The following is a 72089-nucleotide window of genomic DNA, read 5'->3' on the forward strand; positions in this document are numbered from 1 at the left end:
GGGTGAAAATGAACTAAAATTAAAACTTTCTTAGGAAAATAAATGATAAGTCTAATATAACAACTTTTTGAAAAATAAGAAAGCTTGTAATTGTAATGGATAATCAAATAGGTATAGCCTGGAAAGTTGTGGCATTTATGACCATTGCTATAGCCACAGCCAATGCAGCACCACTGCATTATAATGTGACTGGTAAATATAAGTGCCAAGGGAAAGCTTATGATTTTATCTCCTGTAAGTCTCTGATTCAGATGCTAAAAATTACAAATGCAACTGTGTAAGTAAACTTAATTTAACTTGTCCATTTGTAACTTTGTCAAAACTGAAGAATGTGATTTTTCCTATTAGGCACATGTTGTATTCCACCAACATATAAAGGCAAACTTGACTACTGTTCAAGAAATATTGCCTGTGCCTATAGAGATGAACTTAACTTCAGTTGCACAATTATTGAAACACCATGGATTAAAGAAAAGAAGAAAAAAATTAGAAAGAAAGAGAACTATGATTGCAATGCATCATGACACAGAGACTACACAGAGAGTATTTAAAAGTTAGTAGAAGGCCCATCCCATCATTGGTGGGATGTGCTTTTGGGGTAGTCACCAGCTGCAACTGGTTTGCTCAATACCTTGGTTTATTTGATTATTGTTTTGTTTAATTTACTTGGTATAAGTTTGATTTTGTTTGTTATAATACTTCTTTGGAATTGGAGAATGCTGAAGCAACTAGCAGCTTTAATTTTAATATTAAGAGCATATAGTACAGTTTTAAAGGACCCCTACCACAGAGTTTTGCTAGATAAAGAAGAATTTACATATTAGTAAAAGAATTTACTAACTTTGAAAAAGGAGTGGGGAAATGATACATGACTTTTAAGAGTTAAGATTTTAGCTAAGGGTTAGAAGCAATTTATATTGATCAAGATGTAAGTTAGATTAGTAAATGGTAGGTTAATGATTATTAGATGCCCAAGCTAGAGCTAACTGTTGTATTACGAGCTTGTTTATAGAAAAAGTGGAGTAAGTGAACCGTCATAAGAACAGATTGAAACCACTAAGAACAATGGCCAGCACCTGGACTTGGTATCAATCAATCACGAAACAGGGGACCTTGGACACTGCCAGAGGGTCACAGAGACCTGATGAAGACTCTCCTGACTTCATCCTTTGAGACCACTGACCCAATTCGAGACCACCGACCCAATTCAAGAGAAGAACTGCACACGCGTGAAGGACTGATAGCCTCATTTTAATACCGAGCGGGGATGGGAGGTGCTGGGGTTATGCATATGTATTGTATGTAAGATCTTGGAAAATAAATAGAGAGCAAAGAGCCTTGTTCAGGGCGGCCACGCCTTTTGGAGATGACTCCCGTGCCGCCCGCCGGTGAATAAACATACCACTTTCTAACTTTAATTAGTTAGAGGGTCTTTGTCCGTGACTATATCGGTTTTCAATGACTCACAGCAAGTGATACCCCTGTGTTCGTTTCAACCCATGAGCTTTTTCATCTTATTTCCTGCCCCAGTCTTGAGGAGAGCATGTGATTGAAGGCAGATACACACTGTACATTATACTCACATTTAATTGTAACATAATATACTCCACCTGTGGCTAATCTAGGGCATGTAAGAACATGTCACAACATGTTATAACAGTAATAGTAATAACTAATAGTAATAGGACTGTATTTTATGTGGTAGAAGCCATTTGGCTGCTGCTTGTTGTTCAGCCTTAGCCTTGCTAATGCCCTTGTCACTTTAAAAATACATTCACAGAGAAATAAATGCATTTCATACATTCTCACCGTTGCTATTCTTACCTTCTTCCTCCACTGATGTTATTATCATGTGAGGTCTAATTTTGATAGTAATCTCCAAAAGCCCTTGTCACTTTCCTGTCTATTATGTGCCAGTCCTACACCTGTGGTGCTATATAAATGCTAATAATACATCAATATGCTCATTCTTTATGAGTTCTGTAGGTGGAATTCCATCTGGTTTGTATATGTCAATTCAGATGCTGGTGTGAAATGTCATTGCTGTTCAGAATTTGTGATGGTTTATGAGCAGCTGGGAAATGACAGGAAAAAATCACAAGACTGGACCTGCTTATCATTTGAACAAAGACATCCCTCCCTGCCTTAAGACTGTGACTGGAGTGGAATATCCAAGTAGTGTAATTTTTCTGTCAAAAGCCGTAGTTTAAGTAATTAGGACATTAACCAATCTTTTTTACTTTTTCTGAATATTTTCAGCTCATCATAATGTATTTAAGGAAGTTTTGATCTTCAGAGTACTGCCATTTCTTTCACAAACTGTATCTACTTTGGACTTCAGGAGTTAGTGGTAGAAATTTGGAACATGCCCAGGCTCCCAGAAAAGCTTTCCTGCCTTCAGCCATATATAACTCGTCTCAAATGGGCAGGTTCTCAGTTCCAGAAAGATCAGTCTTGACTTCCATGTAGCCATGAAGGAACTTGGCAGCAGGGAGTGATATCCAGGGTCAGAATAAGTTTATGCAAAATAAGATGATTCTATGAACGTATCGTTTGACTGCTCCCTGGGCTGAAGTTGTTTCCTTCCCCATGAGATACTGATGGATTTGACTAAATTAGACTAGGAAAATTTGGTCTTACGAACCTTGTAATCTTAAGTGCAAGTAGCTAGAGAATATAGGACACAAATTTGTGACTTTTCCTAGTTGCAAAGTGGATGATGTCTGGAAGTGTTCTTACTGGCCAACCTAATTTATGTTCTCAGCTGTTGTAAGTGTGCATTCCTTGCTGAGGATTAATGTTACCATGGATTGAAAAGGGAAGCAATTCAGCGTTTTGTCGGTAATGAGGAAACAAGTTTTCCCTTAATTTCATCTCTTGGCCACTTCCACTGAAAAGGCTGTGAACAAGCCTAAAAGAGGAACTTTCAAAACGACAAAGTCCTAATAATTAGTAGGAATTAACATCTTAAATACTACATAGCTTAGGGCACAGCCTGGAAATGTATTTGTTACGGAGATACACACCCAGCTACACAGGGACTGTCTGGTGGGGTGAGACTAAGAAATGGAAGAGTTTTATTGCATCTGGAAAATCGTATTGAGATGTTAATTTTGAGGAACTAAGGATTTTTAGGAAAGTTAAGATAATAAGTTGCTGAATTAGCTGAAGTAGATAGGTAATCTTTGTTCGCAGTTAACTGAAGTCAGATCTTAGATAAGCTACGCCGGATCTTGTAACTAATTTCTTGTCAGCTTTATGTTTATGTAGTTGTCCTTGTAATGAAAAACAAAATGTGGTAAATAGGACATAAGATAGCTGCAGATTTCCTGCTTAAAGGACCCATTGAACACAGGAAACTCTAAGTTCTACCAAGGATTCATTTGTCACGAATGCATTGAAAAGGTAGAAAGGTCAGGACGAGGAAAACTCATCTTACTTCTTCATTTTGGGTGACCCCTCCCCAGAACAGACCACCAACTCATTTTAGGAAACACAGTACGCATGCTTAATAGCCTTTTTGCCAATTAGCATAGGAAGCGAGGAATGGAAGGTGACAGGGGTATGAATATGTATTTGTGTTTTGGGTATTCAACACTTTTGTAAATAAAAGGCTTTGTAAGTACCTGTGAATTTCGCAAGGCATATTAGGGAAATATCCCGCGTGCTGCCCAGCCGTAATAAACATACACTTTCTAACTTAAAACTGTTAGAGAGTTTTTGTCCGTCACAGTTGGGTATCGATACTAGATCAATACCCATATTTCTTTAATAAGTCAGTATCATCACCCTCACCCAGGGATTAAGGCTGGTTAGGCAGCATGAGAACTGAGAAGCAAAGAACGAAGGGACAGCCCGGGGGCTGCGGGTGGGAGCAGGAGGAGGAGGAGCAGGAGGAGGAGGAGGAAGGCAGCTGCTTGCCAGCCCTCAGAGCCTGCCAAGCTGCCGGCCAGTGCTGAGCGTATGGCCGGGAGCAGGAGCAAGGCCACCCTCCGTGTGTGGCTCCTGTGCCCCGGGCTGCTCGGCTGTTTCTTGCTGGGCTTTCTTACAGGTGAGTGCAGAGAGCCAGGGGCTGGCTCAGTCCCCAGCTCCTTTCCCCTGCGCACGCTTGTGTGCGGTCCCTGCTGTGAGATCACACTGCTCTTCAGGGACATGACAAAGTACTCGTCCCGCTGCTTCTCTAAGCTTTTCTTTCTAGCAGTTTCAGTCTTCAGGGAGTGAGGAACAGAATGGCTCCGTGCTTCAGCTCAGGACGAGCCCTGGTGAGCTGACAGCTTCCCAAAACAGGCAGCCAGGCATTCAGAGAGAAAGTACAAGGGTTTGAGACTTCAGCGATTGCAAGATCTTCCAGATTTTTTTAAAAATTTTTATTTCCTGTTTTTTACTGAAGATATTTTTAAATGATCTTATTCCATTGCTGTTTTAGAAGTTTAGGGTAGAATGTAGAGGAGGAGTTTGACTGACAGCCAAGTTACTGAAGTTTTCAGTATGCACATTGAACTTTACTAGAGACTCATTTCTGAAGTCACTTGCAGCATTTGATTTTAAATTAAAATAAAAAAAACATGAAAGAAAAATCCCTGAGGGCTATTAAACATTTAAAATATTAGTTTAATTTAGGAGATCCCTGCTAGTTTCTGGTGCTTGTGCTATGCTTATACATTTCCCTGAACATAATATTTTGGCCCTGCTCCTTAACAGGATACTGGACAAGGTGGACTTTTGGTCTGATTAAGCATGACTGTTCAGTTCAGAGGGTTACTACAATTGTATTTAAGTGTAACATATATATGTGACAGGACATGTATTTATCTTATGAAAATTTTCCCAGTTTGGGATTGTCTAGCTATAATAATAAAAGGATTTTTTTGTTGTTGTTTTTCTTAAGACAAACTCATACAGTTGATATACCCTCTCCTACTACTATTTATGGCTACTGAATAAACATTTTAAAACTCTCTTGGGTGACAGTTAACTTTATTCTTTTAATTATTAAATAGACTAACCCCCACCCTTTCCCAAGTCTGTAACTATTACAATGCTGGCAGGGTGGCTGTTGAGTCCTAAACCTTCACTTTAAATATGCTTATACAACAAATAAAATACCTGCATAAAATAAATAAAGAAATTTCATCATGAGTATCAGGAGTTTTAACCTCACACTTCAAACAGTTAATTGATAATTTAAACTATAGTTTAAAATGAATGAACTATGAGTCTGCCTTAAAAAGGAAATTTACCAGGGATTTAGGGTTTACTCTTTCCATTATGTAACTTTTAGGCATTTCAGTCAATGAAATATATTTTAGTTTTCTGCTTGAGCCCTCAGACACTGACAGAGGGTGCTCTAAGCCCTGTTCATCCTCATGGTTTTAACCCTATAAGTACAACAGGTTCACCTGTGCTCAAACATGTGAGGACATTCTTGCTAATTAGGAAACTTTTCAAATGTCTTTCAGGATGGTTTACAAAACTGACCGAGCGAAACCCCAACTCTTCAGTTGTCCATCAAAATGTGAGACAGAAACTTGTGGCTGAAATGAAAGCAGAGAACATCAGGAAATTTCTTCGGTAAGCCTTGAGCATCGTTCTTTTGACAATTTTATCTGTCAAAAAAGCCAGAAAGTGATAACATCAGCTCCAAGGAAGGGCCCCTGAAAGCAGAGCTTTCAAAATGCTTTAGAAGTATTTCGTTTGTATGGAATGTCTGAGGGAAGAAGGGAGAGGCTTACAACTCTTCTGTTCCCCCCTCCCTATTTTTGAAGTTGCCTTTTTGAACTGGTTTTACTGTCAAGTGCATTGCTGCCAGTGCTTACTAGTCTTCATGATTTAATGAAGTGTGCTTTTTTTTTTTTTTTTTTTCCCATAAGTATCTGAAGCTCTGACCTCAGATAACTTGGTTTTCTTTCATACTGAGATGTTTTTCTGTGTTATGGATGATTGGCATGAATTACATCTGACTGATCATCTGTTCAATGTCTCTTTAAACTCTCAGCTGGAGTAGCTAGTCTAAGTAGAAAATTAATCTATTAAAAATTAATGTTACAAATTTGCATGGCACTGAGTTGCATGTATGCTTACAACTTAAAATTCCTTTAGTGTGGCCATACTGGATAATGTGCTGTTAATTGGGAGCTCTGACATCTCATTATACCCTGTTTTCTGTTTCAGAGACAAAGGGCTCTGTCCATGCTCAGTGTGGGTGTATGGTTGGTTAAGGCTTGCATGATGTGACTATTTGTAAATATATTTTTTGCATCATAGTACGTCCATGCAATTCTTTCAAAATATCTAAAACATTAGGGATATAAACCCCCCCCTTTTTTTTTTTCCCCCACTGAAAATGAAAAACTCTCATGTTATTGTGTATATTTATATTTTCTATAGAGGAGCAAATATATTCATGTGAAAAGTAAATAAATACTAACTCTAATTAGTAGAATGTTTGTATTCAGCGTGTAAGTCAGCAGCTGCATCAAGAACATGAAAAGATTACTGACAAATTTGATATCTACACATTTATTCTAAACCCAAAACGTTTCGTACCTAACTTCAATTAGCTTTCTAAGGATTACAGGCCTAATCTTATTTTGTACTTGTTGCTTTAAGTAGATTGAAGAGTTCCTGAATATTATGTTTGACTGAGAATCTAGGCAACATAGCCTGAAATAGCTCTGTAATTATGCCAAAGTCTCTTGGCTGTGGGATATTAATGGTTTCTCATTTGTCTGCTTGCTTTGGTGATGGGCCAAATGTTTAATACTGGTTGGGGTTTTTTTTTGCCTAAATTCAAATAAAAATCAGGAAATGCAGAGAAACTCTATCAACACGCTTTCCAAAAAGTTTGTCAAAAACATTAAAAAAAAGTGAACTTGAGAATTTTCATCTATAGTCTTCACTTTTCAGACTACTACATCTGCTTTTATCACATGATGGGAAAAAAACCTAAGTCTCATAAAATGCAGACGCTTTGGTCTTAGCATTGTATCGTAGCTCTGGAAAGGATTAAACTGTCTGGAAGGGAAATTTTGGAAAAAAAAAAAAAAAATCACGTGTGTTTTTCCTAATGGCATATGTAGTATTTGGCATACTTAAAGAATTAAAAGGTACTTAAAATACTGGTGAGAATTAAAGTGCAAGAAACAAGCAAGCAACAGGGTTTGGCAAAGGTTTCTTCCAGACTTTGGTGCATACCCTCACAGTTTACAGAGAGGGAAGAATGAGAACAGCAGAGAGCAAAAGTTTGTGGTTTACTTAGAGAATCTGGATGCATTCAAATCCTGGGGCCAGGTGGGACTCATGTAAAAGACCTTTGTGTTATGATTGCAATGTTGCTGTAGGTGAGAAGCTCTAATGATAGAAAGAGGAGCCAGGTGGCTGAAAAAGGCTGATTTTTGTGCCTCTCTTTTAATAAGGACAACCTGGAGGGACTCTGAGCTGCTTAGCTTCAGGCCTGGAAGGGTGATAAAACATCCTTCTGTAATCTATTTTCAAACACATGAAGGATAGAAATAAAGTTCAGAAGAGTCAGCATTTATTTACTATTTGATTGTATGGTCAGCATATTGCCTTCCATAGGGAAATGACTGGCTACGTGCAGGAGTGGAGACATTAGAGCGGCTGGAACAACCTTGACTTTAACAAGGCTTTGAACATCATTCTTCCTTTGGAAGCTGAGGAAGTACACACTGCAGAACAGGGGCTGAAAACAGACTGAAATGACAGGCTGAAGTGATATTAATCGTGGTGTTTGCTACCACTAATTAATGGTAATTGCTGGTAGCTGACATTTGTGGGCCAGCCATTGACAAGTAGCCTGTTGGGAATTGGAAGCTGGTGAACCATACTTGGATGACTGATGACCTTTCACCATTCCTTACTTGTCCAGTGGGCCGAACAAATTGTATACAGAATTCTGTAGGGCAGCCCAGAGGGACTGGATTCTGTTTGTGACTATTTATCACCATTATGTGCTATATCTGATATGGAAATAAATGTTGTTAAGAAGGTTTTGTTATTCAGGCTTTTGATCAAGAAAAAAAAGAGCAAACCTGTGCAGATAATTTAATGTAATGATCTTCAAGTTAAACTTATTAAGACATTAGGGCATTTTATGACAACAGTACAAATCCATTATCAGATACCAGAAACATCTGGAAGACTCCTTACTGAATGCATAGCTTTCCTGTATTTATTTCTGCTTCTTGCATACTGCTGATATTCTTTGGCTGAATCTTTGACATTGATTTTCACTGCATGTGTGTAGATGTGGCTATTCCTGTTATGCAAAGAAAAAAGTTCAGTTGACTTATTTTAAGGCTGCAGGAAAGATCCGCTGCTCCGAGCATATTTTGTACATGTCCTGATGCAGACTCTGATATCCAATCACGTTACACAACTCAAACTCTAAGACCTTACTGTCCATACAATGTGTCTTGAAGATTATCTTTATACACACTGATCCCATTTCACTATTGTTTCTCTGCCTTTGCTGCTTACTAGTGGTTTTCTGTTTTATTCTAGTTCGTTTACCAAGTTGCCTCACCTCGCAGGAACTGAACAGAATCTTCTTCTTGCCAAAAAAATTCAAGGCCAGTGGAAGGCATTTGGATTGGATTCAGCAGAACTTGTTAATTATGATGTGCTTCTTTCATACCCAAATGAAAAGCAGCCAAACTACATTTCAGTAATTGATGATCATGGGAATGAGGTGATTCTTTAATGACAAAACTATGTTTATGTAAAACCAAAAAAACCCCAGTGACTTTCTGTTAAAAAAGTGTCTTCCTCTGTATTCTTACCTACTCAGCTCAGCATGTGCTTAATATTATTTAAAAAAAAAAAAAAATCCACTGCAAAGGGAATTCATATTTAGAAATAGTTTTCCAGGCCGTGCAGAAAACACAGCAAAGGGGCTGAGATCTCAGTGCCTCATACAGAAGAGGGAGGATGTGTGGAGAGGCTGCAGTTAACACCGGTAGACTGTAAGGTGTTAGAAGGGTTCAGCTTAGGGATACGTCCAGTCTAATATCCTGTTTCCATAAACAGCCTTAAGTGGATGCACAGGGACATTTAAGAGCAAAGAAATGTATTTCAGGCCTGCAGTTCTTCCAGAGTCTAGCTGTTTTCAGCTCAGGGCTTCTCTGAATGGGCTGCAATTAGTCTCTTGAAAAATCCTCATTAGACCTTTTCTAAGTATTTATCCAGTCAGCGGCCCTCATTGCATCTCTCTTCCAAGTACCTATCCAAACCCTGCTTCAACATCTGTACAATACTTGCTTCCACAACATGCTGAGGTAAGGAATTGCAGAGATACTATCGATTTTATGTAGTATTGCCTTGATCCCCTTGCTCTGAACCTGACCCCACTGGCTTCCTATGGCGTCTCCTAAGTTAGTGTTGGAAGTACTAATGAATTAGTCAGTCCATGGACATCTCTCTTTTGAATACCTGGGGAAATAAAGAAGAAGATGTAATTTCTGACAAGGATCCTGAGCAAGGAGAGGAGGTGGAACTGCTAGAGAAGCATCATAACACATAGTAAGGATGAAGAGCCAGGGTATAAAGTAAGGAGTGACATGAACTTAGAGATGAAAGAATGAAGTTCTTCCAGAAACCCTGTAACAGTGTCCTAACTACAATCTTACAAGGTGAAAAAAGGTGGACCTTAAAGCAGCATGAGTGTTACAATACATAGTGATAAAAGGCAGCACGTTTCACTGGACTATTACTAGATAAGACATAAAGAGAATAATAATGCAGGTGGGAGAAACCACAAAAGACACCTGGGATGGCATGGATGAACCAGATGTCTTTTACTGTCACCACCTCTTGGCAATTTTCAGCTACTTCTTTCCTTAGGTTCAGGCAGTGACTGATGAGCATCTTCTGACACAAGATCTGTCTCTTTGTATTCATATCTGCATTCTATTACAAAATTTCAGCTTTGAGTCACTACCTGTGTTTTTGTTTGAACTTATGTCTACTAGTTAGAATTGTATTTTTTGCTATCAATTTATGGAAACTATAGCTTAAACTGGTGACAAAGCTAAACAACTTGGCAAAAGCCAAGCCTTTTGATACTTTTCATCCACAGGACTGCAGTATTTTGAAATGGTAGTTATTTGACAAGGAATCTGATGCACAGAAACTGAATAACTATCCCTTCTGACTTTAAACTATAATTACCATTTGCTTAGCGTGTGAATTTGTGCCAAGAATGTTTAACCAAAAGCTATTTTTTTTTCTTAATAGGTTTTCAATACATCATTGTTTGAACCACCTCCACAGGGGTATGAAAATGTTACTGATATACTGCCACCATATAATGCTTTTTCAGCACAAGGAGTGCCAGAGGTAAGAAAAGAAATTATATAATGGCATTATTACCTATTTTTTCAAACACTTTCTGGGATAGATTGCTCCAACTTCTCAAAATATTTTTTACAGTAGTTTTAATTACCGTTTGTCTTAATTAAAGAACACTTAGGCACAGATAGGCCACATATTATGGAAATATTAGAAGTCTTTTATGACCAAAGAAAAAAGAGCTTTCTCAAATTGCTAATCCCTGAATCACATAAGTGATTTTTTTTTTTTTTTTTATCTTGAAGGAAAATTTTAGATACATCTCAGATTGCTCCATATGATTCAGTCGTGTGTAGAGGACTTGTTTAAGGCACAGGTAGAAGTGCAATATTTATATCAAGTTGGAAGACATTTTAGATTAAATGAATGCCTTCAAAGGCCGCAAAAGTTCCTCACTTAATCTGCCAATTCGTTATGGAACAGGTCAGGAACAACACTGCATCACATAAATGAGTGAAATTATATAGTAGTGAGTGTTCGTGTATGCAAGGCATAGCACTGCTTTGTGAGAGCCAGAGCAGTTTGTCAGTTTACCAAAGTACTCTGGTTTATTTTCCAGCCTGTTTTTAGGACTGTTGTTAAGTGCAGGATAATATCCAAACATCAGAAGTTTGAGCCACAGCTTCCTATAGAATATTGTGATTATCTTTTTCTATTGTTTTTACGGGCACTGGATCTCATTTGTAGGAATTTAAAAAAAATAATTAAAATCCTCTACCATACATAGTGAATGAAACTGTATTTCTGATAATGGTATTTTGTTAGTTGACTGACCACAACCCTGCTTTTCTTTTCTGCCCAGGGAGATCTGGTGTATGTGAATTATGGCCGAACGGAAGATTTTTTTAAGCTGGAGCGTGAAATGGGAATTAACTGTACAGGAAAGATTGTCATTGCCAGATATGGGAAGATCTTCAGAGGAAACAAGGTAAGGGTTGTGTTTTAATTTTTCCTTCGTGGGTCAGACCCTGTTCATGGTAGAGCTTGAGGGAATTAGTGAGGGCTGTTTGTTGGAACATACGAGCAGAACGAAGCCTGCAATGTATCCATTGTGACTGCAGTCTAAGAATAACTTCCAAAACAATAAAACCAGATGAATGTATTAAACTTCTGAGACAGAGATGACTGCAAACTCCCTAGGCAGTTCTTGCAAGAGAATAGTTTAGGGAACTGAGTAGTTTGCAGAGCCAAGTCTTTTGATATTTGCCATCCATTGCAGTACTTTGAAATAGCAGCGTTTTGACAAGGAATCTGCTGCACAGAAACTGAGTAACTGTCTCTTCTGACTTTAGGCAACAAATCTGGGAAAAGTGGTGATAGTGGGACAGTGGGGATGGTGGTCAGGTTTTGTGCCTCATTTTTATGTTCTGTGCTTTATTTCATAGTCTTGAGCTATGACTAAGGGTCTGACACAAATAATGAACCCATTGTGTTTCTCTATGCTTGCTTCTGCTGAATCTGGGGTAGGTTTTCACTCTTTCACATACTCATCTTCTAAAACTATGTCTGCGTGGAAGCAAATCTCAGCATTCATATTTATTGCTGTGTTTAAAAAACAAAAAACAAAAACAAAACAAAACAAAAAAAACCCAACCAAAAACACACACAAAAAACCCCAAAACAAACAAACAAAAAAACCCCAAAAACCCACAACCCCAACAACAACAAAAAAGCAAATCACAAAACCACATCTTAAAAGCAAATAATTTCACAGGTTAAAAATGCCATATTAGCAGGAGCCCAAGGGATCATACTTTACTCAGACCCTGCTGACTACTGCGCACCTGGAGTAGATCCTTATCCAAATGGCTGGAACCTTCCAGGTGGAGGAGCCCAGCGTGGGAATGTATTAAACCTGAATGGGGCAGGGGATCCTCTGACTCCAGGTTATCCTGCAAAAGGTGAGTGCAAGTTCTGTAGCCTGGGCCACCAAGTACTTTATAAACTGTTGCTGGAAGTGTGGCACTAGAAATTTATTTTCAGTCCGGTAAAATGCTGCTTGAAATTCTTATTGACAGTAGTTAATTTTCTATTGCAGACTAAGTTCTATCTGTGTCATTCTAACTGGTTTCATTTAGGTAGGGCAATTATGTTTCTAGGAAACTTTGTATAGTCCCGCATTTGATACCTAAAAAAGCAGGATGTGTAGATTTACAGACTGTGAAGCAGAAGAAAATGACTGATAATTTACAGCCATTTTAAAATACCTGTGTTTCTCAAGATGACCAATTTAAACTAGCTTATGCTTTGCCATCGAAGAGGTCTAATAGCTTTACTTGGAGCTATGTTTCTTTGCTGATCATGAGCTCCAGGCAGAACAAACAGTTTAAAATCCTTTTTAAGGGGAATAAAATTTCTGTAGCAAAAATAAGAGCAGCCTGGAGTCTTTCAATAGCTGGCACCATGTGCTTCTCTTGTCTTTGCTGGCATCCTAAACTCAGTCTGGGTGCTGATGGGATGGCTATACAGGGAGGCCTCTGGAAAGTTCATGGGCTTGTGTGGCCACTGCTGAGGGCATAGGACAACCTAAAACCGGGAGAGACTGTGTGTGCCCGGCCCAGCAGACTGAGAGACACGCAGGTAATTCATCTGTGGATGTCCTCTGCAGCTTGTCAGCCAGTTGCACAGGTGTCATCTTCACCTCACCCACCAGCTTGGTTTCCCCAGAGCCAGCCTGGAGGAGATCTTATAATACAGTTGGACAGCAAATCTAACCTTTCATCAGGTGTGGGGGCATCTCTTGCACTGCTGTGCTGATGCATTACTGGGCCTGTGGTTCTGTCATTACAGGTTGGTTTTCTAGAAGCAGCGTGTGAGAAATGATGTAAGAATTAAAAAGAATCGTGCACGCTGCTGGCTGCTCTGCTCAAAAGTGTTTCCAGTTTGGTAAAAGTTGCTAAGAACGTGATAAGCTTGACATTTTGTTCTGGTTTCTCAGAGTACACTTTCAGGTATAAAATTAACGAAGGTGTAGGGATTCCCAAAATCCCGGTTCATCCCATTGGATATCACGATGCAGAAGTATTGCTGCGGTGAGTATGCATCCGTCCTCCTCTCCAGAAGTCAGTATTGACAAATGTGCAGACAAGCTTTTCACATTAAGATGGCAAAATCTAGGCTGTTACTTGCTTTTGCTACTCTTTTGTAGTAATGTGTGCTTCAGAAAATGTGGAAAATTCAAAGCAATCTGTTTTTGCAATAAGGCTTTTAAGAATTTTGTAAAACCACCTAGGTTTTGCTGCAGTAATTTTGAAGAGAATTTAAGGTTTCAACCTAATGGTCAACTGCATGTCTTGGTTTTCACTTCACAGTGCAATGGGAGGACCTGCAGCTCCAGACAGCAGCTGGAAGGGAAGTCTCAATGTGCCTTATAACATAGGGCCAGGATTCACAGGCAACTCTTCTACAAGGTCTGTTTTAATACTTTCCTGTTTATACAATATTTAAAGAAAAAAAAAAAAAAATCCCTCTGAGGGAAAAGACTCTGAAACAATACATCTAGAGATACTCTGGAGATATTTACTTCCTTCTGCTAGGGTTACATTTGGAGATAATTATTAGAGTTCGACAATAAATTGCATTAAGAAAATATCATGAATTAGCAGATCAGGGCACGTGACAATGACATTTGGCAATAAATTGCAATAAAGCTAAAGACCACTTTTCTGTGACTTTTCCACATAAAAATAGTTTCTGTTTACATGTGGTATTATTCAATGAGAACTGTTAGTGGACTCCAGTGAACAGTGTGTAAAAATGGTGTATCATTATCACTACTCCATCTCCTGGATAACAAGGGTATGTCTGAATATATAATTTTATAAAGGCTTCATTTATCATTATTCTTTTCTGTTCTGCTTTAACACTAGCTGAAAATGAATAAAGAAGGAATAAATAAATAAGAAAGCATATATGACATTATTGCAGTGCTGTTTATGGTACCCTGAAGAACAATAGTGAGGAAAAAATATGATTCTTCAACAAAACTTGTCTTTTTGAGTGGAATTTTTAACATCTTCCTACTTGGTAGAGCAACATTAACTTTTTTTTTTTTTTTTTTTTTTTTTTTTTTTTTTTTTTTTTTGTAAATATGGATTAATTATACACTTCTTTCTCAGAGTAGCTCCATATCAAAATTAACCTTTTGATTCTAGGTAGAAAGTCTCTTGCACATGGAAAGTGTGCACGTATACGCACGCTCAAGGCACTGGTGTCAATTATCTTCTGGGCAAAGATCCAGTGGCTGTCCTGAAGTAGGTTTTGATTTTGACAGCTATGCAGATTTTCTGCTGAAAAGATAACTTCAAATGTGGAACTCCTGAGGTTTTGCCAGCCACAATCCCCCGCATTGTTTGGTGCTTTGTTTCTTCCACAGGTTAAGGGGGCTGTACACTGTGTTAGTTTTATCTCTCTGAATACCTGGATTTGTTTTTATAAAATTTTACTGGTGGGGGACAAGGAATTAAAAAATGCTCCTAGCAGAAGGTTTTCTGCCTCTAATGGAAGATTCCCTGCCCATGACAGGGAGGCTGGAACATGATGACCTTTAAGGTCCCTGCCAACCCAAACCATTCTGTGATAAGTGTTGATCACTTATATCTGCTGGCAAAAACAGAGATTTCAGTTTATTCCTAGATGAATATTCCTAATGACCTTTTGTGCAAGTTCCATATTATTACATGGACCTGTGCTAGGAAACCAAAGTGTATTCTTTATAAACATCTGCATGTCCACAATTATAATTTTGGTCAAAATGTAGATATTTTTAAATTACTGTGCATGTTTTTCAGTTTATTCCTCTAGTACACAATTATCTGATAGTTCCCATCAATGAAAATTCAATAAATTCACTAAATCTTTGCAAAATTATAGAATTGCCCAGCTTACAGGCTTTTTTCTAAGGCATCATCATCAGGCTAAACTAAAAAAAAAAAATTGGGTCTCTGAGACAGTATGACAATGCTGAACACACTTTGGATCAGTGCTGAACAAACAAAGCAGAACAGAAGCACAAACTCTCTGGTTTATGTGTTATTAGCTTTGGCTTTTTATTGCCTTATTACTCAGAAATGGTTATTCCACACTCCTGTTCATTTCAGAAAAGTCAGAATGCATGTTCACACGAGCAATAAAATAACACGAATTTACAACGTCATTGGCATCCTCAAAGGAGCTCTGGAACCAGGTGAGCATCAGGTGCTTGATGATTTTAATTCCGTCTTTATTCTGTATTTGTTGAAATTGTGCTTGTGTTGTAGAAAAGTTTTTTCAATAACCATATAATATGGAGTCTTGAGAAGTTCTTAATAGTTTTTCTGTCGTTTCCATCACACTATTTGTCGTTGGCATTCCCATTAAAATACAATGGTAGGCATCAGAGAACGTTTTTTTATAATGCCTCTCATTTTATTTTAGGCTTCCCCTTGCATCAGTCATACATTTTGCCTTTACAAAAATTAATGTCATTCACATCACAGGAAGTTAGTGATGATTTGGGAATTTAATGTTGATGCATAGTAGCAGGTCATACATATGAAAGACTTTTAGATGGAGAAATATTTATTTAATATTTATTGTCTTTAGTTGCATACCTTAGTAGAGTAAGTGAATTATTGCAGATTAGCCTAAAAATAAGCTTGTAGCAGTGGTATTGAACTTCATATTTGATTTGATACAAGTAAAGATGCTGTCAAAGGAAATCACAGGTAATCCAAGTGCATTTTAAATTATGAATTGATACCGTGTGTTTGTGTCCAGACAGATACATTATTTTAGGTGGTCACAGAGACTCTTGGGTGTTCGGTGGTATCGATCCAACAACCGGTGCTGCTGTTCTGCAAGAAATTGTACGGAGTTTTGGTAAAATGAAGATGGAAGGTAACTTACTACAGATGTAAAGTGATGGATATGAAAAACAGCAGCTTTGAGGATCACTGCTTCCATAAGCTGTTGTATGGATTTAACTTTTCTACTCTACAGAAAATTGTATTTCTCATTATGAAAGATGCAAGTTCATTGAAGGGATGCATATGTAGCATTGCGTGGTAGTTGGCTGAATTTATTCCCTTAGGAGTGTAATGGTACCCTCTTCGCTGTGCAGAATGAAAATATTGTTAGAGAGGATTTTTTTTTTTTTTACTGTTATATCAGTTAAGTGCTGCTTTTAAAGCAATTTCAATTAACTGTGGTCAGTAGGCTTTTAAAGTGTAAGTTGAATTTTCAAATTTAACTGTGTAATTGCAGGTTGGAGACCTAGGCGAACTGTTATTTTTGCTAGCTGGGATGCAGAAGAATTTGGATTATTGGGTTCCACAGAGTGGGCTGAGGTAAATAAATAAAAAAAACAAACAACAACAACAAAAAAAACAACTGTGTAAGCAAAGCAAAACTTGAAAGCATGTTGCAGGTGATTGCAGTACCCAGGCTCTATTCCTAGACTACAATCAAAAACTCCATGGTAAAATTGGAGCACAACAGACTCCTTCAGGTTTTGTGAGGCACTTGTGTATTTATATAAATTACCTACCTACCTACCTACCTTCTTAGAACATAAGTGCACTAACTCTTCTAAGATTTAAAAATCTACTTTGAATCAAAGCTAATATCCCACAGTGATCTCTATGTGGAAATCTACCCCATCATTTAACAGAATTATTGTATTTTATTAAACCCAGATTGGTCTAACTTTCTATTTGAGAAATTCCTTAGTTTCTATAAATTTAACTCCACATCTGAACCTCTGATCTAAAGAATGCTAATCCTTTGTATGAAAATCAATCGTACTGAGCAAATGAAAGAATAGGTAATCTATGAGTGAATAGATCAAAATTCCTGTGAATTCAAGCATGGTAGGGTCTCAGTGGTAGGACAGTCAATTCTTTAGGTGGATCCCTGACTGAAAGAAGAATATTGGGAAATTTAGAAGTGAGGTTCTGAGTATTTTTATATTCCTTTACTTGTTGGGCATGGTCAGTTCTTAGTGGATTTGTCCAACCCCAATAAGAAATACAGGTCTTATGAGAATTTTCATTGCTTTGTCTGCAAAATCTAAATTAGAAATAGAGCAGGAAGAAAATTGCCTGATGAAACCCATTTCTGCTGAACTATGTCAATTTATTTGTACTGAATGGTTTAACAGAAATGTGTTGTCTTGTTCTGCTATTATAATTTTATTTACAAGTTAATATTTAGCTATGTGGATAGAGCTTTCAGAATCTATGAAATAAAACAAAATCTTTCTAGTTTAGCTTATTGGCATGTGTTTCAGCAAATCACAGAATTACACAGCAAAATGTCACATGTCAGAGGAGGTAACAAACCCAGAAAAATGCTCCCAAACACCAAAGGGATTCCATCATTCTTCTGTTAACAAAGCTGAGATTTCTATTCTTTTACATTTGCACTATTTTTTTCACCCATAAACTATTTGGCTTCCAGCTGTAACAGAATGTCTTCATCTTACTGCTGGTTTATGAAACATTAAATGAAGAAAAAGTAATTTAAATTATTTTAAATCATTTACTGAGAAATTTTAAGTAGTTGACGTTAAAGTTTCATCCCACCTGAACTCCACCAGTGGCAAAAGTATGCTGTATGCAAAACTTTGTTTGTGATTTCTTTGTCTCTGTGTCTCTTCACACACATAGATGCTGTCAAGAAAAAACCCCACACAATTGTTTTAATTATGAAGAATATGATACAATGATACTTAAATGATCCATTTCTCTTGAGCAAGTCATTAATAAATGAAGGAGTTTTCTTACGTTCCATTTGTTAAATATTGCTACTGCTGTTCTGTACTGGCTGTTTTGTTTAATAATTTGGTATTTAGTAATCTATCGTTCATTTTTCCATGAAATGGCAGCTGTATAAGGTTAGAGAACTGTAAGCGCAGTTCACAAACATGTGTTTTAATATTATTTTTTCCTTGCTGCATCTTGGTGGTGTGCTTTACTACTCTTTGAGACTTAAATTAGATTCAGTTTCTCTGGAGACATTCCTCACAGCTTACAGTCCTCTTCTCTGCAGCTGCCAGATATGTCGTGTATTAAATCTCGAGGAAAATTAACCCATGATATTCACTATCTTCTAAGTAACAGAAGGAATTCAATTGTGGTAACATGCTTTTGCTACACACGTGATCTCCACTGCTCATAAACAAAGGAATTTCTTTATGCCACAAATATGATTTTGCATATATGCAAGGCCCCGTATAGGCAAATACAGTCTTGCTCCCTCCCATTATATTCTTTTTCAGGATCTCCTCTCCTGTTGTTTTTTTGTTGCTGTTGTCGTTATTGGTTTTTTTGGTTTTTTTTCAAGATAATAATTTCATTATGTAGTAATCAATTACCAATTAAATTTTTATTTCACGTGACTTACAAATTATTAGTTTGGTTATAAATTGAATGAATCAGGTGACAATTGCTAACCTAATTAAAATATCTGTCACAAAGCCAAAATCTTGTGAAATGCCACTTACTGATTGGAATATCAATTTCAAACATAATTACCAGTTTGCAAAAAAATAAACAAATGTCTGTATATATTTAGCATGAAAGCAATGCTTACTGGACTCAAAATAATCAGTCCAGCTGCATTTTAGTAGAGAATTTCAGTGCTTTCACTTATCCCTTTTTGATATGGAAGACTGTGGATATGACAGAAGTGCTTGGTTTGTCAGTGTTAAAATCGAGTTCAGTGCTGGGAGCACATATGAAAAACTAGGGATCAAAAGCATGGAGGAATTCTGGCTGACCTCGCAGTCCCATGTTGCATGTTCAGAAAGTCCTGAAGTGCAGAGCTAAAATGCATGTAATAACCTTATTTTACTGTGTTACAATTATTCTAATCAATCATTTTCCTGCTCCATCTTGCTCCTGTGTGATGCAGCAGGCAGCTGCTACATTTTGTGGATGTTTTCCACAACAAATTAAGTCCCAGAAAGGAGCAGTGAATGTCATATGCCCAGATCATTTACCCATCCTTAAACAATATAATTAGTAAGATACACAGTAGTAATTATCCTGACTGAGATCTTAAAGGTAATGCTGTAAAAAACAATGTACTTGACATGCTCTTGACTAAATACTGCTAATTTGAAGTCAGAATTACACATTTACAACCCTAGGAAAATGCCAAAGTCCTTCAGGAACGTGCAGTCGCTTACATCAACGCAGATTCTTCTATAGAAGGTGGGTCTTTTATTTTAAACCTTACCTGGCCTTACAGGTGTAATTTTTATTGTTCACCATGAATTGTTTACTGCATGAGATAGGTATTGTAGTGTACAGAGTAAGTATAGCAAATACAGAATTAAGTGGAGAGAGAGAACAACTTAAATTTTCGTGTTGCAAATAGCCATGAGCTGCAGTCCACGTGTCTGAGTCCAGACTATCTCCCCTGGAGGAGTTTATTATTCTCTGCTAATGAGCTGAGAACTCTGTATGTTAAACTGTCTCTTAACTGCATTAACTTTAATTTACAGCTGTAGTTTTAATATATGACAGTCTGTTCCTTGTTCTGGTCACAGCTCCAGCTACTTTCCCTGTGGAATTACAGTATTTTGAGACAATAAATTATAATGATTGTAAGACCTCAGGCTTAAACTTTGTGGGGGTGGGAGATGCTTTGGTGCTTTAAGCCAGTGTGTTCACCTTTGTTGATTGCCAGGAGTTGGGGGGTTATATGTTTATTACAGCAGGACTTTAAAAAAAAAAAAAAGGCACTGAAAAGTGTTTCAAAAAAGCCTTATCCACCATTATCCAATTTACTGTGTCCTTCATATTATGAGAAGAATAGGTCATTCAGGAATGCTGCTTAGAGAACTGGCCTTTTTTTTTTTGAGAGAGAGGGCCCAACACTATGATCTGTATCATAAAATCCTTCTGAAATTATGCTGCATTTTATTACAGATAGACCTTTTTTACTCTTTTCTGTGCTGAAATAATAGTCAGAAGAGTCCTGTGAAGCTGCTCTGTATCATAACCTCAGTTATTCAGGGCATTACTCTTCCCATGTCAAATCCAACTTATTTGGGCTTCCTGTGTGTGAATAAAATTGATATCTACAGGCATATTTAGGAACTCTTTTTATTCCCTGTCAGCTAAAAATTTTGTCTGCCACAAAAGGATTGGAAAGAAAGAAAAGCCAAACCCAGTTTCTAAATGCTCAGTTGGAGTTGGGGAATAAAGAGGGTTAGAGCTGTTCCTTCATTTATGCTGCCTACATGCTGTGTAAAAAGTAGAGCAGAATTTCACGCCTAGAAAATCTCACGAATGAAATAATGGCTTTACAACTGCTTCATATTCTCACCATGGATTGTAACGCATATTTTTTAGTTGGTTTGCAGCCAGCATGCTGCTGCCTTAACAATTTTCTTCTGAATCTTGATTATTCAAACATGTCTCTTGCTTTATGCATTAAAGAAAACGTGAAAGCAAAACAACTGGAAAAGAGGTGTGTAATAAGGAAAAGAACACAGTGTTCAGTGCACTGGTTTAAGCATCTTGGACACTTCTCACCTGAGCAGTAAAATTCCCTGCAGACTCATAGCATCCATGTGCTCTGAAAATTATTTTGTTTATCATTGTATGTTCTCCACAACACTTCTTATGTAACACTTTTTGGACAGTAAATTATTTCTATTTACTGTCCGATAGCAATGAAAAGAAGCAAAGCAAGTTGTTGTTTTGAGTACTTTTGTGGCTTTAATTTCCAGTTTTCACGTACAGACATTCCTTGGAAACATCATTAACATTATCTGGCATTTTTTCCATCATCTTGCTTTTTGCCTTCTGTTCACCAAAAGCTTGGGAAGTGTATGAGTGACAAGGGCTTGTAGCTAATGAGGATAGATAATTAAACATGCTTTAGAGCTATGGGAAGGCTTAACCACACAACTGTGGATGTATTACAACCAATATATTATTGTCTTGTAGTGGCAGTAGCTTACAAAGTGAAACCACGCAGTCTATTTCTGTATCTATTCCTTTAAGAAGATAATGTCACTAGTACATGAAGAGAAAATTTCCATGTCTTTGTTTTATTTTCAGGGAACTACACATTAAGAGTTGACTGTACCCCTCTTCTCTACAAACTGGTGTATAATCTGACAAAAGAGGTACAGAATCAACCTATTTTTTTCTATCTTTCTAAGAATAATTTATTTGATAAACTTTGGATTATTGAATAATATCAAATTTATTTTATTGGTGTGCTGGAAGAATCTTGACCCCACCAAAATCAATAGCAAAACATCCCATCAGTACATAGTCCGTGCTCACAGTTGCTCAGTATTCTTAAAAGGATTGAAATGTGTCACTGACATAAGCAGAATCTTATTTGCAATATACAATAAAATAATAATGATAAAAGCAAGATGGTAAAATACTTGAGCAAGATCAATTCTCTAAAGTTATAAACAGTGAAGGAAAATATTTTTGGCATTAGCTAGCTGTCATTTTCTCTCTGTCTGTTCCCCTGAATCTCCTCCACATCTCATTGAGCCCCTGAAATATATGATAAATATTGAAGAACCATGGTTTTTTAACAGGTCTGATGTATGGGTTTGCATTATTTCAAGTGGTCTAACCATGACTCCTTTATTTTCACCTCTCAGGATACATTATCATAAGGCTGAAAGGTTGTGATCCATTGAAGCATGGAACTTTATTTGCCATATGAGGAGTTGACCAGAGTAGGCACCAGTCATGAGCCACTGCCACCATCCTCAGATGAGGATTTGTCTCAGTAAACAGAAGACAGCTCTGTCTGACTTAAGCAATGTAGGCTACCAGTAAAGGCTTTGGGTAGAAATAGGTGCCTTTAGCATGAGATTCATTTGACCAAATGTGGTTGTCTACCTTTGTATGTACCAAATGCAAACTATTTCCCCCCGATCTTAAGGGAACTCAGGTCATTTGGTCCAGTGTAAAAATCTGCCCTGTAATGGCACTTGGTAGATGACTCCAGGTACCAATCTCCCATCCTGCTAGATTCATCCCAAGTTATTTTCAAACACAGTACACTTTCACCCCCTGAAATTCCATGGTTTAGATCTGGGGAAGTTTATTTATGCTATTTATTTATGCTATTCCCATGATTTTCTTTTCTACATTTTATTTTCCTATCAGTTCTTTCTATCTAAATCTTTCATCCCTGCAGAGGGAAGAAGCTGTGCTGTTCAAATATTATCTCTGACACTTGGCACACTGAAGAGCATTCTCTTTTGTCTATAAAAAGTTTTGTGTCCTTAGTGCTGCAGGGCCCTTCATAAAATAATTTACTTTCTGTCTGCAGTAAGCCACTAACTCAGGAACACATTTTACTGCAAAAGATAAACAAAAAGTGCTCTGGGCTAAAAATAGTACCTTGCTCTTGATCTTAAGTCAACTGTTCAGCTATTGCCTGTTTGAGGTGAAAACTTCCATTAAAGTATTGTGCAAAGTAGTTCAGACTGACTTGAAAAAAGTAAATGTCATATTCACTGTTATTTTAGCTTTTAACAACAGAAGCATGATGTAAACAATAGAAAACCTGTCAGTGTGACCCCCTGACTATGCATGCCCAAAGGAAAGTTCTTTCTTTTTGTATTAAGGTGTCCAGCATCCAGTTACCCAACATCCAAAGATCTCTTTACTCTTCTTGATTTTTAGTGAGCCAGTTCTCACCAGAAAGAAGCGTAGTCTACACATGAAGTGTTTTCTTTCAGGGAGTTTGCATTTAACAGTGGTCCAGCATTCAGATGGGACATTTAGCTGTTGACTGGCATTTTGTCCCTGCTTTACTACCAAGGTTTGGACATTTGGTCAGCACCAAAGAGTGTCTGCAATAGCTCAACTCCAATTCCCCTGTGATTATCACTGCTTCTTTTGTGTTTATACTTAAAAGAACCCTTTATCTTCTCTTTGAGTGAGCAGGAAGGTTATGGTGATCTTATATTTGGATCTAAGTCAGGGCAAAAATTATGTTTTACTATGCTCTCAGTGTTGTATGAAAAAGCAGACCAATTTTTTTTTTTTTTGTATGACCAGAGCCGTTAGAAGAACATCTTTGCCAGAGCATAGATTGCTTTTGCTCCCTTATGTCAGAGTTCAGCTTGCTCTTATTAATGTGCAGTTTCCACTTTAGCCCTAGGACTTTACCAGCGTACCCTGAAAATGACAGCAGCCAAGCAGTTATTTCACAAAATTGTTATTTTCCTGCTAGCTGCTGACAGAATCTCAGAGGTCAGAACTCTTTGGAATTTCAATTCTGTATGTTTTTCAAGGCCAAATTTAAGACTCAGCAATATGGTAGGACCATGTAAGCGTCCATGACCATTTATGCTTTGTATTTTGGGGAAAAAAAAAAAAAAATCCCATCTTCTGCACATCATAACCAATCTTACATTTAAAGGACCATGTCTATTAATAGCCGTTTAAGTGAAGTGGGGGTTGTTTAGGTGGAGACCAGGGCTGGAGTCTTGATTTATTTCTACTCTGACACAGATTTTCTAAGAGCCTTGGTCGAATTATTTTATACTCTTTCATAGTTTTGCTGGCAGCATGATGATAGCAATAATACTTACCTTTTCCATCCTGGTTACAGGGCTTTGGGGGGTTTATTTGAAGTAAGAGTGAGACCTACATACAGCGTCTTGCACAATGACTCTCCATGTTTGATTGAGTCCCCTTGGAACTGCTATAATATGAGTGGTTTGGACCCCTCCTTCCAGTAAAATTCTTTTGTACCTTTCCTACAGAACAAGCAGTCAAATTTTAGGTTTAGCCTTGTTGAGAGAATATTGCTGCTGTGCAGGGCAAACCTCAGGGCAAACAGGCTTGTGGTTGTCATCTCCCCATGCCTGCTGAAAGGAAAGTACGTTCTAGTTTCTGGAGGAGTCCCATAATATTATATATGCTGTTGTGTGTGTACATGCACATTCCCCCTCAAGCAGATGAGCCCCAGGTATCATTCTTAAACCTTTAACCTGTTCTTTCCTACTTTCTGTGGTTGGTTCCAAGTGCCTGCGAGATGCTTTCCTTGTTTGGGAATGCATATATAAATGTATGTAACAAATGTCAATATTCACTTCCCTGCATGCAGCAACACCACTGGTTCAGAACGATGCGGGGAGCTGCGAAGTGATAGTGAATTGAGTTAGAGGTATTTCCAATGAGATTATAATGTTTCCCTCTCCAGATTTTAAGCCCTGATGAGGGTTATGAAAATAAATCTCTTTATGAAAGCTGGCTTGAGAAAGATCCTGCATCTGAAAATAACACCTATCCCAGGTAAGTTGTTAATATGTTTGGGGATTTCTTACCCCAGTATTTTAATCATATCGTGGCATGGCTACTCATCAGAATTTTTTGAGATGTGCTATTTATGGCAGCAATACAAAACCTTTTCCACAAGGTAACTCTCTAGAAATATATTTTATAGTAAAGTAAAATAAAATTTTATTATTTTTATTTAATGATGGTGACATTATTCCTGCAGTGAAATGAAACCTCACACTTTCTAAAGATCTTTTTATTTGTAGACAAGCACTTTGAAAGCATTCAAAAAAAAAAAAAAAAAAGGCAGGGTGGGGAAAAATTTCAAAACACAGTTTAGTCACCTACTAGATGAGATAAAATCAAAATTGTTAGGATAAGCAAACAGTTGAAAGAAGCTGCCTAGAGCAGTAGTTTAAAAGCAGTAATTAAAAAGCATGAGGTAATTATTCCTTGTTTATACAATGGGTGTGAATGTATTACATTACAAATCTATGTATGTGTGTATTGAGACACCATATTTGAAGGAATTACAACTCCAAATGCTCTTTCCACCTGTGACTCAGAAAGGTTAAATCTTATTCACAGTGTGGCGTTACTTACACAAGGTAAACAGAAGTGCCCCTTTTCATGATTTGACAATATTTTCTGCATGTTTCTGGCCCTGCTAAGATGAGTTTCTGGATTCATTAGACCCACTGGGATTTCCTCCTTTTGAAAAAGCTCCCAGATCTGATCTTTCCTAGTCGATGCACACAGTTCCTTGCAGAAATGTACACTAACTTCAGCTGGAACAGAAGAAACTTTTTTTTTTTTTTTTTTTTTTTTTTTTTTTCTTCTTCCCCCCCTGCTCAGAAACACTAATTATTCACCAAGCCAGACCTATAAACCTAAACTTAACTTCCAGCGTAAATATTTGAAATGACCCGGGATGCTCCGTCTGTCTCCTGCCGTTTCCTCAGCCTCCCACGCCGCGGCTCCCCATCAGATTGGCAGTGGGGGCCCGCAGGTGCCGGGCGCCACCCGCGCCTCTCGCAGCGGGAATTATTCATCGCTCCTGGCTTCTGCCGCGGAATGTGCCGAGCGCACAAACACATCTGTCTTTACACATGCTGCTGCCCAATGCGTATCAGTCTGGAAATAGATGATTGATGTCTTAAGAGGGCACAGACGTGCCTGATACGATTTTATGGCTCCTGTGCATAAAGCGGTTTGTTTGTATTTTTAATGTCATCGCTGCCATAACTATGATTGCTGCAATTAAAATATCTTCCTAGCAATATTGGATACTGAATCAGAGTGTTAGAATTAAATCAGTTAAGTAATTAAGCTTACCACTCATTTAGTCTTTGATCTTACTACTGTCCCTGATGTGCCCTTCAGAAGAACTGACCTTAATCTCTGAAAAATCTGCATTTTGCATAAATTACTACCATAACGGTTCAGTAAGTGCTCTCACTAAAATTCTGTCTTTTCTACGTGCAGAATAAATAAGCTGGGGTCAGGCAGTGATTTTGAAGCTTACTTCCAGCGACTGGGAATTGCATCAGGCAGAGCTCGTTACACCAAGAATAGGGTAAGTCTGAGAGATTGCTTGAAGAAGTTTGATAGTGCTGAGCAGTCATCCTGTTAAAAGCATTTATTCATAATTAATATAAAAGCTTCCAAGCACCTTTGACTGGTTTGTATATCAGTGACATTTCTTAATTTAGCAAGAAACCTAAATGTTTGGAGAATGAAACATGTTACAGTGATGTGTATATTCTATAGGATGTTAAGTTCACAGAGAGGCATTTATAGAGTCTGATTGAAGGTTGATAGTTTGTTCCACTATGTTATTAATAATCCCTTTAATATACAAATCTTCCCTAGTTGTGTTCAGAAACAGCTACACAAGGTAAGAAAGGGGCTGTGATTAAGGACTTTTGCTAGCCAAACTCCAAACTGTTTTCACTTTTGTAGAAGGCAATCTCTGTGCAATGGAACAGAAGGCAGGTCTGTGGGTAGAGAGAAGGAAGCCCTCTCACTTAACCCTGTGCAACAGTCCACGATTCAGATTGGTTTAATTTTTTAAATGGGAACACACAAAAATGAAGGGTAGTAAGTTGTGTTATGTAGCAAATAGCTTTTTTGATTTGGGAACCATACAAAACATCAGAGTCATAAAGTGATCAATACATCTTTTAACTGCAGTCAGAATACAGGGCATTGACAGATTTCCTTGCTCTTTTCCAGAAAGCAGACAAATTCAGCAATTATCCTGTTTATCACACTGTGTACGAGACATTTGAGCTAGTGGAAAGATTTTATGACCCCACCTTCAAGAAACAGCTAGCAATTGCTCAGTTACGAGGCAAACTGGTTTATGAACTGGCAGATTCCCAGGTCATTCCATTTGACTGTAGAGACTATGGAGAAGCCTTAAAAGGATACAGCAACAGAATTTATAAATTGGCCAAGAAGCATGAAGAACAGCTGAAACTTTACGAAGTATCATTTGGTGAGTAACTGCCACAGGACTGTTTCTTAGGTGCATTAATTAGAATCATGCAGGGACATGCTGCACCTCTCGTAGCTCTGCAAATTAATTCTCTCCTGTTTGAATTTTGCCATCACAGTAAAAAGCCTCTATTTTTTTTTTCCCCTAAACACAACACAGGTTTAACACATTATTGTCTTGATAAGAGGGATCTAACAATTTTCATGCATATTATTAATTATAGGCATTATTACAGTGCTCATGGGCAGTCAAGGACCTCAAATGTAGGACAAGGAGGTATCTCAGCCTGCTTCTCATTTCCTTGCTTAGAAAAGAAGACAAATCAATTTCCACTGCTTGGAAATTGAGGGCCATAAGTGGTGTCCATTCCTCTTCATCCAAAATTTCATCTGTCCCTGGGGAGCTTCACCATCTCCCTCAGCTCCTGATTGCCATTTTTAAGCCACAGGAGCACTTTCCCAGCTTCCTACATGAATACATCCATTTGCTGAGCACCTGAGCACATTGCTCTGGAGCCCATAAAACAGGTCTAAAGCAGCAGAATGCTCTGGATCCCAGGCTGTAATAGCTTCCATGGTCATTTTCTGTCTCCCCTTTTTTTCTTCTTTTTTCCTTCCTGCCTTGACCACTCCTTGTGTTTCAAGGGCATTTTTCAGTCAGTCCTAAGTCACTTGCTATCTGATGACCCCCTGATTTAGAGATATAAACCACCTTTTGGAGATGTAGTCCCCATTTGGGGTATGTGAAATGTTTTAAGTAACTCAAATTGAACCCACATTTGGGGGAAATTACATTTGAAATGTCGTGTAATGGTTTAGGTGAAACAATTGTTGGCTATTTTGAAAAGACATTCTTTTTTGTAAAAAGTCCTCTTGAGACAGAGGAAGCCTTGTGTGATGGATCATCTGCTCTGAGGTTCTGTAGAACACCAGCAGTTATTTCAATACGTTCTAGTGTTCACTGCAGCATGTCTTGTAAGATCAAATCTAATCTTTTTGTGGTAGTAGAACATCTATCAAAATATCTGTGAAATAATTTATTTTCACTGTTTGAGTTTCTGTCTATTTTCAGATTAAAAGCTGCACAAACTTAACTCCTGGCCCATGCATCTATTCTCGTTCCTAGAATCTAGAAGCAATCTTCTATTTTTGACCTTTTTTCCCCACCCATATAACACTGAAACCTCTCCTTAGTAACTTTATAAATGTGTCATTTTGACTATTTTTTACAAGGCACGTTTTTCAGTCTTATCATTATTTTCATGGCTCTTCTCTGATGCCTGATGAATTTTAAATTATTTCTTGAATGAAGCTATGATTTCTAATTTTTTATTTATTCTACTGCACCAGAGTACATCAAATAACATCGGTAGGTTTTACAATACTGTGAAAATTAAAGTTTATTTCACTCAGCATTTTCACAGAATTGCTTGTTGACAACACTGAATGTCAGAAAATTGTTGATTAAGCCTGACTAAATCATATAATTGTCCTTTAAAATAATAGATAAAAGGTCTTATTTGCATTTGGATTCACATTTTAGCTGTTCATCTGAAACAAAGCAGGCTGGAACCTTTTTTTCATAAAATACATGATTGTAGTCATGTGCTATCAGGAAATAAAGTTTTCAAGTGGGGAAAAAAGAAATGTTATGTTTTCTAAAATAACCAACACTGACAACACTGAATAGCTAGTGAATACAAACACAAAGTTTCTTACATGTTTTTCAGATTTTTTTTTTTTTTTTTTTAAATTTCTCTGTTAAATCCTCTCCTACTGCTTCTGAAATATAATCTGTTGCTGTGCTATGGCCATGATGTCAGCAGGGCAGGACTCTGCCCCCTGGCAAACTTGGAGCTCTTGCCACAGGGTTGTGGACAAGTGTGAATTCTCACCCTCACAAGGTGATGTGTCCCTCTGAGCTGCAGGCTGTAAACAGCTTCCATACATAAAATCTGCGCCTCCATTTGCACCAACTAAACAACAGCAATAAAACAAAAAAGAAGCAAGCGTAGGCTTGTGATGAATAAATAAGTTTGCTAGAAATAGAAGAGCAAATGAGACTGAGGAACAGCTTTCAATAGGAATCCTGGGAACAGAAAGCCTGTCACGTGAAATTGGGTTATAAATATATAAACAGTGAAGAGATAATAGTTACCAGCTGAGGACTGGATTTAGGAGATGATCTAATCACATGTCCCATCCTCCTGCACAGTTGAAGAGAGGATACTCTGGTTTAGCCAAGGTTTACTGAAACTTCTGGGTAAAATTTACAAGTTTTAAACTATCTTTCTTTCTAATTGAGTTGAGTTTTGGTGGGGCCAGAAGTTATCCTTGTAACGTCCACCTGTGATTTATTCTACTAAAATTACTTGCATAAATTGATACTTTTCCCAGGTTTGTATTAAATAGGGCCTTCCGCAAGAAAATCATCCCAGCTGCTACTGCCATTAAAAGGAAGGTCTGCTGCTCCTCTAAGTAAGTTATTCCACATGTCTCAGATATACTGGGCTGGGACAGGGCAGGAAAAAGCAGCAGCCATTCCTGCCTCAGAGTCAGGCAAGCCCCTGGTCTGAGTGGCAGAGCTGTGGGACAGGACGGAGGGACGTGGCAGAGACACCTCCTGTGCTGCAATTCAGCGTGCAGCAAGCACAGGAGTGGGCTGCTTTCATCTGCTCGCTCTGTCCCTGTGTGTCACAACAGCTGAGCCTTTTGTGCCTCACCTGACCCTGCTCAATGCACGTACCACACTCCCCTGTCGTGCTGTGACTCTTCCTCTGAGAGTGAAATCTTGCTGTTCCTGCACAGCCTTCTGGAACAGCTGGTATTTCTGATGGAAGTCAGGCTTTTTATACCTGAACACCGCAGTGCATTTGTTAAACAGCAGACCGCAGAGCTCTCACTTTGCAACGGCAGCCAATTTTTTGCTTGCAAGGCAGAGGGAAGATGTATGGTTGTGAAAGCTTTACCAAGCACTCTGCTGCTTTACTTGTTGGTCTCACTGCGAAAGGTATTTGCTAGTAGTGCAGCTCTTTAAAGTCTACACTAGGGAAACCAATCAATTATGCAAAGACAACAAAATTAATGCTATTTTGTCAGCAGGACAAATGTAGTTCTCCCACTGGGCAACTGAAAGGTATATTTGGCTTAGTGAATACTGTGAAGTTGTTTTGTAATCCTTCCATTCCTAGATCCTCTTTTTTCTGCTGTGATGAACTTCTCAAAGGCTGCTGCTGAATTTCACAGGAGACTTGAACAAGTTGACAAGAAAGAGTAAGTCTGGAAGAAAAAGTTACATAGATGTATATGTATGTATTTATGTCCTTAGGGACCTTTGCCCTTTGTCCTATGTCCTATGTCCTTTGCCTTAGGGACCCAGAGTGGCAGTTCTTTATTTCTTCTACTACACAAGGATTCTCTCTGATCAGTGCAGAACAGAACTCTGAACCCTGAGACAGGAGTACCTTTTAAGATGAATTAGCAAATACAAGAACGTTTCCTGTGATTGATAGTATGAGCAGTAGAGCTTGTTACTAGTATCAGGTTGTTACTAACATTAATGTAATACACGGAAAGGCAGGTAACAATGAAAGAGTTAGACTGAGATCTCTGTTTAGACACCTACACTTGAGTGTTGTAGGTGATGCCAGAATGTGTACTTCTAAGCACACTTCAGAGGATGATGCTTCAGAATATCTGAGGTACCCACATGAGGCTTGAAAGCCTAAGGTCCCTGGAGGACTCCTGTGCCCTCTGAGTGCAGTGACTGCAGGCCACATGTGGTACCAGTTGTGTTTAGGCGGCTGAATCCCATCCTTACGATGTTACTGAATAGATTAGAACAAGACTGTGGACATTTGGCTTACGGATGGACACCAAAATTTAGCTATCTTCATCTATGTAAATCCCAGTTTTCCTCTCCCCTCTGTTAAGTGGCATCTTTCCAGTGCCATTTAATACTAAGCAAGTATCTGACACCCTCAGAAAGTTCCCCATTTTATTTTGCATAGTGTGAAATGTTGTTTTCTAACACAGAAATGCCAATTCATTAATATAACATGGATTCAGCATCTCCATTTGCAAAACCTCATCTTTTTTTTTGTGAACTGTAGACCACACTTGTCTTTTATTTTTTCATTTTCTGTCAAAAAAGAGAGAAGAAAACTGTTTTAAATGAAACTGGGAGGTCGTGTTCCCCCGCTGTGTGACATTTCTCTGTCTGCCTCTCCTGCAGTTCAGTCGCAGTGCGCATCATGAACGATCAGCTGATGCTGATAGAAAGAGCTTTCACTGATCCTCTGGGCTTGCCAGGAAGGAAGTTTTACAGGTGAGGCTACAAGTTTCTTGACCTGCTGTCTAAGGCACTCTGCTTTTGTAGCTGACTAGTCAGTTGAATATTCCTGTATACGTCTCACGGGAATTATAGTTCAATACACTGCTTTAAGAACAATCCAGTGACTTTGTTTATAAACCTTACAGAGAACTCCTTGGCTACATCACTCTTGTGAAGCCAAATTCCTCTCTTTTGTCTCTCTTTTTATCAGCTGTGGTTTAACTACAACACCATTATACTCTTTTACTTGTAGATGTGCAGTACTACTGCTGTTACAACTTGCTCTTGTGATTGTGTGCAAAGTGAGGATTGAGTGGAGAATGAATGAACTGTATTGAAAAGAAAGGTGAAGAGGGTAAAAGGGGGACAAGAAGGAGAACAGATGTGTAGTGAGGGTCAGCTGAAGAGAGAAGCCGAGAAGAGAGCAGGAGGGAGAGACCTTTCAGCACAGGATAAAGTCCTGTCAGTTGCGCTACAGAGCTCCATCTGTCCAGCTTTGGCTGCTTCCATAGGTGTTCCAAAAACCTTAAACCAGTAACTACTATATCCTGTCTAGAAACCAAGTGCTTTTATTAGGAATATCTGCCAAGAAGCCAGTTTTCAGTGTCAGGGGTGTGACTACCTCACTTTGCTCTCAGTACCCCCCTTTCCCTAACAACTGGATATATCTGACTCACTGATGGATGCCTTTCATACCATGCCAGAAGTCTTTCAGGCAGGTACAACTGAGAATCACACTTCCACCCTCCTAGGATAAACTGTCATTCATACTTGGAGAAGGACAAAGTAATTTCTTTCTAGAAATTTTCTTCTTGGGTGTTGGGTATCATTTGGAGTTGTCTGGGGGGTTTTTTGTTGGTGTTGTTTGTTTTTTTTTTTTTGTTTTTTTTTTTTTTTTTTTTTTTTTTTTTTTTTTTTTTTTTTTTTTTTTTTTTTGATTGCTTGCATTATTAATGTAATTTTAATGTTTCTTTTCATCTGGGAGGACTCTTTTCACGTGGTGTAAATGTGCTTTGATACTTCACAGTTAAAAACAATTTAAGAACAGATCTGCAGCTATTCATTTTTTAGGAAAAAAACTATACCAAAACATAAGATTGATATTTTCTGCAGTTCTGATCCAATATGTTCACTTCTTTTCTGAAGAACTCACACTTTTCACAAGAATTCACCCACAGATTTTTTTTTTCTCCTCCTTTTAAATTCCTTTCCCAGATAAGTAATCTGCTGACCATCATGCAGCTAATTAGTTGTTTTTGAGGTTTCTGTTTCATTTCTTACAACACACCTATAACTAGTTTTATTCCCTGTTCTAGACTGCCAAATTTGACAGGTTTGCTGAGCTCCCATTTTCAAAAAGTGTAATATGGTTTTTTGTTCCTAATTAGGCAAATGCATCATCTCTTCCCAAGGAGAAGGCCACCTGACCTAAATCTGTGCCTTCTTCAATAGATTTTGCTCTTGGGACTGTTTCTGTCCTTTTAAAGATCAATTTCATGTGTTTTTAGGAAGTTCTGATCTTCCTGGCATTCATAGCTGCTTTATACACTACACATACAATGAACACACACCTCATTAATAGTTTCTTTTATTTAGGATAATTCCCTTTTTTCTTCTTTTCCCACAGACATGTCATCTTTGCTCCAAGCAGCCACAACAAATATGCAGGAGAATCCTTCCCAGGAATCTATGATGCCATGTTTGACATCGGAAGCAAAGGTGATCAACAGGAAGCCTGGGAAGAAGTGAAGAGGCAGATTTCCATTGCAGCCTTCACTGTGCAGGCAGCAGCAGGAACACTGAAAGAAGTGGCATAAGATGATGGCTTTGAAAACTCACATAGCAGAGTCTGGCACACAGAGCTGTCAGGCTGCTGCAGTGGCCCCATATCCCCATCTGAGTCTCCAGCCTCCCAAACCACATGGTAGGTGAGCAGAGCTCTGTGTGTCAGAACTCCTGAGCTAGGAATTGATGCATCTCTGGTACTGACAACTGTAGCTTTGTGAACAGCCCTGGATGGAAGTAAGTTTGGTTGTGAGGAGAAGTGGGAAGAGGGGGAAGCAGGAACAATCAGTTTCCTATTAGAATTTTCTGAGAGATCTGCCAGCTTTGAGGACCCAGTGTTTTAGATGTACAGTTATGAAAAACAATTATTTGCCAAGCTGCCTGTAAATTTTCTCCACAGCAGTGATCAACAGCACGCATTTTGACAGAAAAAATGTAATACTTGGCTTGTCCATTTTTCTTGTTCTGATAATGACTTTTATAATAGAAGACATCAAAGGCATTTCTGCATTTCAGAATCTATTCTGCAGGACTGGTGAATGCTCTCTACACTGATTTGCTTTATTTTCCTTAAAAAAAGAAAAAAAATAAGTGACTCCTACTGATTACCAAAGCAGTACTGGCCATTCTTGATTATCAGGGAAAACAGCTGCTTATATTCAGAAATCCAAAATCATATTGTCATTGGAGTGCACATTTATTCCACTAAAAGTCACTATACATCTCCCTCCTTTATTTGCATTTTGGAAAATAAAGATTTTGGGGGGTAACCAAAAGCTGACCTTCCTGCTCTTTTTGGCACTTTCTCTAGTTCCAAATCCATGGCAGCTTTTGTTCCTATTTTTTCCCGGGCAATCTCTTTCATATTTTTTTTCTATCTAAAGGAGCTGTTATTGTTATTATTAGCTTGGGGCTTGACATAATTATCTCTTCAAATAAGAAAGTTTTCCACCAGGAGCTGATTTTACATTCAAAGAGGAACTGAAATGCATGAGAGAAGGGCAGTTATACAAAACTGTTTAATTTGTAAAAGAAAAAATGCTTGCTTCATTTGCCCTTTAGATTTAATTCTCATCTACATGCTTTAAAACGAATAAAATTGGTAGAATTCTACTGAATCACATTTCAGCTTGTGGGAACTGACATATCAAATTATTTCTCTTATGCAAAATATACCACCGTTTTTCTAACAACCATAAATTGCACCAGGTTGTTGGAATAAAAATTATTTTTTTAATGAGGCATAGAACAGATGTGGTACTCAAAAGGACAGCATCAGAGAATCAGGACATAGGAGCTGTTTTCATCTCAGATGTCTTGAATTAAAACAAAGGAATCAGAAAAAAACTTCCTGTGGGAAGTTATTTTGGGGGATATATGCTACCAAGAAGAGAGGCTGTCACTAGCATCACTTCCAATAGGTCTCCACACAATATGAAGAATTGTGTACTTGTGGATATTGTTCTCAAAATTTACTGTTCAATTTTTTTTTTTTCACATCAAGCCTTAGGCATGTGAGGAGGAAATTACACTTCCACAGTCCATGCTTTACCTCTTCTGTTGGGAAATGGAGTGCAAAACTGACCTTGCTATCTCACACCTAAGAGACAGTAGTTGATGCTGGAGCACTAAACAGGTAATTCTCTCCCTCTGCTCTGGTGAGGCTCCACCTGGAGTGCTGCTTCCAGCTCTGAGGCCCCAACACAACTGGGATGTGGGCCTGTCAGAGCAGTTGAGGCCATGAAGATGATCAGAGCACTGGAATATGTCTCCCATGAGGACAAGACTGAGATAGCTGGGATTGTTCAGCCTAGGAAAGGGAAGGCCCTGGAGAGACCTTATTTACAGCCTTGCGGTATCTGACGGGGCTTCAAGAAGGCTGGAGAGGGACTGTTTACTGGGGCATGTAGTGATAGGACAAGGGAGAATGGCTTCAAGCTGGAAGAGGGTGGGTTTAGAGTAGAAGAAATTCTTTACTGTGGGGTTGGTGAAGGACTGGCACAGGTAGCTCAGAGAAGCCGTGGAGACCCTGTCCCTGGAAATGTTCAAGGCCAGTCTGGATGGAGCTCTGAGCAACCTGGTCTAGTGGAAGGTGTCTCTGCCCATGGCAGGGGGGTAGGAACTAGAGCATCTTTAGGGTCTCTTCTATCACAAACCATTCTATGATCCTGTGAACAGTGGCTACATTTTTGTTATTCTCTTCAGTTTTACCTAACTGGGGACACTCAATAAGTTAATACCTAAATCTGTAGCTGAAGTTTCTGCTTAAGGAGATGCAGTGATGTGACTGGCACATAACTGCACTGTGTTTTTTTTCCCCTTTCTTCAAACTGTGTGTCCTTCCTGCTCCATCATTAACTGCAGCCAAATTTGGATCTGTCATTGGTTGCTGCTGTAGGATCATCAGAGTACAAGGCAAACAAGGAGCTTCCACATTGAAAAGAAGTATTTGATGAAACTTTCTTCTTCCTTCATTTACAAAAATGAATCTACCAGTGAACAAATGTTACACCAGTAAACATAACTCTTTCAGTGGTAGCTGGCCTTTGAGGTTCTGCACTATTACCTTGCTGCTGCAAAAGACCATACAATCTCTCCTTGCTTCCCTGTGCAGTTTGAAGCTGTAAGAATAAATTACAGCTCACAGCAGGCTGAATGCACAGCTGGCATTGATTGCTTTGTCCCTCTTGTCAGTTTAATTGATAACTATGTGGATGTGAGATTCATCATGACCAGCTACATCCTGAGAGGTATATAAAATAGATTAAATCTGTTTCCATTCCTGTCCATAAAGTTCTACTGAGGGACAGTGATATCCAAACCCTTATAAATAAGGAAACCAAACCACTTACAAATGGCTCATACTAACTAATTTCCACAACATCCCTTATTCTTGGTATTGAAAGGATCAGTTACTCAGAACTCCAATTGCCTCTCCTTCCTCAATGAGTAGAATCTTATGTTCTATAGATAAGCAAACAAGCCTCTGTTGCTGTCTCCCAGTCCAAAACATAGCTCTGCCTCCACATAGTTCTCAAGTGTGGGAAAAGAATTTTTCACACTCTCTTTACAAATGGATAACACTGGATCACCTACTCTGTCCATCCCCAATTCCATTTGCCCAGTTCCTTAACTCAGCCCAGCTGAAGCAATCAGTGAATCTTACAACTGGGAGAAACCAACCCTTCAGCCTAGACTGGAGATGCAAAACAATCTTGCAAAATTAAACCTGGATGGACCAAGTATCACTTGGATATCTGGGTTGTCAATTGCCTCTTTAGAAAATCAGTTCCAAAGGGACAGTGCCTGAAAGTTATTTCAGCTTGGAAACTATTTTAGCAGGACCTGTTGCATTAGTACAAGAGGTAATAGTTAAAAACTGGAGAATGGTCAATTTAGGTTAGATACAAGAAAGATTTTTACAGTACAGGTAAAAAAACACAGGAACAAGTTCTCCAGATTGATGGTAGATGCCCCATCCCTGGAAACACTCAGGGTGAGAGTTCTGAATAACCTGATCAGTTTATAACCAGATCTGAATAACCATTGAAGATGGCAATGGGATTGGACTGGCTGGTCTTTAAAGGTCCCTTCCAACCCAAATCTTTTGTTTGATCCTATGATTCAGATTCTCTTATGGTAGAAATACCTTTAGTTTGCCTTTGGAAAGAAATCTCTAACCCTAGGTGCTGGAATCTCCAGGTGACACTGTGTCAAACTCAGCTGGGGACCTCTCACTGTAGCTGGTAGAAACTGGATATACTCAGCATGACCTTGTTCTTTTCCTCTCTAAGTTCCTCTGGTTTCATTCATGGGATTTCAGTGTACAGTTTACAGTGCTATTGAAAAAGCTGAATGATGGTGGTGAACATCATGGACTTCCCTATGGCAGAGCAGAGAAGACAACACTAATTAAATGAAATACAGAACTCCAAAGTGCTCTGTTCCTCACTGAACAGCACCTGCTCACAGAAAGTGTCCCTAGAGAAACCATTAGGAGCTGAATTTAGCAAGCAATCTTTGTTAAGGTAAAAGATTGTTCCCATTAGGCCACTGACACTTGTGCCAGTTAGAATCTATGCAGTCAAGGATGTTCCTGTCAGCATTGACAGTGCTTCTCCTGATGGATGCTACACCCTAAAACATCTTCTTCAGCTTGGGGAGCTCAAGGAATCTAAGAGGAGGAGGAATAAGAGTGTTTAGTTAGACACTTCATGCAGGAAGAGCTGGATCTGGTTGAAATAAACTCCAAATATGTTCCAACCTTTAAGGCAAAGAACAGGAGAGGCAGTAATAGAAAAGCTTTTCACAAGAGGGTATCGGATAAGAATAGACTTGCTAAGTTCACATGGCACCTTCCCCAGATGTGCTTTGCTAGCTTGCTGACAGCGCAGCTGACGTGTTCCTGATGCTGCCATCCACATTACTTCCAAACTTGGCTGTACCTCTAGAAGGAAACCCAAGTCACATTTGCTGGACACAGCGACTGTTGTGACAACACACCCTTATGTAGCCTGTAAGAAGCAGTTCAGGCTGAGGAAACCTGGTCCGCTGTGAACACTGAGCACTGAAAGATTTAGATCTCTCTGAGGTTGCTCATCCCTCCAGGTATTTCTGGAACCAACAATCCTCTAATGAAGCACTGCTTTTGTTTTCTCAGCTCTGTCTCCTAAGCTCTATTTCCATACTCTCCACCAGAGCCTGCATGCCTGGACACCTCCTGCCTGCACTAAAGCTCTCTTCAGTCTGCAACACACACCATTAACCTGGCACTACCCTTACATGAGTGTGGGTACTGACAGCAGTGATAGTGTCATCCACTGCCACGGCAGATGAGTCAAACATCCTGCCAGTTTTATTACAGGCAGAAAGAAACACTTCATAAGTAAAGATAGGTTAATTCTTAGCATGCTCCAAATCTGTGTGATCAAAGAATGATTAGTCTCTATTATTAAAGAAAAAGAAAGGATAGTACAAACCATTCAATAGAAAAGTTATAATAATTATAAGCTGTTTCTCTTCCTGGGATCTCCGTTATCCACAAGTTATCCAGCCCCTTCTCCAATCATCCCATATCAGCAGTCCTCTATAACACATCCCATGCCCCAGTTTTCAAGGCCTCTGCATATATCCCTCTGCGACATGGCACTATAATCAGAAGCATGTTGCTCTACTCAGTCAATCTGCTTTAATTTTAGTAGTTATATAAAAAATATGTCCACACCAAGCAACTACAGAATGAGAAACAAGGTAAACCAAGTAAGACAATAGCCACCTGGACATGAGAAAAGTTGTAACAGCCAAACAAGCCAGAACAAAGCTGCAGACAGGTTAAAAATTCAGATAAAGCAAACCTGGCAGGTTCTGGGACCCTGCAGAGCTGGAATGAAGCTTCTGCCATGCTGCCAGCCACAGGAATCCTGTGTTCATTGAACTATCAGCAGAGATCGGCACCTGGGGACTACATGAGGGAGGCCCCAAGTTTTTTAAAGAACAATCATTAAGGACAGCTATTTATCCATAGTCATATGCACACTTAAGTGTCCAGTCCTGGTAAACATGAGAAATGGATTTTCTTTCTGTATTTTCAAACCACCCCTGCTCGCCTAATTCAGCTTGACTGGACTTTGATTTTGCAAATATCATTCTTGTCATCTGTAGTCTGATAAAAAACAACCCATTTGAGGACCAGATCTTTGTACAGGATTCAGAATGCGACTGCAGGACTTGGCACTTACCTCTCAGGCAGCACTACGCTCTGTTTTGTACTAAAACACAATTACCAGTATATGGAGCAGCTCTGGCAAAATCTGTCACCTCTCTCATGGCTACTGCTCAGTCTGCACAAAACCATACTTACAACTTCAGTGAAGAACACCTGCAATGCATGCAGGAAAAGGGAGGATGTACAACATTGCAGGTTGCAATATACTCCTGAATAGTTATGCTTATTGAAGTACCCTTATGGGACAGTTTAAGGTAAAACATATGTGCATTCTCTAATATAATTTTGAAATACAAAAACTCATTAAAATGACATATGGTTTAGCTTAAGAATTATGCACTTAGCATTTGGGTATTGCCACTAAACCACACTGAAATCTTGGCCACTTTGCATTGCACAAGTCCCAACCATACCCCCATCTTAAGGCAATGTGTGTCAATAAAACTGTTTAATAATAAATGCAACAAATTTATCTGGCTGTTTATTAAAGTAAAATGTTGTTGAGGAAAAATAACAGCAAAGGAAGCACTGACCAGTGCCACTGTGCTCACACAGCAACGTATGTGAGAAAAGTATAAAACAGTCAAGTTTAGCAGTTGGGAGTTGTTCCTTTGTATTATCCTTAGCCTATCTTCCCTGAATTATTTTTCAACAAACACGTGACAATCTTTCTTAGAAGCTTATTTTCAACTACATTTCAATATCCTCCATTCATTTTACCAACCTTCTCTTCTTTACAGCTGTTAATCGCTCTTGGAAAGCAAAAGTATCCCACTTAGGTTATTCAGTTAAGTAAAACTCTGGTAACATAAGAGCAAAAAGCTCCCAGTTCACAAAGCTGCAGTTAAAAACTTAAATTACTTCTTCATTGTAGCTTTTGCTCATGAGTAGACACTCCAAATGTTAACTGCTCTCACTATGGGCAGAACATTTAAAATTTGGGTTGTTTATGTATGTAATGACATAACCTGATCACAAGGCTTTCTCTTGAGAAAAAAAAATAAATTAAGTCCCTTGGGCTATACAGCGAAGGACACTGTATCAACTCAGCCTCCTTATACACAAGCCTGTTTTCCAATTAAGGAAGAACAAATTAGGTTAAGCACATTAGGCTAGAAGTACATTAGGTTAGTTTTCTCCCAGGCATGGAATTCAGAAGTAATATCGCAGTATCAATATTTATCATAGGCTTAAATCACATTTCAGAGAACAAGGCTTCTAGACAAAAAATATTTCATAGATCATTGTAAGGTAACAGATCTGCCTCCAGGTAGCTTTAAATGAATTTTTTTGCAATGGAGGTTTCTTTAAAATTTACCAAGGAACTAATTTTTCAAATACTTGTTTCGAGTAGGTAACAAAAATATTTTATTCAGGATACTTCCTTTTTTGCTTAACGCTCATTTGACTGTGGATTAATTTATGTCTGCAACAATACCTTGGTTACCCTCTGGTTAAAACATCTACCCAAACTTTGGAAAAACACCAAGTATTTATTACCACAGAAGACATCAAGCTTCAAGAGGTGAACCCTTTTCTACACTGAGTGAATGCCGGAGGTTTTGAAAAGTATCTTGTTTTTCCAAGAAACCAGAAACAAATATCCAAGTAACAGTATCTTCGGCAACTTTAGAAACAGCCACTGTATCTGGAATTATTTCACTTCCATTCAGTTTGTTACAGCTCAAAATTCTTGGACCGAACTATTTCTGTGAATGAGACAGGCCCTCATCTCAGTAACCACACTCAGATTTCTGCAAAACTCACATATCCTGACTGGGCTGTAGCATTAGAGAGCAACAAAGAAAGGAACTACAGGTGGGGAAAAACCCCTTGGCGATGCTGTTTCCCTCCTACAGAGATTCACAAGTGGAAAATGTCCACTTACATTTTACTAGAACAACCATGTTGCAAACAGGGAAGTTCTCACCCATAACAAAAGGAGTCAAAAACCAACCCCAAATGCAACCAGCATGTAATAAGAATTTTATTGAATACATTTAGAAAAAAACTAGAGCATGAAGACATGAGATTAATTTCTGCATATAAGGTTTATGAATGTGCAGAATCAAACAGCCATGCAAGGGGCCCCTCCTCTTCAACTGTTATTCAAGACTCTTATAATGGGAAAATTATTACCACCCTAAAACAGTGTTCCAGACACATAACTCATTACTTTAAAAAGGATCTCCTTTCTGCACAGAAGTTTTTTTTTTAAAAAAAAAAAAAATAAAAATAAAAATAAAAAAAAATTAGTAGCAAATTGGGAAAGACCAATCATTAATGGGTACAGTATTTATTTAGTCAGTACTCATGCCATGTTTAAAGAATGCAAGCCAAAAATGCATCATTATGCAAAACAGGCATTTCTTTTCCAAGGCAAAATTCCTAGTAAAACTAATTCCTAAACTACCGAAATGGTGACTTGACAATGTACACAATCCAGAATACCATCCAATGGAAGATTTTTTTGTCAAGTTATATCAATGAGTCAGAGTAGCTGATCAGCCCTGTGCTTAGCAGTGTATTAACATTCCACATAAATTCCAATTCCTCTAAGAAATGTTATTACTGATACAAGATCACAGAATTGGTAAGATTAGAAAAACCTCTAGGATCACCAGCCACTAAGGTAGCACCACCACCATGTTCACCATTAAACCATGTCCTTAAATGCCACACCCTTGGGTTTTTTTGAACACCCCCAGGCATGGTAACTGCACAGCTTCCCTGGGCAGCTTGTTCTAACACCTGAAAACCCATTCCATGAAAATCACTTTTCCTAACATCCAATCTAAACCTCCCATGGCACAACTTGAAGCTATTTCCTCTTATCCTTGTTACCTAGGATGTAATTCTAGAAACAAAATACGTTACATTAGATAGGAAAATGGGCTTATACATGAGGGAAAAGATTAAGATTTCTGTCAAACTTGTATACCCATGCAATTTTTCACATTATAAAGGGATCGTGAAGGTGAAGTTCTATATGCACCTGGACAGTCAGTTCTGACTCTTGGAGCATGCTTGTCTACATGTGTAGCACGTAAACCCATACTGAAACACACTACAGCTTTTAAACACTTATTTATAAAAATACAGACTGTGTCAACTTAGTCAATTTGATAAACACAGTACAACATCTGAAAGCATGAAAAAAGGATAAATTCAACATCAGGTATTCCTGTTCATACTGGTTTGCAATTTACTGTTATATTATTAGGCAGGTGAAAGCCTGTGATCAAAAACCACTCTGCTTACTTGACAAGTCTTGTTTTTGGGAAAGTAGCAATCGTGATTAGTATACAGGCTTACTATACTACAGTTTGCCTCACCTTCTCTCCACACTTACTGATAAAAGTTACAGCCAAGCCAATAGTCCATCAAAGTGTCTGCTACCATTATGCATGATGTCGTTGCATGAAACACCAGGATCAACCCTCAGCGTGTTGAAGCCTATCATGAGCAACTGCTCAAAACACACAAATTCAGTGACGGCTCTTGCAGCTTCAGGATAGATGCAGACATATGGTTATAAAAAACTGCTAAGAATTTCTGCAGGTAAGGAGACAGTTTATGGCAGTCTAGGCCATCTGAAGGTTCATCTATTTTGAAAAGAATCCCAGGCCACAGAAACTATGCTGTTGTTGTAAAATCTATACCTTCTTGCCTGACCAACGCTGATTGGATTTTATGGGTTCTTTGATTTGTTTGCTTGCTTTTTTAAACAGCTAAGTTTTAACAGTGGTTGTATTGCCACTGATCAGAAGAGTCATTATAGAACACCTGAAGTATCTTTACTTCTGTACTGAAAGTATGAACAAGAGGAGAAGAGCAGGAGGAATGAATAAAAAGCAAAAGCAAAAATGGGGACTGTGTTTACAGGAGCTTTCTCCCACTTATGGGCCAAGGTGAGTAAGCTAGCAGTAGAATGTAATTTAAAAGAGTGCAATAAGTAGTTAAAGGATCCCAAAGCCTGAAGCATTCACAGCAGATGGTCCATTCATCCACATTTCTCTCCATTCAGGGTTTAGTGCACTAAGGCAGAATATGACTTACTTAAAAACAAATTCCAAAGGAATTCCATTTTCCATGTAGTTCTTTAAAGTGGATTTTACATTATGTAAATTTGCATCCTCGTGTGCAGTAGGTTAAGTGAAAATATGTTTTCCGTAATTTTTAACATATTTAGGATATTTATATAGCCATATGGATAGACACATTTGAACTTGCTTGTTAAACAAGAACTTTATCCTGGCATTTAAGCACTGCTAATTTTGCTGTCCAAGTTCAGAGTTCTGCACACACAAATACAGATGGCATGCTAGTAGCTACAGCTATCTAGAATTTTTCATCCACTGGTGTTCTCAGTGTCATACTAATAAGTACTCCACTTGTTGGTTCAGAACACATCAAGGAACACCTGTTCAATTTTCAGAGGACCACTTGGCAGGCACACATTTTATAAACTTGTACCCTATCACTTCTCAGTACCTGACATTTTCAAATTGTAAAAAAAAAAAGAAAAAAAAAAAAAAAAAAGGAAAATACATTAAAAGTAAACAGAATCAGATTTTAGAGCTGAAATTTTTTAGAACGGCCCAAGGGAGTACAAAACCATGCTCAAACTAAGTAATCAAGGACAAAAAATTTTGAAATGAATGTAGAGAAGCACCAAAACAATTTTATATATGTGTACATATATGTATTTGTATTACCAGTGTTACTTTCTTGGTGTTCAGGGACAGTTTCTTTGGTAATGTTCTTCCTACTACTTTAAGCGTGAAGTTAAGACTTCAAGTACTCTTAGAGACAGAAGTCTGAGCTCAAGTCAAATCACACTTAATGGAAAACAGCAAGATTCTTAGAAATCTGTATTTCACTTCAGAATGCCTCTACTACACCCTGTGTTTCTCCTGACACTATTCCAGGTCTGCCAAGGCTAGTAGATGAGTATCCATGCATTCCAACAGTCCATAAGACATCTTGTTTACATATACAGGATTAGGCACAAGAAATAATGGTGTGCATTTTTTATTACTTTTATAGGAAAACATCTTTATTTCAGCTGCAAGCCAAAATTAAGAAATTATTCCAAGCAGAAATAGAAAGCAACATTATTGTGTGTGTGGCTGCTTGGATTAAAAAAAAAAAAAATCTCATTTTTACAGCTATCCTGTTTTCAGCCACATACCTTTACTGAGGAACTGAAAACAAAACTAAGGTCTTGATTTCTAATGACAGTCTGCTCAAAAGAGACAGTATTCTTTTAAAGTATTTTGATTCAAAAGCACAATTACAATTTGAGACAGACATTTTAAAGCATGTTGTTTCTCCTAAGATTTGTCCTGTATGTAACTGCAGTTCTTAGATGACCATCCTCAGAGTCAAGAATTATACACATCTGTGTGGAAATTGTTTTACCAAGACACCCACAGTATGTCCTGACTTCTCCTACTACACATATCCACTTACTTTGAGAAGAGTCTTGAGATGTTCAACCTTGTAGAACAGGACAGACTATACATTCTAAAGGCTGTCAAATATATCCAGCACTTTGGTAATTTTACAATAGTTTGCTGTTTGCATACTCTTCATAGCTGAAATCATAAGTTATACAGCCATTTCACTGCCCATTTGCTTTTATATTTAACTATTCAAATAGCAAATGTAAAGAAGTAAACAAAAATCCCTTCTTGCCACCTTTTAATTTTAATTTTAACCCGATCTGCTTTGATATATATGAAAGATAGCAGGAGTCATCAAGTACTGAAATCCTTGGAACTACAGCCATTATTTCATCCCTCCATAGCCAACAGGCATTGAAACAAACCTACGTTTCACAACACAAAAGTCTACAAGCGTACAACTTCATATTTTTGTTTATGTAACCTTTCACTCTAGATGTGGAATTACATGCTAATCAGTTGAAACTCAGATTTTTGTACCTGCATTACTGTATGCTTCATAACAGTTGAATTTAATACAGGCTACTGAATGCATCCAGTTTAAACAGAACAGCTGAAAAACAAAGAAACCCACTGTGAACAGAAAGCACATCTACTGGGATAGTCAGTGCATGGTAGGGAAGGTTGCAAGCAAAGGGCAGTAGCTGTTTTGCTCTAAATACCCATGGAGACATTGCATCTAGCATAAACATACCCACGGGAGCAACAGCAGAAATAACCGTTACCCTTTCAAGTTTCCACCCCCATTTCCTGTGCGTCAAATTTCTTTCTAGAAGGGAACAGATGATCTAGCATTAAAAAAAAAAAAAAAAAATCTATATAAAAGTTAAATATTTGATTACAGTAGCAAGTCACCACTTCGTCATGGGAAATAACTTGTCTCTTGGAATCGTTATTGCTCTGAACTCTCCTGTTTTGGTTGTGTGTTGGATACTGGTAACTCCAGACTTGCCCATAGCAGGGGCTCTGCTTTTCTCATAGTGAGCTCAATCTTTGTAGCGGTCATGTTCACGTAACTCCTCTTTACATCGATCACCTGAAACAGAAAAGGTATTTCACACTTCAGTTTAACAGACTGATAAGACACTGGGAAATTAAGTTAAGGAGTACCTCATCACTAAATTTCAGTAGATGTTTAGGTAGATGAAGATCCCTCCGGTATCTTGAAAAATCAGCTGTTTCCCATTCCCAAGATATGGAATGTTTATGGCATAAACATATGCATGCCTATGCATATCTAACATACATTGGCTAACATACATAAGCAAGAGTTTTCTGCAACACCCCTACCATGGTGTTGGGATCAGAAAGGACCTTAGAAGGCTGTTTTCTGTACAAAGCGGTGCCCATTGTGATGTCACAATGGATCTCCTGGGTCATTGTATTCCGATTTAAATGTAATTCCTCAACGTCACACAATGAAAATTCTTTCACAAAACAGAGTAATGAGGAGAAGCAAACCACTTTGAAAGAGAGGAATCTAAAGGCTTATGTTTTCCTTCTGGGGTTTTCTGTCTGACTTTTTGTTTTTTCCTTTTTAATAGAGAAAATATTTTTATACTTACTCCCCATAACTTCACACTGCGATGAAACTCTTTTTCTCCTTCAAATACAATATGGATATTTACCTTAAAAGGAAAAACAACAGAAAATAAGAATTTCTTATCATGTTAATAAAACATCTGACACCTCAAGCATGTTTAAACAGAATATACCATGTTAGGACTTGAATCCTACAATGACCAAAGTGATAAAATTGTCCCTCAGAAATAGAAGTGAGTATCTATTTTAATAGATTCTGAAACAGTTGCAGTCAACAGTGACCACTGGTAGCTTATCATTTTAGATAAAGAAATGAGAGAAGCATTTGAACACCTGTTTAATACTAGTAGCTGTAAAACAGCAAACAGTGAGAATGGTATCAATTTACATTAAGTCAAATACAATTAAATGATGACTTTAATTATTTATACAACAGTGATGCAAACCCATCAGGCTTGGGTTTTAATTATGGAAGCCAAATAAGAGTGGTTTGTTTGGTTTTTTTTGTCTTTTTTGCATGCTGTATTGTAGCTTTTTAAAAAACCCACACATTACAGTGCAGATGTCCAAACAGAAGGGAGAAAAAAAAGCTATACATACTTGAACACACACAAATGCCAAGAAAAAGCAGTTACTCAAAAGAGTCTTAAGCTATCTCTGCCTTGTAAAGAAAGCCGAGCAGTTTTTCCTAAGTTCAAGCTGCTGATCTTAAGGTAGAGGCTCACCATTGTGCTATTAGCTTCTACGTAGCTCAGATCAGGGACAGAGTTTTTAGCATATACAGAAATAGTCACTTCTCCTCCAGTCTGGTGCCAATCATGCCTGCATGGAACTACTTTGGTACTCTATATAAGGAAAAACGTACAGAAAAAAATAGAATTAAATTAGAAATTTTTTTACAAGATTAACAGCATAAACGCCCAGGACTTTTTTTAATAGCCAATTAGCATAGCTAATAAAGGACTGTATTTCATCTTCACAGGAGATTGCAAGACTCTGCTTGCAACTCTTTCTACTAAGTATTTCAGTATCTCTCTCTCAAACAAACTACAACAAAACAATGTTACTTGGTGGATCAACTTCGTTTCTAAGACTACAGTTAGCCAGCAGGTTATAAAAAGGAACTGAACGAAGAGAAAGAATGCCATGACTCCAAGAATGCTTCATATTCCTGCAAAAAACATTTATTACTCTGTTCACTGATGCAGAAGAAGTAAACTGAAAAAACCCTCAAAATAAAACCAAAAAGCTAAAGTAAAAAACCCCTTGTTGGATAGAAACCCATTATCTCAATACATATACAGTTAATATACATATGGTTTCTTTAAATGTGGGTAAATTCTTTACTCTCTTTTTTTGCACTCTCCTGCTTTAGGCTCACAGCTTCAGCTTTTTTTAATTCCCTACTTTCTGCACTTGCAAATATTTTTTGAACAAAAATATAAATCTTCAAAGCAAGCAGCAATTATAAGATTGAAAGGAAGTAATGGATTTGTGAAGTAATTCTTCTAAAATGAGGTAACAAAACTACACTTTTTATAATTTATCTTTATTTTCTTCTGTTAAACATTCCTGATGGTTGCAGCATTAACCCCATTTTGCCTCAGCAACAGATGATATAGTCATAACAAGGACTTTGTGCTCACCTGTATCCATCATGTGACCAAATATTTTTTCAAGTGTCATAGTCCATTATTAAATTCTATAATATTCTTAAATAATCAAGTATACCTGTACTAGAGACTACTTCACACTCCATTTCTCCGTTTTCCTGCTGTGTACAGTATCCCCCACATTATATCAGAGGTAGTGATATGTAATAGCTCAGCTACAGTAATAACTCAATCAAGCTATAAACGACATTTCAGTACTCAAAATTCAGAATGGCCAATTACAGAATGCAATCTTAATGCTACTTACTGCATCCTTTTTAGTCCATACATGTGTTCCTCTAGTGCAGCCTTCTTGAGCTAAAAACGTATTAAAGTCAGAAGTTTTTCTTTTACAACAGCTCCAATACTTCATCCTTGAAAGTTTGCAAAGTAATTAAGAAACAGTATTTAGGACATTATTTACTATGAACATTTAAGATCTTTTCTTTATGCAATATTACTGTTACTTTAGCATACCCCCTTCAAGCATTGCCATTTTTGACTGAAGACGGAACACAGAATAAATCAAGGCAACATCTACAAAGAAAGCATGAGCATACAACAAACTAGTTAAAAAAAAACCTGAAGTCAACTCAATACTAACCCTTCATAGAACACAGGTACAAAAATGGAAGTTAGCTGAATACTAACCCTTCATGGAATATAGGTACACCAGAATGGTATATACATACTTCTTCTGTGCTGTGTGGTCCTTCGTATGTCTGGTGGGACAAAGCATTTTAAATGTATTACTGTTACAGGATTTGGAGCAAGGAAAAAAAATAGAACAAAACACAACAAAACCCATAAATAATGACCAAAGTAAAACAAAGCTTTGGCGTAAATAATCCGTATCAAATGGCTTGTCCTAGCTGTTCAAAGTAACCACTCAACCTTCCTTCACAGAAGGTTCTCTGGCACTGCTAAGAAACTGTACTTTGCGTTAGATCAATGGCACACATCAATGGTGACACTATTTATGCTCATAAAGGTCACTGCAGATCCTCAGAGATTTCTGTCTTTAAGATACTCTGAACACTCAGAGAAAACAAGAACTTAACTTTAAAATAAATTAAATTCATCATTCACAAAACACGTGGATTCTCAAAAGAAAGTAAAATGAACAATATATACAACTTAGCCAGTGAATATCAGATCAGCTCTTCCCAACACAAAGACTGTCCAAGTTCTCCTCCCACCAGTTTCCGTAGATAATGCAAAATCTGCCAGGTAAAATGGCTATTTAAATCTTACTGTCCCATTTTGCACAACACAAGCTTGTCGGTGTAACTTTCACTTTAAATGACTATGTAATATAATGACTCATTTTCGTGCTAGAAGTGTTAAAACACTGACTTTTTAATGCTTCTTGCAGGAAGCAGTAACTGTTAAGAACTGTAGATGCTTCTGATCTATACAGAGATTATTAAGAGCAACTCAAGTGTTATCAGTAAACCACCTCTCACCAATATTATATTTAATATGTTAAGTTGAAACACAACAGTACTGTGGATTTGACAAGCTTATTATTTAGAAGTTCATTATAGCTTTTTTAAAAAAATCTATTTTCTGCAAACAACTCACATTTGTCCTTTCTGAAGTGTGTTATCAAATGTGCATTTGTTAAACCCAATGGACTTTGTGCCTTTATGCAAATTAACTTGTAGCACACAGAAAACTGAAACTGCTCACTTAATAGCTGAGCTGCTGGATTTAGAGTACAACTGAACCACTTACTTTTGAACAGCCTGCATTTTTACATGTCGTCCCAATCTTGATCTCATCACCATCTTCCTCTGTAAACAGAATTTTACAGAAAATAGCAAATGAATTGTATAATCTACTGAACACTTTGCTTTTATTAAGAACTAAAATGAGCCAAGGAGAAGATTAGAAAAACCTCCGTCTTCAAGCCTCTATTTTCTGCCTGACAATGAAATCTGCCAGAGGTACAAAGAAACATTCCAAAAGCTGTATTACACCTATGCATCAAATTCTAGGCTCTGTATCTTTACACATTTTAAGTGGGGTAAATAAAAAAAGATGAAGAGGATCATTACAATCACAGGGAAAGCAAACAATCATTCATCTTGTTCAGTTTTGTAAAATTAAGAATATAAAAGGCTTCAACTGCTGTCTATAAATACACACAAGGAAATAATCTGGATACCATGGAGAAAGAAGAGCTAAATTAGTTTGGCACAAGAACAAAAGAGCACGAAATAGCCACAAGCGTAGGTTGAAATTATAAAGTTTCTTCAGGAGCAGTGTCATTCTAGAACCAAATTCCAAATAAAATGTGGGAAGAAGAAAGAGGGAAAACAGACAAGAGAGAACCAACTACTCTTCAGAGGAATTCCACCAATTTATGAAGGCTTTATATGCCACTGTCTCTGCAACAATAGGGAGTAAAGTTCATTTCTTGGTAACTCTATCAGTCACATATTCAGAAGTGGATGTTCCCATTCTAACCAGGAAATCTTAGAAAAGACACAGTTCAAATAATGCTAAGGTGAATCTACTTCTCATGACAACCAGGTCTCCATATTATCCACATATGAACTTCAATCATCAATTCCCTTGACTGGAAGGTATTTCCCAGATTATTAAGAAAAAGAACATAATTACAGGAAACTATCACTTCAGAAATGACAAGATCAGCATTTGTGTGACACTTAGCATCACATACTTACTTAATCTCCCTGTCTCCTTACCTTTTCTCCCTTCGTTTTCTGATGACAGCTTCAGTTTATCAAGAGCTTGTTTCAAGGAAGCGGACACTTTCAGCTGCAAATTTGTCATTGGCTCATCTGGGCTAAAAAAGTCCACATATTAGTGTCAACTTACTTTGTGAGAAAGAATTTATAACAGACAAAGTAGTAACTTTTAATCTTCCTATAAGACTATTCCTTTTAAACTTCCCTTCAACAAACAAACTACATTTGTAAATGCCAATCCTTACTGTTTATGAAAAAACAATCTAGAAACTTAGAAGGCAGTCTTGGCTTTCAACTGGAAATCCTAAATACTCTACAAAAATAAAATAAATCAGAGATACTAAGGAATCTAAATACAAGCATCCCAAATTATTTTTATTACTGTTTAAAATACTTAACACAGCTTCTAGCAGCATTTTAAGCTATGAGGTTATAGACTTCAATTTTTGCTTCTTGTAGATTTAGCACTTCTAAGTGTGGAAAGATCAAGTACTTCGTTATAGCCACAATTCTTTTCTCATATTTTGAAGCTTAAGACAACATCACTGCTACCAAAACCAATGTCTTCTAAGGGTCAGTTTTGGAATTTCTACACTATATGACATGTACAACACTGAATAACCAAGCAAGCTTTAACTTGGCCAACTGACTACAAACTTAGAAAACCTTAAGTTTCATAAACCTTACCTTGGCCTCTTAATTGTTTCCAATGGTTTTGGTGCCTGAATGATGTGTTCTTGAAATTTGGGTTTCAGTTCAGCTAGCTCCTTTCGTTCAGAGGTAGTTTTGACTTCTGGTTTAACAGGCTCAGGAGGTTTCTCGCTGTTATGGAGACCCTTTGTACAGCCCTATTGTGGAAAGCACATGTTTTTGTTTACATATAAATGCAGTGTAGTTCATGCGCATGAGAAATTAACAAATTTTCTTGACTCATTCTTCAGGTCCATTATCTCCTTTAGCCCACTCCAAACACTGGCTGCAAAAACACCCCTACCACTAAAGTGGAAAATATTCTCATTTTGGACATTGAGTTAAAAGAAAAATGCACACTTTCTGTAGTCAAGCAAAGCAGAAATAAATGTTGACATCTTTCTTTATTAGCAGGTAGTTCTATCAAAACCTATTTTGACAATTTTAATAATTAAAGCTTGAAAATGAGCCTTGAATTCAGCATTCATGTTCTATTTTTCTTCATAAGAATTAAGACAGTTTTAATAGAAGTACGCTAATTTAAAACACGTAAGCACATGTACTATTTAATATTAATCACTGTCACGTGACAAGCATAAAAATTGTAAATAATCACGAGTACATACCGCAATGCTCAAGAAGTCAGAAAAGTCTGTTGTTCTCCTCTTACAACATGACCAACCCTACAAACATTTTGGAATAGAAACAACACAGGCATGACTACCAGACTTGACAACAGCTTACACAAAGCAAAATATTTATTATATTACTTTAAAAGATGTGGCACATCAAAATTAGAAATTGTTTTCTTCCTTTCTGTGGACAATATTATCATCTGCATTTTTAAAAGCCAGAGAAGTCTTCTAGTTTGCTGATGCTGCCTTTATCAGAAAGTTCAGTAAATGTGAGGCAATACTTCCAATGACAAGTGCCAACTCTGTACAACAGAATACAGAAATGTTACTTCATCTCAAAGTAACATGTAAGCAAAACAAACAAATACTGCACCTGAGACCAGGCTCACCTGTGGCCCAATGCACAGGCCCTCTTCCAAAAATGATAGGGATTTTTTTTTTTTTTTCTTTTCTTGAGCACCTCTCAGATCTTTCAAATGCTTATTTCCCACCAACAGAGCTGGATATGTGCACAGCACCAACTACATCAATCAAGAGCACTTTTTATTATATAAACCAGAAATTCAATTTTAGAGCAAATTGCCTTGCCACTGTGAATAATATATCTTAGAACTCAAAGAACCTTATTAGAGGCAACAGTTTGACTAATGCAACACCACTTTGAAAGCTTAAGTGGTGCAACACAATGGGTTTCAGGTACATGGTTCCAAAACACCCTGAAAATATAAACCTTTTCCACAGTTGAGGAGACAAAAGGTTCATCCTGCCCACCCAGATTATCTAGAACTCACAGCAGGAAGAAAACTGCTCATTTGCAATTATGATAAATTTTTAATTAGGTCAAGAGGCAGATAAGGTAAAGGGGGAAAGTGGTATTTGTTTATAAACAGTGAATATGTAAGAGAAAGGGAGTAAATATAAGTTTTTGAGCTAACAGTATAATTTCTCTCTTTATAATTATGTAGAAGATTTTTGCACTGTGCTCCGAGTACAGCTATAATTTTGCACAAAAAAAATTTACCATAGTCTAAGCAACTGTAAAGGATTTGCAGTTTCTATGCATCCAGTAGATCCTGAAGAGGGAAAGCAGTTTAGCCCAAAACCAAGGACTGGAGACCCAGGTATATTTAACTCATCATTGAAGATAGAGCCCAAGAATCCTGGACAGCTGCATAAGAGGCATGGGTGACCAGTCCCAATTTAATCACCATCCTCATTTGGCTGATTAAATGAACGTGACTGTTTTTTACAGCAGATAAATGTTACATACACATTAGTGCCCTGGCCACATTAGACCACAAGCAGCTGCTCTGAATTCCAGGCAGGTTAATTAACTGAAAGACTTAGAAACCTCTCAATGGCTCCACAGTCCTATTTAGAGGGCCTAATTAAACTGCTGAGAGACCTGAAGTCAGTCAATCAACAGGAAACAAGTCATCTAGACTTGCATGGCATTTAGACCATATGAGTGGAGTTTTTAACTTCTTTTTCAGGACTGACTAACTCTGCTTTTCTAATTTCCCAGGGTTGCTCATGATAGGCTGAACATCAGTTTCTCAACACTGAAACGTCTGGAATTAAAAAGGTGAAAAACCAAAAAGACCGTACTTAAAAGAACAGTTGCGTACTTACTTTGAGAGCATCATGAAAAACAGGCACACCTGGATGGTATGTGCATGAATCTAGAAGACAGTGATTATTATTAATATTGAGGCACACCAAGAACCTTTATTCATGATTACAAACCCAGTAAAAATGTCACATTTGCAATTCATGTATGCCATGAGCTGCCCCACTTCCCCAAATGCACATTATTACTCAGAAAAATCCACATTCCACAGAAAAAACCTCTCTGAGTGCATATATTATACATAAATAATCAGTTCTCCCTTCTTCTTAAGTATTATACAACACAAACTGGAAAGCAGGTATCTAAGACAAACTGCTACTTCCACATGGAGCAAGTAAACTTTCTACGGACCATCCCTGGCCTTCATCAGTAATCAGGCCCTGATGGTAATTTTGCAGAAGGTGACCCTATGGCTACCTGACAGAAAATACTGATTTACCATTTCAAACATATCTATTTGAACCTGATGAGAGCTTTCTATCCAGAAGCATTCTGTTAAAAAAGTCTCTTAATGCAAATCATGAGTTCATGGTTTTAACTGTAATTACCTTGTTCTTTTTTCAATGTTTGTAGTATCCTAGGCCAGCTAAGGACTTGAACCCAAAGGTTAGTCCTCCACATGAATAATTTTGACATATCAATACTATTTATTACTAATAGATCCTGTACAAACTCTTTCTTTGCTGGAACGCAGCCTCCATTAATGAAAGTGTTTGTATCCATAGATGTTTATAAATGTTACACAGCTGTTCTCTTCTACTTGTGCTCCTTTCACATGTAATGAAACTGCTCTGATTATATAATTTCTCACTGACATTTACTGCATGGAGAGCATTTTACTGACTTACTGACTAAACGCTATCTTCTAGCCTTTCAAGCAAAACTAGAAATGCTTAAAATTAAAAGTGGCATAAACAGTAACAATGCACATAATAGGATGCAAAAGAAAAAAGTGGTAACTTTATTAGCAGCCTGCCTATAGTTATCTAATAGGCAAAAACCCAACCCAAGCTTGGTTGTTTTTAGCTTTTTATAAAGATGTAGATTTTTAAAGAAACCTTGTTTTGTATAATTTTCTTTGATTTTATATTCAGTGCCTAAGTCTAAAGCACTAATACAGTGAGGGACACTGGTTCCCACCTTCACTCAAGATGCGTATATTTGGGGACATTGGTCCTTCAGCAAGACTTACAAATATATCCATAAACCTCTATCAATTTCTTCAGTTTCACGATGAAAAGCTAATGCTGGTAAACCTCACAGGAAAATTAAAAAGAAAAAAGTGGTTATTTTGCATAGAGACCAGGACTTCACTGTTAAATCAAATAAAAATAAAAGTAGAGGTTTTTCTTTTCAAAAAATATGAAAGTGTGTCATTTGAAACATCATGAGGCTAAAAATAAACTCTGTTTTGCAGCAAAGAATATTTCCAAGTCAGAAGATTTAAATGAGTATTTTTATTTCCTCACTAGAGAGATGCTGTTAATAACAGCAACCGTTTTAGAGACCAGAACCATCTCATAATCAAATAACTCAGAGGTGGCTACGCTCCAGCTGAAGGCAGACACAGACAAGTGCCTGGTCATCCATCTGGCCAAGGGCAATCCAATCCTTTTTCCTCGCTCCCTGGAGCCTGTTCTGCAGCAGGTACATCGTGGAGCAAATGACAACCCACTTGGCTGCTGCCTCCTGAGAGCCCTGCGTGCTCCACAAGAGAAGATGCCAGGACAAGAAGCTCTGCAGTGCCTCAGCAGATCTGTACACTGAGCAGTCTGACCACTGTCCCTGCTAGAGGGACAGGAAAACACCAGCTCGCCTGCACTCATACCAAATCCGACAGCTCTTATCTGGCATGAAGGGTCGATTCTCACACTAGGTAGGGAAAACCGGAAAATTAGGATACAAGCAGATAAAAGCATATTCTAGTCCTCATTTGTATGAGATCAGATTGCTGCAGCCTTTGGTTGCTATTCTACATTTTCACTGAAACAAAACAAAACAAAACAAGTTACCTCTCTACCGCTGTTAATACCTTTCCTTTACCAGGAAGACCAAAGTATTTCAAAGCCACTTTCTCTAATCCTCAGATAATTTTTGCAGATACAAGTACCACAATTTTTCAGGTTTCTCTTTTTGTTTATTTAGAGCTTTTTTGATGTTCATTTCATAGCCAAACTGATCCTACCATGCACACACTGCTATCACCTTATTGCTGCATCCTTAAAGCACTTTATTAGTTGTTTCACTAAATGTCAAAGTAGAAATTTGTAAGGGTTACCCAAATGCAAAACCTGGTTCTCTGCAGCAATCTATGAGTAATTACATTTACCTTCAGAACTGCTTAGCCTAGGAGACAGTGACTCCACTATATGTCCCAGCCACTCACTGAAACAAATTTCATGTTGTGAAATTGTTTGCCTCAACCCAAACACCACAGAGTTAGCATATGGCCATGCCAACATGACCTAATTCACTACAGCTTGATCACAAACCCTAAAGAAGTGTTATTTTTACAATGAGTTCAGGTCACGAAGTCCTAATAGGATTTTTTTTTTAATTTAAATTTTTTTTAAAAAAAAATTAATTAAAAAAAAAATTAAATTTTTAATTTTAAATTTTTAATTAAAAAAAAAAAAAAAAGAAAGAAAAAACACCACACAAAACCAACAAATAATAAATACCTTTATCTGCTTTACCTTTTGGGGCATAGGGGTGTAGGGGATGGTGGTGGAAGAAATCACTAAGTGTAAGCATTCCACAACTGTTCCCGCTTCTGCTGTTACTAACATTAACAAGTATGCTACTCAGCCCCTCTCTATGCAAAAACGTGTAGCTCAGAAAAATAAACACTCTTTATTGTCACGGCTCCAAAGCACGGAAAATGCACAGGCTAGAACATACCAGCCTACTTCTAACCCGGGGGGGGGGACGGGGTGGGAATCACAAAAAATTAAATTAACGCAAAGAGGGCATTCTAGAAATTCAACCAACAGTTACTTTATGAACCAGGTGCAGGCGAGCCTTCTGCAAACTCAGATCACCCTTCTCTGAGAACAGCCTCTGCGGTATGACGAAACCCCAAAGGACAGAGCTTTGAATACGATTCACTAAGATTCCCAGCACTCACAAGAGAAGCACTGCAAGCGCTCAAGGCACTTGGAAAAGCAGACACTCGTGTGCCGTTCAAACACGTTTAAAGACCTGCTGCAAGTACACACATGTGGACTAACAAGAGTAACAAAACCAAACCGACCAACCAAAGTGAAAAACCAAAAACCCGCCGGTAACTGCGATGAATGCAACACGCACAGAGGCCCGCAGCAGAGAAGCCCATGGTGGCCTTGGAGAACCTTTGGCACACACGACAGCGCCGGGCCAGCCCCGGCCCCACACGCGTGTCCCCGGGGCAGCCGCAGCCCGCGGGCCGGGTGACAGCCCCGCAGCGCCGCGGGGCCCGGGCTCACACCGCCCCGCAGAGCCCCGGAGGCCGTCCCCGCTGTCAGCGAGGATTGCACCGCGCCCCGGCCCCTCCGCCGCTCTCACCCTCCGTGTTGGTCTCGGGGTCGAAGCGCTGCCCGCAGCCCCGGTTGTAGCAGAGCAGCGACATGGCCGCGGCACCTCCTGCCCCGCCGCCCGGGAGAGCGGAGCACGGCGGAAGGAAGGGAGAAGGAAGGAAGGAAGCCGGGCAGCGGCCCCGGGGGCGGGGCTGCTCCCGCGGCGGAAAGAGCCGGCCGGAGCCTTCCGGAATCTTCACGAAGCTTCGGGGGACGGCGAGAGCGGGCGGGCGGCTGCGCAGGCGCCGCTGCCAGGCCGCGGAACCGCCGAGCGACCGGGCCCGTAGTGGTGCCGCGGCTATGGGTGAATGCTCGGCCTCGCGGAAATATCTGGCGATTTATTATTATTATTATTTTTGCCCTGTTTTTTGAATTCTGTTTTTCTTTCCTTGTATGTGAATTTGATTAGAAGTAATTGCTTGTGTGCATTATGTATTAAATGACTGTCTCATCTGCACTGAAGCACAGATGCCAGCGTCAGAAACCTACTATGAAAAACACTTAATTTATGTTTTTTAGTTCCCTGAAAGTTTGCCTGGTTGCTCCTGACAGCTGACCGACTTATATATGCTCAATAGTGTGCATTATAGAGATTGTGTTTAATATCATAGAATAGTTTGTAGTGGAATGGACCTTTAAGATCATGTCGTTCCAACCACACCACGACAGGCAGGGACACTTCACTAAACCACGGTGCTCCAAGCCCCATCCAACCTGACCTTGAACACCTCTGGGGTGGGGCATCCCCCGTCCCTTTGCCTCACTACCCTGACAATAAAGATTGTTTTCCTAATACTGAGTCTAAAACTTTCTTTCCGTTTGAAGCCATTCCTTCTTTTGTCACTACATGCTTTTCTAAATAGATAACCACAGACATCTACATTTCTGCACTCAATTAACGAGGAGATTCCTCCTAGTTAAACATCTCTTGCACAGCTTTAAAAATAGAATTGCCTGGGTGTTTGTTCCACATATGACAAATCCTGAAACACGTGTGCACAGAATGAACAAAACATTGCTTCTTAAAAGGGAGTTGCAGGATGCAAAAAGGATAATCAGGAGACTGTTTCCGATGTAGCCTGAACTTCCACAAACTTGTGAGTTGATGCCTGATATCTGCTGGCATCTTTTTATGTGTGTCTCACATAAAGATATGCATTTGTTTGAGCCATCAAATACCCAGTGTTTCCTTCTGCTCTGCAGTTCTGAGGCCTCTTGTAATTTAAAGCAGCAAAAAACCCCACACCATTCTCTTGCTATTTTACCATAAATATTTTAATGTATGAATACAAGTGATAATAAGAGTTTGGAAAGAAATGAGAGACCTAAGAATTCCTCTCTTTCTATATAAAAACATTTGTTTCTTAAATGCCTTAGAAGTAGAAGATGGACTGAAATGTATATAGATGTATGTTATGTCATTACCATAAGGTGAAAAATTGTTCTTAAAACATAAAATTCATCTGTTTCCCTGTCAGTGAAAGTGCCACATGAAAATCAAATGTGATTTATGTCCATTAAATAAGTTTTGTGGTATTTCTGTGACCATGACTGCATTTCAGCCATAGCGTGCAAGCGTACATCTGTTTTAGAAGGAGCCAACATTTTGTTGGCTTTGTGCAATGAAAAAAAAGTTATACTTCTGCGGAGGCAGCATCAATTTCTTTTCAAAGAATACTTTTTAAAAAATCAAGAGGAGTTATTTTAGCAGCGTGGTATTTACTGAATTAAAAAGTAGCATTCCTGTGATGTTAGTAATGGAGGTTGGTTCTAACACTCAGAGGAGACTTGTGAAATGAAAAATACAATCCATGTTGCTGCCTCCACTGAGGCGTAGCGACCTGGTTCAGGAACGACACGGCAGCCTCACCCAGGCTGCTCGGTCCATCAGCTCACAGACACCAGTGTGGTGGACGGCTAATGGCGCTTTATTAACTGATTACATGGAGTTTTAAAACCTCTGTTTGCTACATCACATCCGTCTGCTACGTTACAAACTACGTGTTGCTTACCTTATCAAGGACACTAATCAACTAAGTGTTGAGGGAGGGGTTCTGTCTGCCCGTACAATGCAACATCTTCCGACCGCCTGTCCCTAATCTCCCACACCATGTGTTCCCAAAAAGTATCGTGTGTATATTCCTCACCTAATTACTGTCTAACTGATATGGAGACATGCCTTTATGTCTCCCAAACAGAAATCAAAAAAGAATGTATTTGCTTTGCAATTCAAAATTCTACAGCGTATTGCATTGAAGAAAATTTATCGGAAAACTCAATTTGTTGTTAATTTTAACAGCCGGATCTCTGAAAGTTACCGAGCTGTATCTGTCATCTTTGTACATGATGTTAAATAGAATGAGGGGTTTTGTTTCACAGAACACTACAGAAGCGAATAATGGTTTGTAATCAGCTCTTGAAGTTGCATGTGTTCGGCCTGCACAAAACACTACAAATAGACAGTACATAATCCTCATCTTACAGAAATCTGCACAACTTCAAAAAGGCATTTTCTGTGCCTGATAGGAAGGTATGAGAGGCTTTCAACCTTGTTCTGGAAAGGTAGAAAGTAACTTGTTCAAATAAGGTTTAGATCATCATCTTGTGGGCATGACAGACTTAGATATAATTTATTCCTGTATGTTTTGTGTAGAAGCCTTTCATTTGAGATTCATGGTGATAAGGAACAATCATCTTATGGATGAACACTGAGTTCCCTAGAACTTAAAACATGAAAAGTACGTAGATAATTTTTTTATGTGTTTTGTCCTTTATTTTCAGTTTCAAAGTCTTCCAGAGAGTTGGATTCCAGAGTGTTAGACAAGGTTTTATGGTGCCTTTAGTGATTGGATCTTGCATTAGGTGTTACAAGACATCTTATCTGAGGAACAGTGAAAGATTTGTGAGCGTACGCTTTTCATTTTCATTACATCTGCTCTATTTTTGTCATGTCAGAAATGTTGCGGTTAAAAAATTTTGGAAGCAGTGTTCTGCCTTGAACAGACATAACACAGGAGAATGTACACTCTGGATATTATGTATGTATGATAGCAGAGGGATTTATACCCAACCCCCCCCACCTTTTTTTTTTTTTTAATGGAGCTAGATTCTCTGCAAAGATTTCCCTGATAAAAGCCATCCTGAATTTCTACCAGTTAAAAGTCATTCCATCTCATCCGTGTTTAATGGGACTTAGGTGTATTTCCAAGCATTGGAAATGATGTCGTTTCCCTGTAGAACTGGAATCTGTAAAGAAGCAGGATGTTTGAGTTCACTTCTCAAAATGCAGAATCTTTGCAAATCTGGTTTGCTTGCCAGTTTGTTGAGGGAGGAGGTTTTCATCCTGGAATCAAGAGGTTGTTTGTGCAGAACTGCTGAACATGGGATTGCAAAAAAGCCCCGAACTAAACCAGTTTTCAAATAAATCTGAAGGAGGGTGAGGAGAAGATTTTCAAGACTCAAGCTTCAGGCTAGAGCTCTTGTGTCATACCAGATTATTTTTGCTTCTAATGGGAGGCAGAGGTCATTTTGGGCTCCCTCAACTTTCTTGGAACAGAGAGGGAGTCCTTGAAATTTAAATGGATTCTGAGGACTCATTTAAAATCAAGGCAGGTAGCTCTGTTTCAGATCTGAAAATATCAAAATGAGAAATAATTAAACAAATTCTTTCTTTAGGAAGCTTAGCAGAGGTTTAAAAGACAAATATAAATCCTTGTAAAGCTAAAAGCCAAAAGCCTGCAGAGTTTGCAAGAAAGTGTCCTGTTATTTTCCTGAATATTTTCAGATTTGATGGGCAGAACATCTTAAAATGTCACATCTCATGGAGAAGCAGAACGACTGACTTTTTGGGAGAGAACACTTTTCTCTCCTTTCTGTGATTTTTTTAAATGCCAGGTTTTCCCAGGAGGTAAGAGAGATTAAACAGCATCCGCTTCTAATAATCCGCCGGAGTGCTTGCTGCTAAAGCACGACCTGAATTTAAGTAGATGCTTCATTAAGGCTCACCACTTCCTTTGATATCAGACTTTAGCACAGGCTTGCTGTGCAATTGTTGGAATTCATTTAAGGCAGATTTTTCAAAGGTAATTTTTATAATTAACCTAGGTGCAATATCTAGAAAACTTTATAATATTTTAGGCAGTTCAGAAATCTGCTTTCAGGTGCTGCTAAGGAAACTGGAAATTTTGTTACTGAGTTTGCCAGGATATGGGACAGTATGTTGATGCTTCCCTGTTTAAATTTTCTATGCCTTCGACCTCGCTGCAGAAAGTAAAACCTCTTTGATGCAATATATACAGCCATTCTCCAGAGTGCTGCTTTGTCATAACTTGTAGTGATGAATGCATTATAATGATCTTTTTCATCCTTCATTCAGCTGAAACAAGATTGAAATGCTACACAATCTGTGAATTATTAAACATAAATGCTATGTTGAAATTTAAAGAATTCAACTCCCTAGATGACAGAAAATAGTAAGATAATTTGTGTAGCTACATACAGTGCAGTAATCCTGTGACCTAAAGCAATTCAAACACAAAGTTGATGGATTACAGGAATACTGGTGGGAGAGGAACTGAAACTAAATTTACCATCCAGAGGGACTTTAGCAGACTTGAGAGGTGGGCCTGCGTAAACCTCATGAAGATCAACAAAGCCAGGTGCAAGATCCCGCACATGGATCAGGGCAATCCCAAGCACAGGTCCAGGCTGGGCAGAGAATGGCGTAAGACCAGCTCTGAAGACTTGAGGGTGTTGGTGGATAAGAAGCTCAACACAACACAACACAATCTCGCAATGTGCACTCACAGCCGAGAAAGCCAACCATGTCCTGGGCTGCATCAAAAGCAATGTGGCCAGCAGGGCCAAGGGAAGGAATTCTGTCCCTCTGTTCCACTGTGATGAGATCTCACCTGCTTTGTTCAGCTCTGCGGCCCCCAGCACAAGAAAGGTGTTGGCCTGTTGGAGAAAGTCCAGAGGAGAGCCATGAAGATGCCAGAGGGCTGGATCACCTCCTTTTTGAAGACAGGCTGAGAGAGCCGGGGTTGTTCCACCTGGGGAAGAGAGGGTTGCAGGGAGAGTTTAGAGCATCCTTCCAGTACACAAGCAGGGCTGCAAGAGAGCTGGAGAGGGACTTTCCACACAGACATGTAGTGGGACAGGGGATAATGGCTTTAAACTGAAAGAGGTCAGGTTTAGATTAGATATTAAGGAGTTATTTACTGTGAGGGTGGTGAAGCACTGGAGCAGGTTGCCCAGAGAATGGAAGTGTTCAAGTCCAGGTTGGATGGGATTTTTTACAACTTTGTCTAGTGGGTACCATCACTTCCCGTGGTAGGGGATTTGGAACTAGGTGATGTTTAGGGTCTCTCATCCAACTTAATGGTTCTATGAGTCTTTAAATATACATCATATATTTAAAAGTTACAGTACAGTTAAAGAACAGTATAATAACATGTTCACTTTAACTTGGTGGATATTTTCATGGAATGTTTGAGCTTCCATCTCCAGCTTTTTGTCCTTTTTTCTTCTTTCCCTTGGAGGGAAAAATAGCTAAATAGCTAAATCTGGTTGAAGTTCTGAGCACCAGTTTCAAAGAAAGGGCTTACATTAGAAGTCACCTGGCCTTAGTTCTGGTAAATAATGATGACCTTTACTTTGTTCCTCTGCACTTTTCTCATGACTACTCTGACTTGGTCAGTATTACCAAGCTCATTCGAGATGCTCTCTTGGACAGTTCCCCACATCTGATGTTGTTTTCAAAGTAAGGGTACTTTAAATGACTAAGTACACAATGTAAATTAGTTTGTCATAAGGATTCTGAAATTTGAATCTAACAGCTTCAGGCTTTTCTGGAGCTGAAATCTAGCTACTTACTTAACAACAAAAGAAAATAGCACTGATTGTGTTTGGTAACTGCAGAAGTTTTAAGAATAAATTGTGGCAATGGTAGAAAAGGTCATAACACAGCTAAGGAGCCTATGATCTGGTTATGCACTTTTTTTCCATTCAATTTACTGCAAGCAAGTGTATTCAAGTAAAAGCAGGTATCCAGCATACTGATTACATTTGTTTCTGATGCTATTAAGTTAGTGAGACTAATTGCACATGCAATGGGAGAAGTGTGCGAAAAAATTTACAAGACCACTTTCTGTGGAGTATTTTTCGTAGTGGTGTTATCAATGGATTTCTCTGTTCTTTGATAATGAAATAAATTGGGTTGAATCACAATACTTTTTTGAGAGGGATAAAACATAGAAAAAGCACACTTAGTTTTATGTCAAGAAGTTTGATTTTGGTTATGAAAAATTTAAGTCTTCCTCATTACAAAACAGAAGGGTTTGCAAAATGACAGTTTGAGTTTTGTGTGTAACTCCTATTTATGTATCAAAGAAGATGGGGCAGTAACATGCGAAGAGTGCAGACTGAAAAACAGCAAATGTATTATGAACTGAGTGTATGCTGGTTAAATAAGTGCTAAGAATTTCTGTCAGCCAGAAGATGGTAGCAGAATTCTCCTGTAACAGATCTGGATTGTGTTCCAGAAGGCATTCTCAATACAAAGTGATTTTGAAATGCAGTTCAGAAAACATATTTTTTTTAGTAGCAGGAACAAATAGCACTGACTTTGGTTTGGTTTTTTTTTTTTTTTTTTTTACATTTGGCAGCATCTTTGAGTAGAAAAGTGTCTGCACTTATGCCTGAGATGTCATGCATTGGGAATGCATGTAGGATCTGTTACTTGGGTTTGGTCTCTGTTTTTTTTGCAATTGTAATTATGGTTTTTACAGACATTTTAATGCCAAAGGGAGCCATTTACGGGCTGAAATGACAAGAGATTTATTTTCCTCATAGTATCACAAGACTGGAAGATGTCAGTACCATGAGAAGCCCAGATAACACATTATTTCCATCCAGGGGAACTCTGTCGTTCTTTCACAGATATAAACACAAATGCAGAGTGATATCCATCGGCTAGGACTGATGCAGCAACCCAGTCAGACTCTTATCAAGTGTAACAACTTGAAGATGCAAAGGGATAGGTTTTATGAGTCTGTTTTATTGTTTTGTGATGGACTTGTGTGACCCTCTGTGCCCATAGCCATTCCTATTTCAAAAGAGATACTCTTTATCACCACAAGAAATTTGTGAGAAATTCAGGCTCTGGAGCACAGCCTGTCCCTCGTTTTTTCTTAACCATTGTGTCACAGCTCTGATGATACACAGTGCTCCTCTGCAGACTTCTTTAAGAAATTGTTCTGTACCTAAGAGATAGTTTCTATGGTAACTATGATTATGATTTTTGAGGTTTCTTTGGATTTTTTGTTTTGTTTGGTTTTTAACTTACTGGATAGTTTGGAAATCGGGGGAGCAAGGCTTTAGTGTAACATTAGGAAAAGTCACCACAATAAAATAAGCTAGAAAAATAAAACATTCTGTGCATGATCTAGCTACCAGTAAACTGAAACAGCAGTTCAAAAGAGCATCAGTCTCTTACTTATAAGCTGCCTGGCTTACAAGTAAACAGGATGGAGCTGCTGGAGCTATGCACAAAAAAAAAAAAAAAAAAAAAAAAAAAAAAAAAAAAAAAAAAAAAAAAAAGAGTAGGAGGCCCAGAGCAAGCTCTGCAACTGTTACAATTTCGCACCTGATGGTCTTTATAAAATTGTCTTTTTACAGTGACTGCAGCTTTCATGGTCTCTTCTTACTGAAGTTCTGACTGAGAAAAACATTGACCCAGAAGATTACAACAACAGACTATTTTATAATATATGCTTCTCTCCCCATTTACTGTTCTTTTGCAGTATAAATATGAAGTTTGTTTTGGGCACTGTGTGCGGAATTTCTAGTGGAGCCACAACAATGACAGTGATGAAGATATGAAATGAGCTGGTTTAGAACACAGCAAAAGATGGCAGAAAATACAAATTATAAGTAGATATAGATATCAATAGATATATAAATATTAGAATACATATATAGAAAACATGGTAAAGACCAGTGGGTATGTACTATGTGAAAAACATGCCAAGATATTGAAATAATCACAAAATTCAGACATCCATTTTGCACATATGCTGGGAAAGTGTATTCATAGGAAAGGTCTCTTTTAGGCAAACATGTAGGTGTTGTAAAGATTCCAGAGGTAAGATTGTAGAATGCATTGCAACAGCTGGGCATTTGAAAAACTTAAGTTTTGCCAACAGCCCTGTTTTCTCTTGAGGCAGAAGCTAGGAGAGGGTTAACCCAAAACAAACTTATTCAATGAAAATTCAAATGTTTATGTAATAAATAATAAAAGTCTTAAAATTATATTTAGAGATTATTGCTGTAATGCTTACCAATTCTCTGTTACCAATTTAACTGTTTCATCTCAAAAAGAGGAGACAAAATGTTTATCTTGTGGAACAAAAACCATGACATGAAATCAAAGGGAGGTGATGAAGGAAAAGATGCTCTTAGTGGAGCGCTGTCATATTTTGTGAGTACTGTTAAAAAAATATATTATCCTTCTGTTTTGTTGCAAAATGGGGGGGAAAGGACCACATTATTCAGAAAAGATTTGTGGATATGAAGTTCTGTTCAGCACAGCTCTGAAGTGCACAGTGACTGCAATTTCAAATGTGCAGGGTACAAAAGTAATTTCTAGATAGGCACAAGTGAATCTTTTAGAAATAATATATGATTTTTTAATCTCAACATCTGAGAAATCTTAATGAAACCCAAAGATGTTCCCATTTGCTTTAAATTGGTACTTGGCATCTCTTTTGAGATTATTGAATGTTATTTTATCTTCATATAATGTTGAATGACTATTTGCTGAAAATTTGAGGTTCTTTTAAGGTGCCTTATGTTGAACACCAAATTAATTGGGTTATCTGAACTCTATTAGTCATCTGAAACAACTTGGTCTCTATTTCCTTCTCTTAGTGACTTATTAATGTGGCTGTAGCAGGAGAGGAGAAGAGCAAAGGAGAAAATGTCAGTGCAGTTATTTGTAGGTAATGCTTCCATCTGGAGAGCAATGACCACAACAGTTCTTGCAAAGAGCCTGGATTCTACAGACCTTCTGGAGAGTCACTTTGCTAGAACTGAAGTGAAAACCCTCTAGCAGCAAAAAGTGGAAAAGAACACATTCTGTAGAGTGTCCTGTGTTGACCCCTTTTAAATTTTCCATGGAGACCAAGGGAGGAATGAGGATACCCAACTGCCACTTGTCCTTCACACAGCTCATATTTCCTTTTATCCTATTGCAATGATGTAAGTGAAGTCTGCAGCCTGTGTCTATTGAGCTGTAAATAAATGGATCTGTCAGTCAGTGGGAAATTTTAAAAAGAGGAAAACTGTGAAATTGATCATATGTAACCACTAGGAGAAACTTAAGCACTGAAACTTCTGACACTGATCATGTTCTCAGACATGGGTAATTAGAAGTAGGACCAGTAAAACCGGGGTATGTATTTCTAATTTCAGCTGCTGGGCTGGCCTCAGAATTCTCCAAAGAAGCTTGTAAATAGTCATGTGGCCAGCTGTTTTAGCCTAAATCCATGAAAAACACTAACGAGTTATTTCAAAATATATGTCAGCAGGCAATTAGTTACTAGAGGTATTAAAAAAGTTGTATATATATGTATATAAAATCCATATTTGTTATGCAGGGGAAGCTGGAGGTTCTTCTAATCCAGACTTCTGTGGTTGTAGACTAGATCCCAGTGGGTGCAAATGCTTTACACACTGAACTTGTGCTGGCAGTAGAAGAGCGCAGAGGCTTTGGAGCAGTTGTTCTGATGGGATGCTCAGCTGCAGAACAAGTGATATGACGGCCAGGTCTGCCTTAGATGGTCTCAGCACTGTAGATCAAAGCCTCCACAGGAACAGTGCCTTGTGGTAATACCTAGCTGCAGATAAGCATGTGGGCAATGGGGATGTGTAAACTACACTGTGTGGCTTGAGCACATCAGCACCTGACAAATGGGTTCTTGGTCTAGAAAGGCTGACACACTCAATGTAAAAAGTGTGGTGTTATGTGATACTAGATTGACCATAGATTTTACTAATTTTGAGCTTATTTGGTGAAATTTTCTGTTTTGGTTGTTTTGGTTTGGTTTGGTTTGGTTTGGCTCTTTTTCACCCAGATTGTTGCTCAGATCTCTACAGTTGATGGCAGTTTCCTTTCATTTTGCCTGTATTACATTGTGCCATAATCCTTGCTTAACACCTCCACAGAAAACTGTATTGGCAAGTAAAATATTTATCTGCATGCTAGAGCCTGTTTCAGAGCTTTAAGTGGTGAGATGGGTATTTTCATTATGATCTTCTAGGTATCTGTTTTGCTATTCCACGTTGGAAAAAACAATCTCATCAGTAACAACTGTGGGATTTCCGTGTTTTCACAGTTATGCGAATGCCACCCTTCCTCAAGTAAAAATCACTCGCTAACCTTGCATTTGTTGCTCTTGCAGATTTCGCAGCCAGAACTGACACTGCTGACAGCTTGATAAACTGTTTGCCACTTACGATGGCTTTGCCTCTTCCAGGAACATTCTTTCCTGTGTGTACTCACTTTGAAGAGCCACCCCAATTTTTATCTGAAACCTCTGCACAAATTAGGCAGCCTTTGCTTGTGCAAAATTATCCAGGGTAAAAAATGTGAAATTGTGGCTCAAGGAAACATTGCCTATAACAAAAGAACAAGTTCATGTGGAAGAGGAGTTCTGTAGCACTAATAATGAACGTACCCCTTGATGTGGGTCCTAATTTCACATGGAACTTGGCAGTAGGATGATACAGTTGAAGATAAAGTTTGCAGGTTATGTCTTGCATTTAATTTCATAGTCTGCTTCGGTAATTTTCTGTTTGCTTTTTAGGTAATTTGGTGACAAATTTACCGATAGGTGGTGCTGCCGCCCTAAATCCTCTCTGTTCTGTTTTGATTTGAGAAAGGAATGCTGGCACTTGTATTTCAACATTCCAGTGATTTCTCAGGCTCTGAAGAAAAATACTATGAAATATTACTCAGGTATAATCTTTTCTGTGTATTCCTGTGAAGATAATTACAATAATGAATCAGGCTCTTTTATTGTAACCATCTTATTGTGCTTCTATATAACATCTTTCAAAACCATTAGACTCATGCTACATGTGCAAGACCTGGGACTGTCTGACTCTGCTTGCCATAGTGTCAAGTAATATTCAATGGAAATTTTCTTGATACACAGTGAACTCACTATTTTCGTACATAATGTTTGCGTACAGAGAGAGAGATTAAAAATGACTTGTCTAAGTCATGTGGGAGGTCTTTGCCAAGACAAGGAGCAAAATCCAGGTAACCTGTGCCATACCTAATTTTCTTACTGTTGGTCAGCTGCTCCTTCCTTAAGAAATAATTTGAGGAAGGATGTCTGTCTTGTCTGGCACTGACAGAAAAATCACTGTAACATCAGAACAAGCAGGAATGTGGTTATATCTCTCCTCTTTTCTAGAAGCAATGAGGCGTAGCTATTTTATTACGTTTGTTGTCATTAGTCAGGGCTACTGCTTGTTTGTCTGAGGCTACCAATAAACACAGCGTGATTCATGCAGAACTGCTTGAGGGATGGCTTGACTCCAAAAGCGCAGTTTAGCCTTTATTTGGCAGTTGTTTGCTTAATGCAGAAAAATGTGTATGAAAGCTATGAAAAATGAATCTGTGCTGTAACACCCAGCTTGTAAAATCCACTTGATTTATCCTGCAGAAGTTATTGCAATATAAAGGAATAATGAAGACAATGCCTGCCTTCGTTTTCTCTTATTTTTTTGGTTATGCTGTCATCTTCAATATTATTGAAATGGATTCAGGCCTATATTGAGTCATCATGACTAATAAAATGTCTTTAAAACCAAAGATGGTCTGTGACGCTGAGCTTTGAAAGGGCATTTTTTTAAAATCTAATTGTAACGTATGTGGAATTTTCTTTTCCTCGTATGATTACTCTGATTTAATCATGAACCGTAAGGGAGAGATGCAGTGGAACAGAGTAGTGGAGCATATGAAGAGGCATTGTTGCCTCTCCAGAAGTAGGTCATCCTCTGTAAGTGCTGTGTTACTGTTGTAGGCTGATTATTGCTTCTGTCCTTTTCTCTGTAAAACTGTGGTTTCCTTCCTGTGGCTTTAGAATCCCTGGAAATCTTTGGGCCACTTCCTTTGGGCCCTTGGTCTTGGAGAAGGTGTCAGAAGAACACAAGCATATTTCTTAAATGTGGTATACAGGGACTGCCATTTCCAATTTATATATATATATATATATATATATCTCAGGGACAAAGTAGGAAAAAAACAAAGTAGGAAACTTTGAAGTCATCAATATAAATGACGGTTCCTGCAGAAACTGGGTGTGAAGGCGAGAAATGCAAAAGTAAAAATATAGAAACAAAGGAGATTCATGCTGGGAATAAAGCCCAGATTTTTCTACACCCAGGTGAAGGGGGCTAAGAAGGCAATTGCCTGGACACTCTGAGGAATCGGATTAATCTCTATTAGCATTTAAATTTGGATCAAGACTACACCTTTGAATTGAACTCCCACCATCCACATTTTCTCTGCTTTTGTTCTGAGTGGTCTCAGAGCACCTAAACTAGAAACATCCCAGGTGAGATCAGGATGGGAGAGGTACTCCAGGAGCACACCTGTTCCCTTTTAGTTGGTAACGAGCATGCAGGAGACAGGAATAGACTAGATGTAATCTAGTCCAGTAATCTGCAAGAAACCCCCTGAAACTGTGTGTACAGGCACCATGTGATAGTCATCGTATTTTCATACATTGCTGACAGGGCTTTTGGTCTGCTGATGCTGGTCACCGCTAAGTGCAGCTTGGTGGGGGATGTGCAGTGGGGTTCCACCAGTGACCGCGGTGACTGGGCCAGTCTTCGCATGGAGAAGCTTCACAGTCCTCCTGCTTTCAAAGCAGCCTTCTCAGAAACAGGCTGGCTATCACAGGTGTCTGTCGCAGGTGAGAGCTGGGTGGGCACTAATTGACCCTGTCCTTGTGAGTAAAGGTGAGCACGGAGATCCAGCTGGTGGAGGTGATTAGCGTGGCTGGAGGGTGGGCACCCCGCTGAGAGAGGGGACACCTTCAGGGACAGGGCTGACCTGGCTGACCAGCGAGAGAGCAAAGGTTTTAAGAAACCTGAAGAATGTGGCAGTCTCCCTGCTGGAGTCCTAGTTATGTAGTACTGTTCCCCTAAAGTGTTCATATTGTCTTGCTGAAATAGTTAATTTTTTTTTTATTATTTTTTTTTATTTTTTTTATTTTTTTTTAATTTGCAAGTCCTGTTAAACACAAATTGGTTTAGCTCTACTACACAGTGTGAATAACTCTCTTCATTCCTTGATATTGCTTCCTTCAGGGTATTTAAACTGTGTTATCATCTGCCTTCAGGCTCCTTTTATCTGACAGTATATATTAGACTCCTGTTTTCTCTATTTTTTATGTCACAGTCTCAAATCTTGTCTTCATTTATTTGCCTGTTTCTGTCCTTTAGTATGTGGCATAACCTAGCATACTGAATAGAAAATTCATATAATTCTAGGTAGATTATTACTGCATTATATAAAGTTTCTCAGGATTTGACTTAGACTTTTAAATATAGCTACTGTTCTAGCTTCTTTTACATACCTGGCTTTGTTAAATTAGGGATGTTAAATTATATATATCTAATGAAAGAGACTTATGGGGTTGTTTTGGTTTGTGTTGGTTTTGTGGGGTGTTTGTTTGTTGATTTTGGTGTTTGGGTTTGGTTTTGCTTAGCAAATGAGATCTACAGAAAATGTTTAAAATGTTTGGCAATGTTTGTTTAAAAGGCAAGTTGAAATTCTGTGAAATATTTTTAAACATCATATTTGTTCTCCTTCACTTGCATAGAAGAGCAAGTCTGCAGAGTCTGCAGTCCTGCCCCAGGAATGGATCCCTTTGCACTTGGGCATAATCTCATTAGTATCACCAGGACTTTCTACAGATAGTAAAGTGCACCAATATAAATCCAGTTTAGGGATTAAAACATAGCTATGACAACTCACAAACAAAAAGAAAATACTTAGCTAAGGAAGTGATGCATGGTTGGAAGATGAGGGACAGTGGGAATATGTGAAAATAGGAGATTCACAACCTGCACAGAGGCATCGTGCAGTTTTTGTGTCTGGAGGTTTCCACGAGCAGACTGGATAAAGCTGGACACAGTGGGGTGTGGCCTCAGATGTGGCCCTTCTTTGAGCATAAAGTTGGACTAGAGACCTCCTGAAGCTCCTTCCAACCTGAATCTCCCTCTGACCCTATAAAAAAATTATGTATGAGAAAATATTAATAACCCACAGGAGTAAGTTGGTGTTTACTGATCTTCCTTCCATAGTTGTTACTATATTAGATATGTTCAAGAAAGAACATATTTTCATTTTTTTAACTGTTGAGATCAACCAGTTGCTCCCAAAATACACACTACAGGATATTTTCTGGTCATGTTTTCAAGATGGCAGATCAAGTATACAAACATCTATAGATATTTATGTTTGGCAATAGAACCTGATTTTGGAACGACTGCATGTTTTAAAGCACGTTGCTGAAGCAAATACCCTTTTATTTGACCATTTTCATCAGTCATGACTTGTCACTGTGAAAAAGTCAGGACCTTAAAATATAACAGTATATAGACACCCTATTAAGGACTCTTCCAATCTGCTTCAAAGTCTTATAACCTTTTATAATCCTATAGCAAATTCTATAGCATCTTTCTGTAAAGGTTCAGAATGCATACTCACATAACCTTGTGTTCTGAACTACCAAAATGGATATTTTTATTATTATTTTTGAAGATATATTCTTCAGAAGGTCTTCCATCTAAATATAAATTTAGTCTAAGGTTGCTTGGCATATGAAGAGGAGATCATGACACTAGACAGCACAGGGCAAGTTTGTTACATAATTCTAAAGACACTTTAAATTAGGGAGAGGTCAAGTATTTACCAATGTATTACACTCTGGTCGAATGAGATGAAGGATATTGGTGTATTCAGTATGAAGCCACCAAAAAAACCCAAACCTGTTAAATAAACACAAATAAGGCAGATTTATCAGAGAAAAAAACATTCATTATAAACATACTTGTTATGCACACATGCTTCTTTCACAGAGATCTGACTGAAGAAAACACCTCATGACTTGTGCTTTGACCTTAAGAATTCACTCAACATTTCCCAATGC

General features: G+C 38.3%; 2 protein-coding genes across 7 annotated transcripts; one reads left to right on the forward strand and one right to left on the reverse strand.

Moving 5' to 3' along the window:
- Window positions 1–3935: 3935 nt before the first annotated feature.
- Window positions 3936–35691, forward strand: LOC120748518 (N-acetylated-alpha-linked acidic dipeptidase 2-like). 5 transcript variants are annotated; one of them, XR_005699373.2, is made up of 22 exons: window positions 3938–4051; window positions 5460–5571; window positions 8524–8710; window positions 10255–10356; window positions 11171–11296; window positions 12083–12269; window positions 13307–13400; window positions 13680–13778; window positions 15468–15553; window positions 16126–16245; window positions 16612–16694; window positions 19499–19562; window positions 21423–21490; window positions 24553–24644; window positions 26115–26205; window positions 26865–27129; window positions 29541–29606; window positions 30320–30401; window positions 31363–31455; window positions 33089–33385; window positions 34751–34882; window positions 35611–35691. XR_005699373.2 is itself a non-coding variant. In XM_040054929.2 (20 exons), the coding sequence occupies exons 1-20, from the start codon at window positions 3964–3966 to the stop codon at window positions 33276–33278; spliced, it is 2295 nt and encodes a 764-aa protein (XP_039910863.1). In that variant the 5' UTR covers window positions 3938–3963; the 3' UTR covers window positions 33279–34511. The 5 variants fall into 5 exon arrangements, 3 of the variants coding, with proteins under 3 accessions (XP_039910864.1, XP_039910863.1, XP_039910866.1); XM_040054929.2 differs by lacking the exons at window positions 34751–34882; window positions 35611–35691 and having other exon boundaries at window positions 33089–34511; XM_040054930.2 differs by lacking the exons at window positions 29541–29606; window positions 34751–34882; window positions 35611–35691 and having other exon boundaries at window positions 3936–4051; window positions 33089–34511.
- A 5252-nt stretch (window positions 35692–40943) lies between these two features.
- CHORDC1 (cysteine and histidine rich domain containing 1) lies at window positions 40944–57029 on the reverse strand. 2 transcript variants are annotated; one of them, XM_040056057.2, is made up of 11 exons: window positions 56849–57029; window positions 53308–53357; window positions 51667–51723; window positions 51038–51198; window positions 50348–50448; window positions 49371–49429; window positions 48285–48355; window positions 47902–48007; window positions 46707–46826; window positions 46005–46067; window positions 40944–45475 (listed from the first exon to the last, which is right to left on the reverse strand). In XM_040056057.2, exons 1-11 carry the CDS (start codon window positions 56910–56912, stop codon window positions 45332–45334), a joined length of 996 nt encoding a protein of 331 aa, XP_039911991.1. In that variant the 5' UTR covers window positions 56913–57029; the 3' UTR covers window positions 40944–45331. The 2 variants fall into 2 exon arrangements, with proteins under 2 accessions (XP_039911991.1, XP_058275396.1); XM_058419413.1 differs by lacking the exon at window positions 56849–57029 and adding an exon at window positions 54446–54526.
- Window positions 57030–72089: the final 15060 nt, after the last annotated feature.

This window comes from Hirundo rustica, chromosome 2, assembly GCF_015227805.2.
Source record: "Hirundo rustica isolate bHirRus1 chromosome 2, bHirRus1.pri.v3, whole genome shotgun sequence".
Taxonomy (NCBI): domain Eukaryota; kingdom Metazoa; phylum Chordata; class Aves; order Passeriformes; family Hirundinidae; genus Hirundo; species Hirundo rustica.

Coding starts and splice junctions, on each gene's coding strand:
- LOC120748518 (XM_040054929.2), top strand. CDS start 3,964: ATGGCCGGGAGCAGGAGCAAGGCCACCCTCCGTGTGTGGCTCCTGTGC. Junction 4,052..5,459: donor CTTGCTGGGCTTTCTTACAG/GTGAGTGCAGAG, acceptor AATGTCTTTCAG/GATGGTTTACAAAACTGACC. Junction 31,456..33,088: donor CCAGGAAGGAAGTTTTACAG/GTGAGGCTACAA, acceptor CTTTTCCCACAG/ACATGTCATCTTTGCTCCAA.
- CHORDC1 (XM_040056057.2), bottom strand. CDS start 56,912: ATGTCGCTGCTCTGCTACAACCGGGGCTGCGGGCAGCGCTTCGACCCC. Junction 51,724..53,307: donor TTTTTCATGATGCTCTCAAA/GTAAGTACGCAA, acceptor AAATGTTTGTAG/GGTTGGTCATGTTGTAAGAG. Junction 45,476..46,004: donor GCAGTGTGAAGTTATGGGGA/GTAAGTATAAAA, acceptor TTTCTGTTTCAG/GTGATCGATGTAAAGAGGAG.